The sequence below is a fragment of the Rattus norvegicus genome, chromosome 1 (genome assembly GCF_036323735.1).
Source record: "Rattus norvegicus strain BN/NHsdMcwi chromosome 1, GRCr8, whole genome shotgun sequence".
Lineage (NCBI taxonomy): Eukaryota > Metazoa > Chordata > Mammalia > Rodentia > Muridae > Rattus > Rattus norvegicus.
The window spans coordinates 101019199-101091287 of record NC_086019.1 but is presented as its reverse complement, the minus strand read 5'-3'; positions in this window follow the sequence as shown (position 1 = coordinate 101091287).

The window sequence follows — 72089 nt, the reverse complement described above, 5'->3', positions numbered from 1 at the left end:
AGCCATGTCATAGCAATGTACAGAAGATTCTGACTCTATCTTCCAACACTCATGGACACAGGCAGAAAAGACATAAGCTGGTAGGATGGAAGTGTGCTTACCAGTAAGTCTCACTCAGTAGATCTATTCTTCCTTGTCTTCACATCTAGGATGACCTTGACATAAGAATAAAGCAGGAGGATCCTGGCTGGGCCTTGCTAACTTGATCTCTTTCTCCAGCATTGTTCTTTCTCCTCAAAGAGACTGCAGCTTTCCTCACATAGTGGTGATACATACCCATCACCTGGGCAATGTTGCTGTCTGAGGACTGCACTGGATTAATCTAACCGATCATTCAAAAGATGATAAATGTGAGGAGCAAATCTCAGCTCCCACTGCCTTGACTGAGGTATTCTGTACTGCAGTCACAGGGGACAATGGAGAGTTGAGAGCATAGCATCACCTGAGATTAGAAGATAGATTTTGTCAAGAGAAAGGCTGGGAGAAGCACCTTTCCTGACCTATTTACTTGTCCATTCTTGATTTAAAGTTACTGAGTCTAGTCTAACTCTGAAGGGTGTGGAATAGTCAAAGATATCTGATTGAGAGCTGGGGTACTCTTTTTGCTTAATACGTGCAAAGTTCTAGGTTCAAATCCCATCACCGAAGCTTAAAACAAACTCATCTTGGTGATAGTGCCCACTGTTTGTTCCAGTTCTAGCATCTCAACTAGTTGGACCACTTTAAACACACCCCACCACAGTTGAACGGAGCCACACTCCTAAGTGCTTGCAGCAAAGCCCAGAGAACTCAGTGTTCGGAAAATGATCGCATCCCGCTTAAGGAAAAAAGAAGGGGTGATTGGCATGTGCGTATGTGTTTGACTGAACCTTCAGTGTATCCTGTGCTGGGAATGCGGGGGGAAATGCTAGAATCAAGCCTCCCAAAGACCTGGAGGAAACTAGATTTTCTCACAGTACTACGCCAGCATCTCTTGGAAATCGATAAGAATATACCCTAAATAGCCACCAGGCGGCAGAAGAGGATAACTCACTGCTCAGAACAAGTAAGGCTCTAAGCAGGGTGAGTCAGGTGATCCAGAACAGTCAAATGCTAATCCAGAATCCTCCTCATTAATGACCGGGAATTGGTTTCAGGGCACCCCTTCATGTCCTGACACATGTGGAAAAAACACTTCCGTAGTCTCAACTTCCTCCTTCTACATAAAGGAAGAGCATTTCCATTTACACTACTCCACCCTCTCAGTTTGGGGCTAATTTTGTTTCAGTTTTATTGTTTTCATGGCTAGCGTTAGAAGCCAGGGACTTCTGTATTATAGACAAGTGCTCTATTACTGAGCCCCACTTCTGTCCCCACTGCCTTGTTTGTAAGTTATCTTGGCTTATTTAGAATCCTGTCATGGTGCAAACATTGTGTGAGTAGAGGTTACACTATATTGCTCAGAGGACAATACAATGACGGGATCCGTGCAGATGTGATTTTTATTTGGGTTATATTAAACTGCATTTGATCAAATGTGCTGAAAGCAGCATCTTCCCAATAAGAGAGAGCTGGTTCTGTACTCTCTCCAAACCTCTGGTGTGCAATCCCACTTACTGCGATGGTGCGCATAGTTCTAGAGAAATAGAGAGGAGAGGGACTCCTGCTGTGGGTCTGAAGAGTCTGCCTGCTCTAGTTGGCCTGAGAATAGGCCGAAGAAGAGCTGTTGGCATGGGAGGGTAGCTACTTTAGAACATATCTGAGCACTATGGAGGTTCAGTATTCTCTATTCTTACCCTGACTGTAGCCTCCTGCTGATTCTGCCATCATTTCTGTCATCTTCAAATGGCAATGTATGACCCAGGGGCTCAGATCCTGGAATTCAGAGTCAGGTCTTGCCAGGACTTCATACGGGGTGTGTTCAGCCAGTGACCCTCTTCAAAGGCTTCTAAGTTTCCTATAAAAGCAGAAGTGGAAAAAAGTCCACCATCCAATTTGTGGGTAACAGCTTCTCTCTGGCAGATAAGACTCACTCATGGTCTCTGACTCCCAGAGGAGTCGCTTGATGTCTTGTTGTTCAAGTACCCACCCCAGAGCAATGCCATCCTAACCCTACCTGGAAGCTACAGCCAGCTTGTTCTAGGTACATAGAAACCATAATCTGAAGAAAGTAGATGTTGAGGAGCGGCTGGAGGATCCCATCACACAGAATGTCATCCTGTAATTTGGCCACCAGTGAATTGGTCATTAGAAGGACATATGACAATTGACTATCAGGAGGTACTTTATGTTGGGGTAAAATGATCAAGCTTCAGAGGCATACTCTCCTACTCTTCCTCCCCAATTGAAAGTATGGCCAGTAGACAACTATTCTGTCCCCCTTCACCACCACATACACCTGTACACAAATACACATACCACGTGCACATATACACAATACACGTGCAACAAGCACACAACATATATACACACAAATAGCACATACCATACATGCACACCACACACATACACACATACACTCATATTCCACATACACACACATCATCTCACACATAGGCACACACATCACATACACATACAAACACACATATTCACCACACAATACACACACAGCACATACTCACACATATGCCTACATGTACACCGTGCACATATATGCACACACATTTACATACACAAACATGCAATACTTTTGCTTATAACACACACATATACACAACACAACACATACATACATACACACACATCTGTACACTTGTAAGCAAAAGGGAGTTGGGGTGAAGATACATCATTTAAAGTGTATGTTTTCTATTCATCCTCTGAAGAAATTTCCTAGCTATTGAGAGAGCTAGGGCAGTAAGGGAGCAAAGTGCCCAGCAAGGCAAACAGCACAGAGGATGGGCACTTGCCATACAGATGTACTCAGTGAACACAGAAGTGAGCAGAAGAAAAGGGAAGGAAGCCTTGGCACTGAGGAAGTAAGTATGAAGCTGCCTGTCTTTGTAGCCTCCATCCTCACTCACATCTTGGGTACCTACCATGGATCAAGGTCATTAGTTGAGCACTCCTACTGCAAGTGACAGAGCCTAAATTCATACCAGTGGACAAATACAGTAGTGCCATACCCAGAAAACAAGGTCTTAATTAGTGATACAGACTCAAACTCATAGGACCGATTACATGGATGCTAACAGATCATAGATGGTCCTGGAACCCATTTTATCTCTCTTTCTCCTTCCCTTGAAACTTGTTGTGTGGGTGCACACTTTCTTATGACTCATCTGAACAGCTATATTTGAGCCAATATTTCAAGCAAAAGTCTGTAACCTACCCTATTGGGTTTCTGTATCACCGATCCCCACAGCCGTGAAATAGAGTCTGACCAGTTCTGGTGACTTATGGCACTGGCAACAGTGCAGGATCAATTCCACCCAAGCTACATGAGCTGAGATAGGGTGAGGAAAGATGTCCCAAAGCAGAGTGTTATGAATAGGAGAGGGCCGAGTGGATTAAAATTGACTGCCTGCAGACGAGCCATCACCAGTGTTGAGGTATCATCCATTCGTGGAGCTATGAACACTCACTAGAGAAAAGAGCTTGTTCTAAGAGAGATGACAAGAAGAGAGTTTGAGGACAAAGGATGCTTGAGCTCAAATCTATAGAGATGAGAATGACTCTGTCCATTACATAGGAGGAGAAGAGCCATTGCCTTATCTGGCATCAATGGGAGGAGAGGTTCTTGGTCCTGTGAATTCTTGATGCCCCAAAGTAGGAGAATGCTAGTTCGGTGAGGCAAGAGTGGGTGGGTGAGTGGAGGAGCTCCCTCATAGAAGTAGGGGGAGGGAGGACGGGATGAGGGGTTGTGGAGGGGAAACTGGGAAAGGGGATAACATTTGAAATGTAAATAAATGAAATAGCCAATAAAAAATCATTTAAAAATGGGTACTGAGGTGTTGCCACCTAATATGGTCCCGGGCTCACGTGTCCAGATCCTTGGCCCACGGCTGTTGGTGCTATTTATGGAGGTTCTAGAAACTTGAGGGGGGTGAGGCAAAGCTGAAGGGAATGGGTTTCTGGTAGACTTTGGATTTCATTTCTCTGCTTCTACCACGGTGCTCCTCCACCTCACTAAAGGCCCAGAATCAGCAGAGCGAAGTAGGCGATGAACTTTGTAAAATCATGCCTTTTGTCCCTTGCGTTTGTTGGATATTTTATTATAGCAGCAAGTAAAGTAACTAATAACCCTGAGGTGCAATTCAAACATACAATAGCAAAACCAAAGGTCTGAGCTCACCGAAAAGCTGTCTCTGAGAGCAGGACTGTCTCTATACACACCCACACATCAGATCTAACCATGCTTGTCTCAAAGCGCCTTCCAGGGCCTTTTGTCTGGGGTTGACCGTTGCCCCACACCTTTGGGACATGGGGATGAGAAGAACAAAACAGCCCAAGAGTAAAAATGTTTTCCCTCTTTCTTCTAGGCATGGAAACTAATACCCATAAGCAAGCCTCTTATTTCTCCAGCGTATTTCTACCTGGTCTCCAGCCCTCACTTCTCTAGACTCTATTGCATCTGTTTGGCTTGCTTGAATTTTAATTACACCTCCCAGGGCAGCATCTGCAGAAGGTCTCATCAGCAAGTGGATTAAGATCGATAAACAAGTTAAATGGTGACACAGATGACTGACCTCACCAGAGTTCCAGGACATACCATCTCACTCCCCAAAGGAAAACAACAAGAGTTCCATTTTCAACTATTTATTTCTGAGGCACATTATCATAGACACTGTTAATGAATTGCTTACAGTTTGCCAAGTCATGAGATGAATGCTTTATATACATAATCTGGTATTCTTAGAGCATGCTTAAAGGCTGTACATATATTATCATTTCTATTTAAGGAGGTGAGACTCAGATACATATTACTGAGTACTGAAAACCCACCATGTGCCTTTCACTGCTAGATTCTAGGTGCGTGTGCAAAAAAGAAACTCATTTCCCACTTCCCCAGCAAACAATGTGCAAGGGCAGCAACCTCCTGACATGGCATATACAAAGCCCCTGATTGTGGTGCCCTTAACTGATGCAGGGAGCACTCAGAGGATGCTTTAAGAAGAGCTTTGAATGTGAGCCTAGGTGCCCTTCTTTACCAGTCAGCATCACAGAGTTCAGACAGGTCATGAACAATGTCCATTCTTTTTCTGGCAGATGCTTGTATCAGGAAGAAAGCAGAGTTGAGGCTTTAAGCCTGTCCAGAAACCCCATGCTGGAGGGCTCCCTTTCTTCAACCTCAGATGGCCATCTAGCCTCTTCTTTAAAAGACCCTGCATAATTTGTTCCTGTTGCAGAGCTCTGGGTCAGCAGCTTTTTTTTCACATTATATTTAGAAAAAGTAATAAAAGAGTTCTCCCTGTAGGCTTCACCAACTGGGTGGTGTTATTTCAAATTAAAAAAAAAAAAAAAGCAAACCTGAATTGTGAAAGGAGACCAAATTACCCACTTGTGAGCAAGAAAGACACAAAAATCACTTGTAGGGTGTCTTCTGGGGCGCTTACAGAAGCTCTCAAACTGCCAACTGAGGCAGGGGCTGGGACTTCAACTCTTGGCAGCTCCCTGAGGCATGAAGCAGCCTTGGCTGTGCTCCTGTCAGCTTGTACAGGTCTCCAGACTTGCAAGCACCTGCTTTCCAGGCTTGATTTAATACTTAGCAGTCCCGGGTCGACCTCTCTACCTCATCTGTAAAGAAAGAACAATAATCAACCTTGTTGAGGGCTGTGAAAATGAAGTGGAATGAAGCACACACGGGATGGGCCTGCTCTGTAGCATGTAGCAATCCGGCCTAATGCTGCTGCTGCTCACTCTGCCTGCTAATTGGTTTTATATCACTGCTTAATAAAACACAAACTCTCTGTCTCTATCTATTATGAAAAGCAATGTCCCAATAAGGGCAGTACTTAGCATGAAGGGCCCTCTCCTCAGAGGCAAACATGACTGGATTCCTTTCTTGATGGAAAGAGATTCCTAAGGAAGTACCTTCGGGGCATGAGCAGACTTACCTCTCACCTGTCACCCCACTGCCTGGCCAACAAAGACTTGATTCTGGACTGACAGAAGGGAAAAACACTGAAACATTTTCAGTTGGGAACTGTGAATGAAGTAACTAAAATTTCTCTGGCAATAGGGACAGGAAGAAGACAGAGAGGTGCAAGAAAAGCCATTCCAGGTAGCCATATCATGGAGCATGAGGGAAAAGGTATCTGCAGTGTCTTGTGCAAGGTAGCTCCATGGTGTTTTCTTATCCTGGGCTGGGTGACTTCATAATGCCTACATTTTTCTATTCTTCATGGCTCTACTCACTGCACTATTCCGACCTATGGAATGGTAGTAGCTTCTGGTTTTGAGCTGTGGATGGCTATGCCACAGGCACAGTTTGGGCTGTCAAGGTCTATAGTTTCTGCCATGCCTTAACTTTGAGAGAATACTCTAACACACGTTAACATTTTGGGACACTGTTTAGATAGTGTGTGTCTGTGTGTGTGTGTGTGTGTGTGTGTGTGTGTGTGTGTGTGTGTGTGTGTATGAGTGTGTAAGTGTGGGTATTATGTGCCCTCAAAATGTGTGGACCTCAGTTGTCATTCTAGGTCTGACCCCCACTTTTCCGTCTTCTTTGAGACAGGGTCTTTTCAGTTGGTATAAGCCAAGCTTATTGGCCTACGAACTTCAAGGAATTCTCTTCTCTCAGCTTCCTGTTTCCTTTAGGTATACTGGGATTGCAAACGCATTCTGGCATCTGGCATTTGAATGAGTTTGGGGACTCTCAACATAGGTTTTCATATTTATGTTTTTACCCACTGAGGTTGTCACTATTTACTGATATTTGTGGAGACGCTATACTGGAAATGATATGGGGACTCTAGTTTCTACAGCGCTCTCTCTCTCTCTCTCTCTCTCTCTCTCTCTCTCCTTCCCTCCCTCCCTCCCTCCCTCTGTTCCTCCCTGCCTCCTTTCCTCTCTGCCTTCTTTCCTTCATCCCTCCTTCTGTCTCCCCCTCCCTCCCTCCAAGTTACCAAGTTATATAGCCTAGGTTGGCCTTGAACACTATTTAATCCTCTAGTTTCAACCCTGGAAGCGTCCTGTTCCCAGGGAGCTTTAAAGATTTAAATGCCTTGTGTTTACACTGATGAAGCTCTCTCCATTCGTCATATCTTGATCTGTAGCATGCTCTATGCAAAGACCCCAAAGCGCAGAGGTAATGCAGATGGGCAGAAGCAGCAGAAAGAGAGTCTGAGAAAGTCTTAGCAGTCACAGGTGAGTGGCTTCACCCTCCTAAGTGCTGACTCCGTCCCTGCAAGGTGATTTGCTTCCCAGTTTTCTAAGCAGAAAGTCAAAACAAAGGCAGATTTGGATTTCCTTCCCATCTCCCCCTTTCCAGGTGTTGAGAACCCAATAGGTAGGATTTCCTACCCAGGCCAGATGGGCGATACCCATATTCTGGTGATGTCAGCCACTGAGGAGGGAGAAACTTAGAAAACAACAACAAAAAGAGGAAAGAATCACATGGAGGGGAAAGCCAACAGGAAAAGGAATATGTGAGCAGCAGGCAAATCCACACAGGCAGAGTGTGGCTGTAAAATTAAAATAGACTTCTTTTATCCCACACTAGATCCAGCACCGTAGTGCCACATGACATCTGTTAGATATTTTCACCTCAGTCGGCAAAGTGTCTCACCCGCTCTGTTCCATCCCCTATCACACTGCCGATGGCTACTCTCTGAGCCGGGCAACAATCTCTCTACCCATCTAATTCCCAAGGCAGGTTGCCAGCATGCGAGACATAAGCATCCAAATTCTGTGGCGGCCCAGAGTGTCCAGCCACCACACACTCTCTTGAACTCAATTAAATTGTGACACGAAAGAACACACAACACAATAACCTCTGATCCAATGGATAAGATATAATTGCCCACCTAGATAAACAAAGCCCTGTATGCACCCATCCCTTAAGAATATTCATAACAACCTGTAAATGTGCCTCCATGTTCTCTCGGCTGCTCTCCTTCTCCTCTAGTCTCCTCCTCTAAAACTTTTCTCCCGCCCATCCTTCCTTCTCATCCAATGACAGGCCTCATTCTATCCTGTACCTGCCTTCACTTGCATAATGGCATCATCCTACAGCAGTGTCAAGTGAAGTTGCTAGTTTATAGGACTTCAGGGGAGACATCAGAGGAGAGCAGTTATAGGCAGGATAATCACAGGACAGACCAGCCACTGTAGAAGACCAACCATAGCATAGAGCCTTGTATAGAAAGGGTTGAGCACAGTCACAGCTAAGGATCATTTGAAGGGGTAAAGAGGAGAGCCAGGGGTAAGAAAAGTCAACTCTGATCCTTTATGTGTGCTTTAGTCTGTTCGTTTGTTACAGGGTTGGGGAAAATGTGATTTACGGAAGAAGATGTTTACTCTGGATCACACTATCTTGCATCCTGGGAAGGCATTGAAGCTGAACAGGTCTATTCACAGCAATGTGAGTGTGAAGGGGCAGCTATTCTCACCAGGTAGGCCAGGAATCAGCAACTCGATCAGAATTAGAGGCAAGTATAATTTTCAAGACCAGCCCCTACTAACCCTTACCAAATAGGCCCCATGTCCCAAAGGTCCTGTCAAAGACATTTAACAACAGCACCAGGAATACCAAGTCTTCAAACACGAAGGGTTTCAAACACAAACATTCTAAATAAGTACACTAATTGAGGAGAAAAAAACAACCCCTTTGCCAGTCAAGTAAGACCATATGAAATAGATAATAATTGGGGCAAAGACCCCAAAAATGCTACTGTAAGGTAAAAGAAAAGAACTTGGAGTTAGGTGGAAAGGGGAAGGGATGCCAATTGGAAAGGGATGCTGATGAGGACCATAAAAGAGGTCCCAGACTTTGAGAGAAGGGTCACCGGACTGGGGAACATTACCAATTTGGTTTTTCTGATATCTTTTGAAATGCAGAAAATCCAGGACTCCTCATATATCACTGGGGGCCATTTTAGAGACAAAAATCTTGGTGAAGATGACAGGATGAGAAGGTAAATGCAGTTGTGAGATTATTCCTATCATGGAACAACTGTAAACAAGCTTGTCTCCTTTCTAGAGACTTCTCCAATACAGTATATCGGGGCCTCCAGACAGACTGTGAATAGAAAGGATAGTAACGGTTACAGGGAACTATTCATGTTAAAGGCAACGAAATAGGGTGCAAATCCAGGAACGAGCCTTCTGTGCTGGGAATCAGACTGAGTCCTTTCATTACCATAAGTACTGACATCTCTCACCTGCCTCCCACCCAACCCTATCAGAGGCTCACGACCTCTCTGCTCTCACTATAAGCTTTCCCCCAAATAGCATCATAGTGATAATTTGGTAAAATAGAGACTACATTAGCTCACTCTTCTCCCCTTATTTAAAAATCTTCAAATGTATCATCTTTCATTTAGAATATGCCAGTCCATGCCTACCTAGGATCTGAGTGTCTCTCCTTCTGCCTTTGGCTTGTCCCATCTCTTCCTGGATGCTGCTCACTGTGTCCTTGCCATGACGACCTTCTGACTGTCAGTTAAGTCCCCACTCCCTTGCTCTGGTTGGATCTCTATGCCAGCTTCCCTGTCACAAGAGTTGATTTTTTTTTCCACATCAAGGTTAGCAAACTATGTCTGTGGACCAAGAGAAGGTCAAGCATACTTTTACATGTTTGAAGATTTCACTTTTATTTTTAGTTATGTTTTTATGTGTATACGTGTGTGTGCATGAGTTCAGGTACCCTGAGAGGCCAGAAGAGAGTATCAGATCCCCTGGAGCTTTAGTTACAGGAGGTCGTGAGTCACCCAGCATGGGGGCTGGGAACTTAACTCAGATTCTGTACAAGAACAGGAAGCACTCTTAATCACTCCAACTCCAATCTTATAGTTTTTCAAGAGATATTTTTTCTCTGTTGTTTTATAAAAGAAGGTATGGCAGAGATCATATGTCCCAGAAAAGGCTGGAATATATACTGTTTTGTACTTTACTGAAAGAACTTAGCACACCTTGACCTGGACTTTTGAGTGATTCCTACTTGCCAGTCAGGCTATGTTTATATGTTCCTGTCCTATAGAAACCATTCGTAACTTCTTCAGCCTGCAGTTGGGTCCTTTACCTGGCTTGAGGTAAAGGACCCAACTCTCCAGCAACAAATAAGAAAACTTACATATGTTTGTGGTATATCAGAGAATGTTCTGGATACCATTGACTGTAATCATGGCATGCTTGAAGCTTGCTGGTGGATGAAGTGGCTGGGCAAACAAACAGAGACCCTAAGGGGCAACGAGGCGGGCAGGCAACAGAGTGCATGCTGTGTACACTTGTGCTAGGATCAATCTCTCTGACAAGCTGACATTTGAGCTAAGACCTAACCTAACATAGTTGGACAAGTGTTTTAGGAAAAAGATCAGTTAATAGCTGTGGAAAACAAGGCAGCTAAGAGCTTGATGCTGATGATGGAGGCCAGAGAAGCCCTCACCTATGTCTGCTGTGTTAATCTGGATGGTCTCCAGCCTTGTCTTGCTCAATATCCTTGAAGTGTGTTGTAAAAATATATGAAATAGAAAAGAGTATAGTTGTCTTTTACCCCGCTAGGTCCTGCACCGTGGTGCCCCAAGATGTCTGCTAGATATCTTGGCAGAAACACATCCCCACTCCTCGGCGGCCCAGTGTCTCTTGCCGCCGCACACTTTCCTATACTCAAACCCTCACATAAAAGAACACACAACACATTAATCTTAGACCCAATTGATAAGATATAATTGCTCACTTAATACAAAGCCCACTTAATACAAAGCCCGGTACCATCCATCCCTTAGGAACATTGATAACAACCTGTAAATACACAGAGCAGAATCTTAACATCACCGGCCATGGCTTCTCCCCTCTCTCTCTCTCCTGTCTCCTCCTTTCTCTCTCTGTCCTAGTCTCCTCCTCTTCCTTCAAACTTCTCTCCTGCCCATTCTTCCTTCTCCTCCAATGACAGGCCTCCTTCTATCCTGTACCTGCCCCTCACCTGTACTTTACAAATTCAATGAGGAAAAGATTCTGATGAAGTCACCTGATTCCTGAGTACGAGACTAGGCAGCTATCCTTGGGGCAGTGGAATTATCATCAAAATACAGATAACTTCAGGGCAAACCACAACAGAAGTGGGCTTATTCTAGTGGTCAGCAGTGGTAGATGTCACAGACCTTTGTTTGCAAGGATGTTTGAGTAAGTAGCTAATGAACATTTTTAAAAGGTCCCCCAAAGTCACAAAAAAGACATTGAATGCCAAAGGCTACTTAAATTCTGCGTGAACATTCTCTCACTTCCCCAAAACACACACACACACACACACACACACACACACACACACACAGAGTCTAGTAAAGTCTACACAACAAAACCTTCATGACAGTTTTCTCTGGAAGATATGGATATTCTCATATCTGTATTTGTCTAATGGTGCTCTGCTAGTCACTGAAGAAAATACTTCTGTTGATGAGAGAACATGTGCTCCTTCACAGCAGGGAAGAGGGGTCCTTACACTCTGGGCATCCAGCCTTGGTAGAGGATCATTAGGAATGAATAACAGCTCCCCTCAGCGGCTAGGCAGAGGCAAAGATCAGATGCAACCAAATTTACCAGCTGGGTTCTACCTTCTTCCCTAGGAGTCTCAACATCTTCACTGTTGGGAAGCCCCTGGGTCTGAATCATGAGACCGAGGCAAATCCCGATGATGCTGGTGCAAAGGTGTAATGCAGGACTCACAGACAAGGTTTCAGCTCAGTATGTTATTTGGTTCTTCTGAGCAGGGGTTGTGGGTACTGCCTGTACCCACCCATACTTCCCTAGATTTATTTCTGGTCTGATTCTAATGCCACGTCCTGTGTTCTTCCACCTGCCAATCTCTCTACCTGCTGGAATCACGGAAGTGTGAAGTCACCAGGGAGTTGAAATCCTTGAAAACAGTCTGAAAATGACTTGCAGGGGGTTGCAGAAAGGAGCGGGAAAGCAGTGAGAATGTGCCCCTTTGATTCCAGAGTTTGATTCCAAAGGACTCTGATTTGGCCATCCTGGAAGAAGCTGGCATGATAATTGTAGCTGCTTGTATTATAAATGGTAATTATGTTCCCTAAAAAACTGTTTGTACCAGAGTGTCTGCGAGTAGCTTCCTGGAACCTGCCCCCAATTGGTTCTGATTAGTAAACAAAGATGCCAACAGCCAATAGCTGGGCAGACCAGAGAGGGGCAGGTTTTTAGGATTCTTGGGCTTGGGACTGGGAGGAGAAGGAAGGCGGGGAGAGTGGAAGGGAGGAGAGATGCCATTCCTGGGAATAGTGCCGGAAGTAATAACTTGAGAATAGCCACGTGGAGATTAGGCAGTGGCTCAGCGATCGAGCTGTTTAAGGCATATTAAAGTGTAAAGGCTGGTGTTTTTCATTGGGGAACATAAAGCATTGAGGTGGGTGGTGAACCCACCGCTGGGATGTCATAATATTTATTTCAACAAATAACATTGCCAGCCAGCTGCCTCCCATTACTTAGCCTATCCAAATACCCATTTTCAATCAAACTTTTGCCCAAAAAGCTGCATAATGTGTGTTAGAAATGCCCTCTTCCCAACAGGATGTGTAGCCAAAGCCATATGCTCTCAAGTGTAATTATTGAAGATAGGAGATTTCATGAAGATGGACATCTGCTGAGCGCCTGGCATCTGCCAGTCACTTTATCAACACTAGAAAGGGGCAAGATTTTAAAAGGATGCAGAATTACTGTTCTTAGGAGTACATATTCTACAGACATATGTCGTAGAGACATTAGCAGACTTTAAAAATGTTCAACTTTTTTCTATTATCACATCATGCACAGTTAACTTCTACAGACAGTGACTCATTCTGTCTTAGTTACCATTCTATTGCTGGGAGGAGACACTATGATAAAGGCTACTCATAAAACAATGAATTTTCCTGGGGGTTTGCTTACAGTTTCAGAGGGTTACTCTGTGATCATCATGGCAGACAGCACAAAGGCATGATGCTGGAGTATTAGCTGAGAGCTGTACATTTACATCTATAGGCAACAGCCAGAGAGAGACAGAGACAGAGACAGACACAGACACAGACACAGAGGCAGACAGACACACAAACACAGAGACAGACAGACACAGAGGCAGACAGACACACAAAGAGACAGAGACACAGAGAATGTGATTGAGCCTGGCATGGGTGTTTGAAACCCCAAAGGCCATCCCCAGTTATGCACCTTCACCTCCTAACCCTTCCCAGTTTCACTAAATGGGGACCAAGCATTCAAAAATATGAGCTTTGGGAGTCTATTCTCATCCAAACTACCATATACTTCCTATCAAATCATTCTCCAGCAGAAGCCACTGGGTTGTCCCGTAATTCATTTCAGTTCTGACACCACATGCTTAGACTCAGAATCTGATCCCACAGGTAAAATGTTCATTCACACACACTGTCGCTCACTTGAGATAATGGTCACAACTACTAGGTTTTCGCTTCTAGTCCTAAGCCATTGACTTATGGGGTACTTATTCCTCCTTAGATTCTGTTAATTTGTTAGAAGGATACACAGAACTAGAAAACACATATATCTGCCAAATATGGATGGTTGACCCTGAGCTCCAGTTTGATTGGGTTGAGAAGTGAATAGACAGGTGAGTCTGTGAGGATATTTCCAGAAACTGTTAACTAAGGGTTAACCTGTAGGCGGCAGCATCCCATATGATTGGGGCAGAAGTCCAGATGAAACCAAAAGGGGAAGGAGGAGGAGACCCCTCCCCCCCAGTGCAGGTTCCTGTATCCATGGGATGAAAGGCTTTCCTCTGCTACTCTCATCACAACACAAATAGGCAAGGAAGAAGCAGATCACGGACTGGAACACCTCTATGTCAAAGGTAAGCAGCAGCTTTCTTAAAGGAATTGAGACCTTCTCCACAGGAGGGAATTCTTGTCTGGTACTACAAAATCTGGTCAAAACACTACAACTAGGGAGGATCTAAGTCCTAGTGGGGAACGTATTGCTGTTATTTTGCTAAGTAGATATGATATACTCATCAAACTGCCTTCTAAATAATTGTCTCTGTAGGTTAGTGCTGCTCTCAGCTTTGGTCGGAGAAGCTTCTTTTTGTAAGGAACCACAGTAACTGCAGAGGCCCCTAACTTGGTCAAACACTAAGAATGAATGACTACTAGAAAGCTCAGCCCTAACCGGAACATCTGTGTGATGTCCTCTGAAGCCCAGAGAACACTGCAGAAGAGATGAGAAGAGATGTAAGAGCTGGAGGAAGGGGTGACATGTTGGGTAACAGTGTCTTCCAGGCATAGTGCATCTGAGACACAATTAAATGCACAACTACGTGACTACCAGCACACTGCTTATACAAAGTGAGGCCATTGGCACAGTGTGCATCCTTCTAGAAGTACGAATCAAATTTGTTGGGTCACAAAATTTCAACGTAGACATGAGTGTCGAAGGGTGCTTGTGGGTTGATGTCTACAAACAGGTGAGGTCAGGCACAAGATAAGGCAAGGCCTGTGATTGGGCAGTGAAAAAGAAAGGGGGACTGAGAATTTTAGAGACTGGACAGAGGAAGAAGGAAGATGGAGGAAGAGAAGGATGACCCAGATCCATGTGGCTTTAAATAGCCACAGGTAGCTATGAATATGTTATAAGGGTTGGATAATTACAAGACAATTTGTCTTATCTAGGTGGGCAGTTTATATCAATATCAACTGGCCCTGAGTTCATTGTGTGGACATTTTGTGGGGTGAGAATTTACTGATATAAGTCTGATTGATAAATTACAAGCCTCTATAGTTTTGATTTTACTGGATTACAGGGGTTTGTAACAGTTTACCACCAGATGTTCTATAGTCTCATGGGGCTGGCATAGCTGCAACCTGACAAAGGAACTTAGAGAGACGGGTGGAGACTTTTCAGGAGCTCTGGGCCAGAGAGTTTGCCGAGTTGGCTGACAGAGATGGGAAGACCCCGCTGGTACCCTGTGGCCCGCTGGTGATGGTGTGTTCCTTATTTAATATTTCCTGCTACAGATGCTAGGTTGGCAAGAGAAAGGGGATCAGCAGGACTGGGAAAAATACACAATGGTAATGGAGTGAATATGAATAAATTACACACACACACACACATACTTGTTCACTTATTTGTGTGTGTGTGTGTGTGTGTGTGTGTGTGTGTGTGTGTGAGAGAGAGAGAGAGAGAGAGAGAAGGGAGAGAATGAGTGAAATGCCATAATAAAACTCATTATTGTGAATAATTAATATAAAGAATTAATTAATTAATAATTAATAAAGAACACAAAAAAGGAAAGGAAAAGAAAAATTTTGAGGACAAACTGGATTACATAATGAGACCTAGGCCTGCCTGGGTTACAGAGCAAGACATAAAAACAATCCCTAAATATCCCGAGTAAACAAACAAACAAGCAAACAAACTTAAATCCTGTCTTTGGGAACACAAATTTGAGGTTTTATCTGTCATCTTAATGTAACCAATATTGCCAATTCTTTGTCTCTTGAAAAAGAAGTTCTGTGATTAAAAAAAATAAAAATATCGGATATATTTATTATGTGCAATGCTATGTTTGTGTTTGCTAATTCTTCTTTTGAGCTAGGTACCAGAGGATCAAAAATGGGTGTCCAGGACTAGAATCTGCCTTGAAGAAGTCTGTGGGATGTGAGTCCCACTCCAAACACCACAGCTGGAGAGGTGGGAAGGACGGAAACAAGCGAAACCTGCCAGCAGCGTTTAAGAGTAGAGTCACTCCTGATGTTGAGTGGGTAGAATGGGTGAAGAGGGTTAATATTTTTTTTCTCTGTGCTATTTTTTGGCTTGATGGATTGGATAAATCTTTATAATGCTTCTGCAAAGGCCTCAGTGGGTTTGTGGAAATTGCCCAGAGTGGTTATGAAGCCTCAATGAAAACTTACATGCACAGAAACTCAATTTTAAATTATTAAACAATGAGAATTAACGAGGTAATATGTATGAAATGCAAAGTTATGTAAGTTTTATAAATTCAAGGAATAATTATTACAGTCATTGCAAATGCGTCCATTCATGTGCTCCTAATTGCTCAATTCTTCACCATCCTTTGGGGCCTGCCACCGGCTTTTCGTTTTAATTGTGCGCTCTCCCTTCCTATCCTAGTATGAAGCCAGCAGGCTTGATTTACAACCTTGTCTTGATAGACGATGCCCATGAACCTGGCCTCCATCCCAACCTCCAAAGTAGGCTGTGGTTTTGGAAACTCGCCCAAAGTTCTGATACAGGTGACCTATGGAAAGTTCTGGGAACTGAATACCTTGGCCCTTGCCCAGCCAGAAGGTCATTGCTGACCTGCTGGTGTCCCTGCTGTGTTGCTGTTCAGCCACAGCTGCCTGCAAGATGACTTGGCCATTACCACTTTACAAACCCTTGAACAAGCCCCAGGGGAGGCACAGCTTCCTCAGCAAGAGAATTTGTACAAATGTTTAATAAATCCCTCCATGGTTTTGAATTCCCTGTTTGGAAGGCCAATTCTGTTTGCCAGTGGTTATGTTCCAGAAGGTCATTATCACCTCCACTGCCTTTTTCATTGGCCTACAATCATTATACATAGTAATGGTTTTGTAAGGGCAACTCCATACAGGTACACAGTGTACTTGGACCATGCCCCTTCCCCTCCCCCTTTCTTAGTTAGGGTTTCTACTGCTGTGATTAAGCATCATAATCACATGCAATTTGAGGAAGAAAGCATTTCTTTTACCTGATAGCTTATAAGTTCATCACTGAGGGACATCAGGGCAGAAACTCAAATAAGACAGGAGCTGATGCAACAATCATGGAGCAATGCTGCTTGCTTCCTGGTGTGCTTCTTACTCAGCCTGCTTTCTTATAGCTCCCAAGACCAACTTTCCAGGGGTGGCTTGCCTAGAGTTATGTGCATTCACCCACGTTAATCACTGATCTAGAAAATTCATCACAGGCTGGCCTACCAGCAAATCTGATGGGGCATTTTCTTAATTGAGGTTCCCTCTTCCAAAATGGCTCAAATCTATGTCAAACCGACATAGCACACTCCTCCTCCCTTCCCCTTTCTCTTCTTCTTCTCCCATTAGTTCTCTTCCTTTCTTTATATAACTAATTTTATTTTATGCACATATGTTTTGTTGTGTTATATTTGGCTTAATTTATTATATGAAATCTAAGATCCACAAGTGAATCTAAGATTCACAAATGCCAATTTCCTGAAAATGACAGTTCAGTGTTCTTTTTGGCTGAAGAAAATATCATCATGTGTACACATAAATGCTCACAGATAAATACACATACACACATGCATACACATGTGGACACACATACACATGTACACACATATGCACATATATACACGCATAAAGATACACATAAGCATGCATACATGCATACATACATATATACATATAAAGACATACAACACACACACACACACACACACACACACACACACACACACCTCACATTTTCATTATTCCCACCGTTCTTGCTGGATAGCTAAGCTGACTCTCTAGCCTAAAGGAGAGGCAGTGATTTTCCCAGATCCTGTAGCAAATCTTCTGGGAAAGGCCAGCTTCTTTTAATAAGGTGTCCTTCATCTGGTCTTCATGATTTCTAGACCTGGGATTGCTTCCACTGTGGGGTGCTTGAAATTTTAATCAGCAGGTTTTCATTGCATAGCCATCATGTCATCCTTCCTCTGTGCTCATGCCAAGATCTATAAAGTTGGGGGTGGCTAAATTCACTCGCTGCTCTTCTAGTGATCAAATTTGCTTCCCTAGCACCCATGCTAGGTAGTTCATAAATGTCTGGAACTCCAGCTCCAGGGCATCTGATGCCTTCATCTGGCTTTTGTGGCACCTTCACGTACATGCATGCGTGTGTGCGTGCAGACACTCTCTCTCTCTCTCTCTCTCTCTCTCTCTCTCTCTCTCTCTCTCTCTCTCTCTCTCTCTCTCTCTCTCTTAAAGATGTATAAAGTGAATGCCTGCTTCAAGAAATTTAACCAGGCAGGAAAGCCACGCACATGTGCACCTACTTCTCTGCCTCATTCAACAGTGAATATTGGACTACCCTGCATTTCCTTCTTTAGTGGCTTCCTCCATATTGTAGCTGTGCCATTTTCTTCCTTACGGAGCCTTGTTTCTAACGGGGCCAGTATTCAGAAGATACTGGCTGATCGTATGGTAAAAGATGGCTATTAGGGTTTTAATGCTTGTTTGTTTGAACACGTGCTTGTCATACGATGGCACTGATTTCGGGTGTAGGGGAACCTTTTAGGTAGCTGGTGAACTGTGGGTTACCTGAAATTGACCCACTTCTCAGCACATTTTGAAATTTTAATCAACAGGTTTTTACTGCACATCTACTATGCCATCCTGCTACTTTGCTCATACCAAGATCTATAAAGTTGGGGATGGAGAGATGTCTCAGGGCTAATTCACTTGCTGCTCTTCTAGAGGATCAAGTTCAGTTCCTAGCACCCATGGTAGGTGGTTACAACCCTAGCTAACTTCAGCTTCCCATAGTACGGGATTCATAACTTCCTATAACCATCTGCATCCAGGTCCACAAAAATGTGAGGATGCTGTAGTGTCAAGCCCCTGTTCACATAGACTGACAAACTCTGACAGCCATCCTGCTATTATGGTTTTCCCTACAATGATGGTTAGCATCCTCAGAGATCCTTCCTTCTTGAAAATTGCTTCTCCTAGGGCTGGGAGATGCACTGCACCTGCTGTGCAAGCATGAAAACTAGAGTTCAAATCTCCAGAACCTGTTTTAAAAAGCCAGACATAGTGACATATACCTGTAACCTCAGTATAGGACAGGGGCAGAGACAGATGGATTCAAAAGCTCATTGTCCAGTCTAGACATACTGACAAGCTTCGTGTCCACTGAGAAAACCTGTCTTAAAACCTAAAAGGAGAAGGCTAGAGAGAGGACTCAACAGTTAAGACTATTTACTACTCAGTTCCAGAAGACCTGTGTTTAGTTTCTAGCACCTTACAACCATTTGTAATTCCAGGGTATCTTACAACTTCCACAGGTACCAGGCACACACGTGGTACCCATACATGCTGGCAAAACACTCATAATATAAAGTAAATGAATCTAAAATTTTGAAAAGGTAAATAGTAGTTGAGTAAAGACATCTGATACCAATCTCTGGCCTCCACATGAACACACAGTCACCTGTACGAATTCACCTGCGAGCACATGTGCACACAATCCACACAATTAAATTTGTGCAATACACACAAGACACACACACACACACACACACACACACACACACACAACACACATCCCTATACCACACAAACTTTTTCAAAAAGTTGCATCTGGAAGGTATTTGGCTACAAGAAGAAAGCAAATGATCAACATGGACTTGCTTTTCAATGGCTGTGCCAAGCACTGTGAACTGGGCATGTGGGTGTAGGCAGGGTGTGGCCTAGCAATGGAGAATTGGCAGAAATGACCATAGATATTATGCTCCTGTGCCCACCACCTGGATTCCATGCAGCACCAACATGTTAGTTAAGCAACAGGGTCTTGGCTCCCTCTAGAATTTTCTAAGGGAGGAAAAACATCCTTGTATAATCCTTTCCTTTCAAAATTAGCTGTATTCAAGTCAGCATTGTATGTCAACTGCAAGAAATTGGGCAGGGATGCTTATCACTCAGAGCTGTTTTTCAGGCTCAAGACCACATCCCAGTAGCATTGTCAGAGCTGGCAGGGCTCCACTAAAGGAACCATCCCTGGCAGGCACTTCCAACTATTCACAATGCTTGGCCAAGGTCAGTGCTTGACAGAGGCAGGAGGCGTATGGCTGCTCAAAGTGTTGGAAATGGCCTTTGTGTGTTCCTACTATGGGTCAGTCATTATACCAAGTAGCCTTATCTCAACTCTTCCATGCAGCCATCCAGACTCATGCAGGAGAGCAAAATGTCCATCCCAAATACATTTCATTGGTGTGTTTTGAATTGGCTATTGAGAGAAAGTGCAGATACCTGCAAACAACAGAAATAGGTCAGAAATCTCTTTAATAAGAGATCTATGTTTAACACTGGGGGGGGGCGGGGATGGCTTGGAGGGCAAGAGCAATTGCTGTACAAGCATGAGGTCCTGAGTCCAAATACCCCTGCACCCATGTAAGAAGCCAGGCAAAGCAGTGAGTGATCCTAGCATTAGTGGGCAGAGACCCTGAGAATCTGCTGATTGGCCAGCCTGGCTGAAATGGTGGGATTCTGGTTCGGTGAGAGCCTCTGTCTTGAGAAAATAAGGTGGGAAGCCACAGAGAAAGACATCATGGGCATGAACCTGCATGCTCACACACATGTGCCATGCTCATATGCCAGACACACAAGCACTACACACAATTTTCATTTTAGAAATTTGATTTGAAAAAAAACAAAATGATATCTACTATATATGACATTAAAGCAACCACCAAACTCAGACAGAGGCTTTTCTGACACCCTCTCCTCAGTCTGCTTACGAAGGATCTTTCCAGAGAAAGAAGAGATAGGTTCTGAAGCCTTTCAAAGCTGGAGGTGAACACAGGTGGCTGTTACATGTGACTATCTGCTTACAAGACAGCCCTTGCTCAGTATATGTACTTGCTTCCCAAGCCTCTGCTAACTCTCTTCTGCCCACAGCCCCAAGACACCAACCCTCTAACCTCTGTATAGAAATCTGCTAGTCCATCCTTCTTTGGATCTAACAGTCCTGTTCTTCCTGTTTCTTAGGCACACAATGAAACTTATATGTTCCTTTTCTTATATGTCCATTGTTTACTTCACAGATTAAAATAATAAAAAATAAGCAGAGAGAGAGAGAGAGAGAGAGAGAGAGGAGGGAGGAGGGGGAGAGAGGAGGGAGGAGGGAGAGAGAGGAGGGAGAAGAGAGAGAGGAGAGAGGAGAGAGGAAAGAGGAGAGGAGAGAGAGGAGAGGAGAGCAGAGGAGAGGAGAGGGGAGAGAGGGAGAGGGAGAGAGAGAGAGAGAGAGAGAGAGAGAGAGAGAGAGAGAGATTGATTATGGGTCATGAAAGTGTACCCTCCTGGGTTACCAGCATTTTTAGAGGAGTTTGGATAGGTTGGTTATCTCCCAGGGTAATACAGACATTGTTAGAGGGTTCTGGATAAGTTATTACAATCATTTATGAGTCAAGAAAGGTGAAAGTGAAGAACCTCACCAGTAGGATGTACTTTCCTGTGCTCTTTTGTTTTTGTCTTTAATTGTCTTTTTTTACTTATTCACTTTACATTCCATTCACTGTCCCCCTCTCTGTTACCCCCTACCATAATCCTTCTCTTATTCCATTCTCTCCTTCCCCTCTGAGCAAGTGCCCTCACCCACAACCATTGCCCTCCAGCCATATCCTTCACCCTGGCACATCAAGTTTCTGTAAGGCTAGGCACTTCCTCTCCCATTAAGGACAGACAAGGTAGCTCAGCTAGGAGAACATATCCCATATGCAGCCAAAAGCTTCTGGGACAGCCCCTGCTCCAGTTGTTTAGGACTCACATGAAGACCAAGCTGCACATCTGCTACATATGTGCAGGGAGACCTAGGTCCAGCCTGAGTATGTTCTTCTGTTGGTGGTTCAGATTCTGACAGCCTCAAGGGACTAGGTTAGTTGACTCTATTGGTCTTTCTGGTGGAGTTTCTATCCCGTTGTGGCCTACAATCCTTCCTTCTATTCTCCCATTAAGTTCCCAAGCTCCATCCACTGTTTGGCTGTGGGTATCTGTATCTGAGTCAGCTGCTGGGTGGATCCTTTCAGAGGATAACTTGTTTCTGTCTGCAAGTATAAGAGTAACATTAATAGTGTTAGGGATTGGTGCTTGCCCATGGGATGGGTTTCAACTTGGGTTGCCTATTGGTTGGCCAGTCTTTCAGTCTCTGCTTCATCCCCATCCCTGCATGTCTGGTAGATAGGATAAATTTTGGTTTGAAAGTTTAGTGGATGTGTTGGTGTCTTTATTGTTCCACTGGGCTTCCCGCCTGGCTACAGGAGGTGGCCTCTTCAGGTTCCAGATTCCCAATGTAGTGAGTCACAGCTAAGGTCACCCCCATGGGTTCCTGAGTGCCTCCCTTATCCCAGGTCTCTGTCTTGTCTTAGAGATGTCCCCCACCTCCTCACCCCAGTCAATTGCAGATTTTCATTCATGTCCATGGGCATCTAGCCATCTCTCCTGCTCCTCCCCACACCTGATCCTGAACCCCTCTCCCATTCTCCTCCCCATCACCCTCCCCCCTAGTTCTTTCCTTCCATCTGCCAATTGTGACTATTTTATTCCTCCTTCCAAGTGGGATTCAAGCTTCCTCATTTGGACACTTCCCTCATGCTAAGTTTCTTTGCATCTGTGGAGCATAGCATGGTATCTGTATTTCGTGGCTAATATCTACTTACAAGTGAGTACATATCATGCATGTGCTTTGGGGACTGAGTTACCTCACTCAAGAATATATTCTCATTTGCCTGAAAAATTCATGATGTCTTGGTTTTTAATAGCTGAAAAGTAGTCCATTGTGTAGATGTACCACATTTTCTTTACCCTTTCTTCATTTGAGGGACATCTAGGTTTTCCAGTTTCTTGCTATTATGAATAAAGCTGCTATGAACATAGTTTAGCAAGTGTCTTTGTGGAGTATTGGGTCATCTTTTGGGTATATTCCCAGGGGTGGTATAGCTGGTTCTTGAGGTAGAACTATTCCCTGTTTTCTGAGAAACCTCAATACTGACTTACAAAGTGGTTGTCCAAGTTTAGATTCCCACTAACAAAGAAGAAGTGTTCCACATCCTTGCCAGCATATCCAATCTCTTAAGTATTTTTATCTTAGCCATTCTGATGGGTGTGACACAGAACCTCAGAGATGCTTTGATTTGTTGTTCCCTGATGACTCAGGACTTCGAACACGTCTTTCTCGTGTTTCTCGGCCATTCAAGATCCCTTTGTTGAGAATTCTCTGTTTAGTTCTAGACACCATTTTTCAGTTGGGTCATTAGGGTGGTTGGTGTCTAACTTCTTGGATTCTTTATACATTTTGGATATTAACTATCTGTCAGATGTAGAATTGGTGAAAATCCCTTCCCAATCTGAAGGCTGCTGTTTTACCCTAATGACAGTGTCCTTTGCTTTACAGATGCTTTGTAGTTTCATGTGGTCCCGTTTATCAATTCATGGTCTTAGAGCCTAAGCCACTGGTGTTCGGTTCAGGAAACTGCCTCCTTTACAAATGCATTCAGTGGTATTTCCCACTTCTCTACTATGAGAGTCAGTGTATCTAGTTATATGTTGAGGTCTTTGATCTACTTGGACTTGAATTTCACTCAGGGTGATAAGTATGGATCTATTTTCATTCTTCTACATGTAGACATCCAGTTAGTTCGGCACCATTTATTGAAGAAGCTTCCATTTTTCCATTGTATGGTTTTGATTTCTTTATCAAAATCAAGTGTCCATAGGTGTTTGGGTTTATTTTTGGTTCTTCAATTCAATTCCATTAATTGACATGTCTGACTCTATACTAATACCATGCAGTTTTTACCACTATTGCTCTGTAATAACAGCTTAAGGCCAGAAATGATGATTCATCCCGAAGTTCTTTTATTGTTCAGGATTGTTCTCTCCTGCGCCCTTTATGTAGGGTTTCACAAGTGTCATGGTGTCAGATGCATGATGGGAACAGTTGATTCGGTAAGGCTGATAAGATAGAGATAACATTGTACTAACGCAGAGGACAGTGAGCAGGCGTCTACAGCAGCTTCTGGGGATTCATCCCACAACGTCTGTACAGTTGCTTTTCTTCCTCTGCTCTCCAGCCTGCTGAACTTACTCTTCTCATTTTAAAGCCCAAATAACAGACTCCTAAAGACCATTTATGAGACCCATAACACTGATAATAATAAAGTCTTCCCCATGAGCCTAGTTAAGGGCTAAGTCTCATCTTTGCTCTCCTGCTTTGCTTGGGACCAAAGCATGAGCTAGCACTGCTATTGGGGTGAAAATGGAAGGGGACACTTTTTTCTTACAATTGTCGTTCTTCATGTTTTGTGCCCCAACCATCTGCCTTGCTTTAACTGTGCCCTGACCACCTATCTTGCTTTACGTAGTATTTCCTTTCCATGTAACATAACCCTGCAACAGAGAAACTTTTTCACCCATCTATGGAATTGTGTTCAAACACAAGGGTAATAGAGCCTGAGTTTGGGCTCTGTTGTGTTTAGTTATAAAACGACCCTGGGGGCGGGTGGGGTTGGGGATTTAGCTCAGTGGTAGAGCGCTTGCCTAGCAAGTGCAAGGCCCTGGGTTCGGTCCCCAGCTCCGGAAAAAAAAAAAAGAAAAAGAAAGAAAGAAATGACCCTAGGGTATCATGTATTGAAGCCTTGGCTTCCATTTGGTAGTTTTGTTAATAGGACTATATGGTGAAGATGCTAATTGTTTCCACAAATGTAATTTATGGCTGAGTCCCTAGGTGAACAGGCTTATGGTTATTTCCTCCGAATTGATATGTTTCCTGTTGGCAGCAAACTTACTAGGCTCAGAGATGATGCTCAAAGTCTCAGGAAGTTCTTGAGATGTTAGATTCACAAGGTTCCTCTTTAAGGTTCCATAAGTGGTGCCAATTGCTGGGGAAAACAGCCTCTCTGATTGTCTGTAAGCCATGCTGGCAGCTACAAGAATGTGGGTTCTGTGAGTGGGTATCCATTGTGGGGAGACTTGTCTATGATGCAATCGTTTTTGAGTCACCTTTGCTTCTGTGGGCAACCTGTCTCCCATACTCTTATAAGAATCCCTAGTAACCCTATTGGTTCACTAAGCTTCATCTATGCCTATTGATGCCATATCTGGGGTAAGTACACATTTGTTCATGGCTCCGTAGAAGAAGTCACACAACAGAGCTCATCACAGTAATTAGAAGAGATGTGGCACGTCTTTGAGCAGCAGATTTGTTCCCAGGCCCTTTTTGTCTCTATTTCATGGCTACAATGACATTGACAGTATTGATTTTCCACATCCTTGCACAGTGATGCCCTGGGACCCCATCGCTGGCCAGTCCAATGGAGCCAGCCATTCTTGGATTATATTCTCTGAAACTATAAGATGAAATATATCTTTCTTTCCTTAAGCCATTTGTCTCAGAAATTTTGGCATAACAATGAAAAAGCTAGTTTAATCTGGCACACAACCCTGAGTTCCCTTCGAGACTGTACAAACTGAAGCAAACATCCAGAGTATGATGACCACCTCATGCCACCATGCAGAAGCAGCTCAGATAGCATGCAAACAAAGCAGTGCCCCAACCTGGGCCATGAGGAGACCCATATGTCCCAAGTAGCTGGTCTCTCAATCATGAGTTGTGCCTAGCCCAGTCTCAGCCTGCCATGCAGCTCTGGTCTTCAGGCTGATTTATGCACATGTGTGTATGCCTGCATGTATGCATACATGCATGTGTGTGTGTGCATGTGTGCATGTATATGTGTGCATGACAGAGAGTGAGAGTGAGAGGAAGAACAAAGGAACAACTAAGCAAGAGAAAAAGTGAATGAGAGAGAGAGAGACAGAGACAGAGAGAGACAGAGAAAGACAGAGAGAGAGACAGAGAACTGCTTTGTAGGTGACAAATGCTGCAGAGCCCCAAGAAGCATGACTTCCTAGCCACTTAGCTTACTTGATCAATGACTTTGAACAAGTCAATCTCAGTATCTCAGTTTCCTCTCATAGAAAATGGGGATAAAATTGGTATTCAGATAGAGCCCTGTATTGTTACTATGGTTACTTGGGAACTCCAATGTTCATATTATTATTGTGCCACTAGACATATTATCCTTATGCCATGTCAACATGTTAGTTCAATGTCAATATTTACACCTCGACACTGTTGTAATATAGATGTCTTGCTTTTTACACAGAGTCAGATCTTGGTAGTTCTAGGTTGAGGTCTGTGAATGGTCAGCAGCTGGTTCAAACTGCCAAATCTCCCTTTCTGGGCTACATTGGTCCTGTTGGGGTTCCTTTACCTACCTATGCTCCTCTAATAGTACTACACAGGCATCTGAGTTTGTACCTTCTGATGAAGTGTTTGTCTGATCTGTATCTGGTGTCAGAGTTCAGGTAACATGAAAAGAGACAACAGGAGAAAAGTCAGGTTATGCTGTGAGTATAGGGACCTGGCATGAAGGGCTATGTGGGGAGAATGAACTAGCCAGGCAGAGGTAGGGGCCAGAGCCTTCTGAGAAGTAGGTCTTCTAATGGTAGAAGTCATGTCCTAACCCAAACTTTAGCCAGAAGACTACTGATTTTAGCTCAAAGGCTGAAGCATAATCAAGCTTTGGCCAAGAGACTAAAGTTGGCCTGGATTTAGTTGCCTTTTTTCTGACAGGTCCTTGCCTGCTGGCCTATACTACTTAAAATCCTCAAGTAGGTGCATGCACATTCTTGAATATTCAGGACAGGCCTGATTTATCAATTAATTTGGATGGAGCACAGAGCCTTGCATAGTCCAGTCAAGTTCTCTACCATAGAGTGACATTCCCACACCTTACACAAAGCACAAATAGATTGCTGTAGAATGACTGCCTGGCATAGGAAGTCTAAATCTGATTACTGCCCACAAGGCCCTGCAGTAGGTCCTTTTCCACCATCCTAAGTGTACTGGGTAGTTTATGTCAACATGACACAAGCTAGAATCATCAGAGAGGAGGGAGCTTCAAATGAGAAAATGCCTCCATAAGATCAAGATGTAGGCAAGCCTGCAGGGTATTTTCCTAATTAAGTGTGGCTGGTGCTATCCCTGGGATGGCGTTCTTGGGTTCTGTAAGAAAGCAGGCAGAGCAAGCCGTGGGGAAAAAGGCAATAGACCTGCACATCAGTTCTTGCCTCTAAGATCCTGCCCTGTTTGCATTCCTGCCCCGACTTCCTTTAGTGATGGACTCTGATGTGGAAGTGTAATCCAAATAAACTCTTTCTTTCCCAACTTGTTTTCAGTCGTGCCGTTTTATCACAGTAACGTGATTAATACAGTGACCTTTTTTGCTATTAATGTTCACCTTGTTCACTGGACCACTGTCTTCCCTGTTTGAGGATATTTCTCAGGCCCTGTCTCCACCTCTCCCTGGTTTGTTCTTCTGCTCATATCAATGGCCATCCCTTCTCCTCCTAAACCATTTCTTAACCTCAGGTTACAGCATTTTCAATATTTCTTGTTTGAGAACTGTCATTTCCATTAAGCTTCTGTCACTGTCAAGGACACTTTCCCCCACTTAAGAGACTGCCAGTTACACTGTACTCAAAGGAACACAGGCACATAGCAGGATCTTAATAAACCTAGTAAGGCTATGAGGTGGATATGTTGCACAGTGACCATATGATGTACTCTGTAATTAGTAAATGAATGGATGGTGCCCTAGTTTGCATATTCCATCTAGGGGGAAGGGTTGCTATGGGTTACATAAGGAAGCAGGCTGAGAAAGTCATGCAGAGCAAACCAGTAAGAAGCCCTCCTTCATGCCTCATGCTTCTGCTCCTGCTTAAGATTATGCTTTGACTTTCCTCAATGATTAACTGTGACAAAGATGTGTAAGCCACATAAACACTTTCCTCACCAGGAATAGGGCCTCTCACACTAATCATTAATCAAGAAAACATCTACAGACTTACCTACAGGGCAATCTGTTGGAGACAATTGCTTAACTGAGGATCCCTATTCTCAGGTGACAACTAAGCAGGACAGATGAATTAATAAGTTTTAGTCAAGACATACATGCATGTATTGTGTTAAATGAGAGTAGGTGGGACATCTCGCAGGAGAGGTGAAAGTAAGGTTAGAAAGGAGGATAAGAGAAAATGACTCCAGTGTATGAGTTCAGAGTCTTACCAGATATGGTGGCCAGATCAAGGAAGATCAATAGTTGCAAAGTAGCATCATGAGCCCCTAGAGTTTGCTGCCTCTCAGGCAAGCCTTAGATCCACTCAGAAATGACTGCTGAAAATCTCTCGAAGGAAGATGCTTCAGAATCTGAGTCAGAGCAGTGTGTTCCCAGTGCCTACTGGACATGAAAAGTAGAGATTCAGACAGTGAGCAACAACTGTTCACATTCCTCTGCCATTTTGAAAGGCCAGATGCATTGATGCGGTTGGTTACTCCATCTCTATTCCTCTTCAAGAAGTTATGCATCCTGATTGCTATTCATGTGACCCCTTTCTGTTTGATTAATGGTTGATGACATGTGGCATTTGTGACTAGCTCTGGAAATTCGGGTAAGGAGTTCTGCCACAGGAATACAGATTCTCACGGACAACACCATTTTCAGTAATCAATCAGGCAATTTCTCCATGCTGTTTCTTCACACTTGGTTCTGTATCCAGTGGCTCTAAGGCATGATGCATTGGAGGAACAGTCCTTAGCATTTTACCTGAATGCGTGCACATGGGTGAGCATGTGCGCGCACGCGCGCGCGCGCGCGCACACACACACACACACACACACACACACACACACACACACACACACGAAGACTTGGTATAAAAAAAAAACCTCTACCCTTCTACCTGTGGTCAGATAAGGATTTCTCTCAATTCATAGCAGGATCTGTCTCCTAGCTCATTTTCTCTGTCTTGTTTTTTAACTCATGTATTCCAAGTCAAGGTCTATGCAAGAGGTTTATTAGAAAAACACACCCAGCAGAACCTCAAAAGAAACAGGGGAAGCTGGAACATGAAGAGAAAAACACATAAGGTCAGTTTTCAATAGCCATTGCTTCAGCCTGATAGTGGTCATGGGAATTTTCTTGGGTTCGACAAACATCTCTAGATTCTGTAGATGAAGGTAAGGTGGGCCTATCATGAAAGCTGCCAATAAGCAAATCAAATGGAGGCTCAGGGAAGTTGTGAGAGCTGAAAGCAAGGCACCACCAACTAACACACACTCTCTCTCTTTCCCATTCTGGGTAGTAGGAGGTTAGTGGAACAATCACAGCCTAGTTTGAATTGCTCTTTTACATTTCTTTAAAAAGTAGACAAAACTACAATCTTCATTTTTAAAACCAATGCACAATCTGAGATGCTGAGAGTGAAAAACTACTTAACTGAGGTAATCAAGATATTTGTAAATGATCTTGGTTCCAGACTCACAGTGTGCAAACCACCCTTCATGTGGTCTCATAGCTGCTCTAAGAAGCAGTGCTGGTGACACAGATGCTGTCAGTGAGGAGGTTTTTCCAGCAACTTGGGCACAGATGCAACTTACAAACACAGCATGTACATCGCACATCAGGATGCTCATCTTTCCTGAGCATCCTCAAGACATCACATGCCACACACGGCTCTGGCAGATGCTCCCTATCCCAGACCCGGACAATAGATTCTCTGATCTGACAGCTTTACTTTAATATATCCGATAAAATTAAATGATATCATATAAAATTAAAGCCATAATTAAAGATTGATTAGCGTGTAGTGTCTGCTGGCCTCAGTATCCACTGCAGTATCTTAAGCACCAGTAATACAGCTTTATTGATTGGGGAAAAGATAAAGTACAAAATAAAACCAGGGAGCTAGCTGTTCACAGACAAAAGTAGCAAGTATGTCAAATCACAAACACTGTCCAATGTCAGATGTCACACTCTCCTGGCATGTTTTAGTGAGGGAAAGTTGGGGTGGGAGACATTGACCTCAGCCATAAACACACTCGTGGGAGTACTTTGTAGAAGAATACACGTTGAGTTCAAATGCAAGGCATTACTGAGATTTGAAGCCCCTCAGGGAAGCTTTGACTGTATTAAAAGTTCAAATGTAAGCATCAAACAAACAAAAAAGTGGCTTTTTTTCCTTCTAGTAGAATGGGGAGAAACCCATAGTCAGGATTGACCTGGTCACCTCTTTTCCACTTGACAAGGAAAGTCTGGGTACCTAGCTTCTCTTTCAGACAAGTGAAGAGAGATGAAGAGCAGACATTACCCCTGTACTGCCACCCTATGCTTCCAAATAACTCTTCTTTTGCTATATAAACTGTCATTTGGGTTGGTTTGAACCAGTTTAATTTATTATAGATCAGCAAATAGTTTCTTTTTGTTGTTGTTGTTATTGTTGGCTCTACAAAGATAGAAATATAAAAAGGCTATGAATCCCCCCCCACACACACACATACACACTTAATTCTAAAGTTAGGTTTATGCAAATAAGAAACTAAGGAATTCTAGAGGACTCTGGATCCTGGGTTTTCTTAGGACAGTAGATAAGACAGAGAAACAAAACAACAGAAATAGAGATTGAAGGCAGGCTTAGTCCTGGAGTCCGTCCGAGACTATCATTTTTCAACTGCTTCTTGCTTCAGCTCTGGTGTTGAGTTCTGTGCTGTCTGGTGAGAGAAAAACGGAGTTCTTCCACAGGATACATTTGTTCCTGGGCTCAAAGAATCAGCTATTTTTTCCACAGTCATATGGTAAAGCCAGAAGAATGCAGAGCCAGAAGGCTTCGATTCTGCCTCCCCAGTGCTGCATTTAACTTCTACAGCTTTGTCATTTCAGGACTTTGGGACACCGACATTCTTTGTAGCTTTGAAGCTCTGGTCAGAGATGGTACTGTTTAAGAAAGGATCAGACACTATCTCCCGGCTTATCTAGCTGCAATCATCCTTGTACAAATGGAGCCAGACTTCAAATCCACATTTTAAGATTTTTGCCAGGAATGTTGATACATCCATAATCCCAGCACTTGGAAAGTACAGCAGGAGGATCACCCCCAAGTTTCAGGCCATAGAGAGATCTTTCTCATATGGATGATGATGATGGTGGTGATGGTGATGATGATGATGATGACAGTGGTGGTGCTGATGATGGTGATGATGATGATTTCATTTGATGCTGTAGTACTACAGATAAAACCCAAAAGGGAGCTTTGAACAGGACTTCTCTGTGACTTTAACTTCCCCCATTGTTTTCATATCATTCAAATATTTTTCTCTTTCACATTAGACAGTCAACAAACTGAAGCTCAGAAGACCAAGACTCTATTGCCAAGGCTACCCCGTCAAGGAAGTGGTAGAGTAAACGCTTGAATGTGGCTTCTGCTATGAAATGTACATGCTCACAACTCAGTGTTTACCAAAGAAGATACCATGAAATGGAAAACACCGTCTAATAGTTCAAACACAAATAACAGCTTGTATTTGAATGTGCATATGGAAAGCCCAGGGAGATGAACTTTTGGTTCAGCTGTGGGGACCACTATAGTGAGTGACTGTTTGCTAGATATACGGCTGAGTTCCCCAGATGGCATAGAAAAATTCTGATGGTACAGCTCAGTGGTAATGTTTATCTAGCATGCGTTCAATCTCTAGCACTTTTGCCCAACACAATTGTATTATGTTACAATTATGAGGCCAAAAGTTCAAGATCAGTCCACTGGTCTATCAATATGCTTAGACAGATAAAGGGACTCAGCCTTACCCAGTCCCTTCTACAGAGTCTGGCAGCCACCCATGGCTCTTTATAGTAGGAAATAGTGCTAATGTCTCAGGACTGTGGAGTGGAGTCCCTAAGACTAAACCCGTGCATACTCTTAGAAGAAATCTGCAGATATTTTTCTTGCTACTCTGACAAAGTACCTGAGGGAAGCAACTTAAGGGAAGGAAGGTTTATTTTGACTCAAAGCCCATCGTGGTTGGGAAGGCATGGTGGTTGGTATGGCTCTGTCAGGTAGGGGCATAAAGTGCTAACAACATACAGCGAGCTGGATTAGGAAGCAGAAAGCCGTAGACTGGAATCAAAGTTGGAGATAACCATCAAGACATAGGTCCCATTTCCCAAAAATTCCACCACTGCCCAATCTCTGCCATCTGCAGGAGGCCTGTGAACATTTCAAGTTCAAACCAGAGCAACCTGTTGGTCTAATTTATGTGTAAACAAAATGGAGCAAACAGCACAACGATGAGCAAAGGTGAGTTTATGCAAGCCAGCTGTTCTATCACCAGCAACACTGACTTATATTCTATATGATCAGGAAGGCAGTTTCCAAAATCAGTTAATGCAGGCAAGGGTAGTGACCAGAGTCCAGAGCATGTGCTATCTCTTACAGTCTTGTTAAATTTGGCCCTGTTTCAATGAGATTTACAGGTAGGCTCACACAGTCTGAGCTGCTAGCATTCCTCTTAGAAACAGTGGCTCTCTGTTCCTTTGTTTGTGGCAGCCTATGCAAGCCAAGTCCCCCACCTGGACACTTCATCTAGCCAACTGATAACCTTTGCAACTTGTCATTTCCAAGCAAGTCCTACCTTTGGGTCTCCCCTGGGCAAAGGCATTCTGCAGAGCTGTGTTGGAGAGCACAGAATGGAGAGGCAGAGAGCAGTGATCTGCAGCCTAATTTTGTGGCTGGTCTGCTGCCCCATCAGGCAATATTCAAAGAAAGTGACAAGTGGAAATTAGCCCCCATTGATTTTATTTCCATGACATCTGCAAGACAATCCTCACCAAAGATGTCTTTCAAATATCTCTCTGGCAGAAAATATAGGGTTCTGTCACAGAGAAAATCTGTTTCTGAATACATATCCCAAACAATTTCAAAGGAACACAGCATCAAAATCAATATTTCCACAGTTTATGCCATCCCTGAAGATATGCAACTTAATTTGCAAGCATTTTGCCTTACAAGGGAAATTGCCTGTGATGCTGACTGGATCAGAACCACTCATTTCAGCCTCATTATACATTACACAATATCCCAAATGTCAACTCCCACCCACCAATCCAGCCTGGCAGCGGGGCTCTCAATAATAAATCACTTCTATTTACTTCAATACAGTGGAAAAGGAATTCGAAGCATTAAGAATTCTTGTGCACCTGAAGGTAATTACAGGCAACTATACGGAGCCGAGGACACCGCTATCTTCCCTCAGCTAGACTGAGAACTTTTAAAGGGATTTCAGAGGAGTTGGGGGTGGGAGAGATAAGGTTCTTGCTACAGCTTAAACACACGCACACACACACACACACACACACACACACACACACACACACACACAGGCGTATACGTATTTACAGGATTTAAACATTTTCACCGTGTAGAAAACCAGTGGCCTTTTATATTAGGATAATTAAAAATGCTTAACAAAGGGTGTTTGAAGTCAAATAAAGGAAGAAAAAAAGAAAGCGCCTTTATAGCTGAAAGCCAGTCACCAGTTAGAGAAAGTAGAGCTCTCTTACACAAAGGGGCTTTTCAATTTGATGAACTTAATTGGAAAATATACAACGGAAAAAGCTTGATGTGAAACTATGAAGTGGAAACGGTCTAGGAAAAAATGTCTCTCTCCTGTCCCAGAGGAATCAGAGTTGTCACAGTTGTGTAGGTTCAAAACACCAGGAAGACGTTTGGCTGAACCTAAGTCAGGCTGAAGGTCAGAGCTGAAGACTTTTTCTTTGGAATCATCCACAGACAAAAATAAATGGATTAGTAAGAATATGTGCTCCAGAGGGAGACCTGCACTTCGTACCTGCAGTCTGAATAAACAGGGTGTGTTAGTTAGGACTAGCATAAGAGGGGTTTTGTTTGTTTGTTTGTTTGTTTTTGTCTTTGCAATTGCTTTTGCTTTCGTTTATTCTGACATAGCGATACCCTAAGTAGTCCATGTTGACCCTGACTTGCTCTTTAGCTGACACTTGCCTCTAACTCTTGTTTTTCCTGCCTCATTTCCAAGTGTTAGGAATACAGAAGTGCACACTGTGCCTGGGTCTAGATAGTCTCTTGCTCATTCTCTCTGCTCAAGCACAAGCTGGCAAGGGACAGTGTTATGTGGGGACAAAGGCAGCCAGGCCCTGATTCATCCCCGGCCTCTGTGCCGAGCAATGTCTTGGAAGAGGGCATGGCATGTGGGCAGGGACCTCATCTCAGCTATGTCACGTGACTCATATATCATGGACCAAAAACATAGCAGGGCACACCAAAGAGGAATGGGGAATGCAGCCGTGCTTCCAAGGAGAAGGAAACCGGAATGAATTCCATCATCTTGTGACTACCAGTCATTCAAGGAATCTCCTAGCCAACCATGCATCAACCTCCAAGCATGGCCAGACACTGTACCTCTTGGTACAGAAACGATACAACATGTAAAATAATAGAAATGACAGTGTTCTTCTTAACCTCTACTTGGTCAAGGTCTGCTCTAATCCAAAAGATCTTACATTCTAACTGGTTAAATTCACATGAACTAAATTAAGAAAGAGCCTAAAGAACATAAAAACGGAGCTTAATGGGACCAGACATGACTTTCAACCAAATTATATTGAATCACTAGAAACAAGTACTCAGAGCAAATTCAAGAGTGATTCAGAAGACAAGAGCACACCCTGAAGAGAAACTAGCAGCCACCCTTGATGAGGAACCCCAGTCAAGTCAAAGAGACAGAAAAGGACAGTCTGGTGTTATGTGGTGCCACAGAAATGTAAGAATTGCAAACATCTACACTGTAGAACCAGCTATCGACACCATTGCTCCATGACGAGAGTGGATTGCTGGGCAACAGATAACTCTCAGTTCACATAGCAGGCTTGATATTGATGTTGTAGAAAAATCAAATGTGGTGACATGGGAAGTAAAGGGAAGAGTGAAAACAAGACCACAGATGGGGAAATATGTAGAACAATCACAATGAAATTCAAACCACAGAAGTCTGTTCCCATAGTGAGGGAGTAAGTTGCCTTGACTGCATTTTGACCAGTTGTGAGTCTGTGTAGTGATCATCATCTGTTGCAAAAAGATGCTTCCTTGATGAGAGGTAAGAGCTACATCTGGAAAGGGACAGGTGTTTAGAGTACAGTTAGATGTTATACTGATTTCACAGGATGGCAATAACAGTTTCTTCTCTAGATGTATAGTCTTGCTAGCCATGAAGAGCCGGCCATGGAGTGCCCTGGACAAAGCAGTAAATATACAACATAACCTCTGTACATATGGCTCAGGAACCATCTCAGAAAAAGAGTCAGAGCGACCACAATCCCTACTTCAAGATAGTGTTTTGTAGATATGAGAGGGATACTACATCCATAAAATTTTAACGATGTTTGCCTAAATATAATGTTTACCTATATAATGGTATGCAAATGGGGTGTGGGAAATTTCTCAGGGACCCATCCTGAGATGAAGAGTGACAGTCAAATGGCTGCTGAGAGTGGAAGAATCAGTTTTCTCCAGAGGCGAGCCCCTTGTAGATTATCCAACCTAAAGTGGTCATCGCTAAACCCTAAACACATGGACATACAAGCAACACAGACTGGATTCAGTGGTGTGTGTGTGTGTGTGTGTGTGTGTGTGTGTGTGTGTGTGTGTGTAAAATAATATTAAAGAAGAGGACATGAATCTAGGATGTAATGAGGAGGGGAGGAAGAGTCAAAAGGAAGAGATAAGAGTGAGGATGATGTAAATACAGTGCAAATCGGTTATAAATATCTCAAAATATAAAAATTCATTTAAACATTGTGTGTTATACCGGACTACCATGTATCAGGCATGAGAGCAAAGGCAAGTACTGAAAACCCCTCCAAACATGCTTGGCCAGGCTCCCTGTGTAAAACAGTATTGAGGACCACGAGAAATTTCCAGTGAAAATAAATAATGTATTTTAGGTAATTTTTTCTTGGTGACATTCCTTACAATTAACCCCAGCAAACATGATTAAGTTGCAATAGCTCACATTTTCAGTTTTTAAAGATACAAATTCTTACAAGTGGGTAAAATCTGGCTATTCAGAATGACCCACTCCAGGTTCTAGAGATTGCACAGGATCACCCCAGAGCTAGTGGGCATCCTTGGGCAAATCTCGGATTGTCATTTGTGTCTCATGTCTCATTGTGTTCCCTCCTGAGATGATAAGCACATGGGAGATAGCTCCCTCGTAGCTTCTTCTATTAGCTATCTTCTTTGAAGTTGACATAGAGATACAGCCTGGTAGGAAGGTTCTGATCACTCCACTACTGCCAGGCATGTGCAGATTAGGCTTCAAACAAGCATGCACATGCATGCACATGCGCACGTGCACGCACACACACACACACACACACACACACAACCATTCCACTCTACAACTAACAGTCTTCTTCACTTGCATATTTTTAGGTTTGATCCTGACAGCATCTCACTATTGTGCTCCTACCTGACTCTGAACTCATTCCTCCTGCTGCAGCTTTTCATGTGCTCACAAAGCAGTGATTCATTATGTTTACTGACTTTGAAAATTATTATTATTGTTATTATTATTATTATTTCCTGTGTGGCTTGTATATATTTTTTCTTTCCACCCTCCCCTTCCTTCTTTCCTTTTGTCTTTCTGGGAATTGGACCCAGAGCCTTACATATACTCAGCAAATGTTATACCACTAGATTATATCCTAAGTCTTTCAGAATGATCAACCTTCTTATATTTTTTCATTATTAGTCCATTTCTGAATTAGGTAAAATGAGAAGAAGAAAATATGAGTTTCATTCTTGGATGACCCTTAGGACCTTATCTGCATTGCTATATCCTCCCTGGTTCTTGGTTTACCCATTTTTAAAATTAAGCAAGAAAAGCCTAAAGCCCATTTCTTAAGGGATGTCCTGGGAGGCCCAGTTTGAAAACTTATATGAGTTCTAGCCTTGTATTCAAATAAGATTAGAAGCCTCTGGGTTTCTTGTTACAATTTAGGGGGCTGTAATATCCTGATATATGTGACAATTTCCCAAGAAGTGGAATGTTAAACACACTTTCCTTAGTGCTTTGACCATGTAGTCCTTTCATCATGTGGTAATTGAAGGATACACTCTTGGAACACTGAGATTCTATAAAGGTACAATGATGGACCCTCAATGAGCTGGTTGATAAAGTTCTGTATTTTAGCTCCATGGTTTCTAGGTGAAGGAAATTTCTAAGTAATGAGAATATTGACCAAATGATACATGAGGGGAAGACTGAAGAGATGTGTACAGCATTTATTGTGTGATGCTCTTCTAGGGGAGACATGACATAATGTCTGTTCATACCAGAGAGTGAAGAGACCAAAGGAATGGTAATGCTGAGGTTTACCTTCATGAACCAGTAAGTTTACTGGTGTTGCTTATAAGAGTATGGGTAAGTGGTTACTTACAGGCCATGGATGACTCAAAGGCAACTGCATCATTGAAAATTCCAGCACAAAATGATGAATCATGAAAGATGGTACCGTGGTGATCATTGCAAGGCTTGAAAATAGCTCATCAAGACAGGGAGGTTTCAAAGGCAGCTCAGCTATTCTCAGTCTCCTCAGTAGTCTTTACTACTTATGTAACTTTGGGGAGAGAGGGTCCTTGCATATATAGTATGTTTCATAAATTGCCAAAGACACGTGAATTATTCATTTTCTGAGTCTTAACAAACCTTTCTTCAGGATGTCCTGAGTCTTCAGAACTTTCCGGGGCTTCCCTAGCTTCCCCTCCATGTGGCACCTTCAGTTGGTAGAAATTTGCTATATAGCACTCTACCCTTTCCTCCAACTCTTACATTCTTGGGTGGCTGATAAATTTCAGGGACTTCCTGAGACTTCTGATGTTTAATTCCTAAGTCTTAAATAAGCCTCCCTTTAAAATGTCCTGAGTCATTCCTAGCTTCTCTCTGGGATTAACTGTTTTAACTTAGAGGAAATTGCTGAATAACATGTTAGGGCTGGGTCTTTGAGAAGCTGAATCCAAAGGACTCACACTTGGCACTTTCCTCGGAAGATGATACCAGTGTAGGCTCATATCTCAAAATCAAACACAAGATCTCATCCATGCTGTGAACCAAGCACACATACTTTCCAGATATCAAGCTCTTCACAGACATAATTACAATGGTCCTGGACCTGTTTCTTGGGCAATGTCTTCATTTACAGAAGTGATGATTTCTATTTATGGTTGAAATTCAAAAGTAATCAAATAATACTTGATTCTTTGTGCTCATGGACAGAGGGCAGGAGTGGGCAGCCCGTAGAAGCTGACAGGTCTATCTGCATTATTTGCAGGTCATTTTAACTTTGTTCTGTTAAAAATAAGTTTGGTGTTTCCAAGAAAGAAATCATCACTTCAAGTAAAATGTCTTGACAAGGCAAAACTCTATTTTTTTTTATATATTTTTAATTTACATTTCAAATGTTATTCCCTTTCCCAGTTTCTCAGCCATAAGCCCCTTATCCCAAACCCCTCCCCTTCTTCTATAAGGGCATTCCCCCCTCTCCAACCAGTCCTGCTTTCCCCCCACCATTCCCCTGCACTGGACGGGCGGTCCAGCCTTGACAGGACCAAGGGCTTCTCCTCCATTGGTGCCCAACAAGGTCATCCTCTGCTACATATGCAGCTGGAGTGATAGGTCTGTCCATGTATAGTCCTTGGATAGTGGTTTAGTCCCTGGGAGCTCTGGTTGTGGTATTGTTGTTCTTATGGGGTTACAAGTCCCTTCAGCTCCTTCGATCCTTTCTCTAATTCCTCTAATGGGGACCTGTTCTCAGTTCAATGGTTTGCTAATAGCATTTACCTCTGTATTTGTCATACTCTGCTTGAGCCTCTCAGGAGACAGCTTTATCAGGCTCCTGTCAGCATGCACTTTTTGGCATCAGCAATATTGCCTGGTTTGGTGGCTGTACGTATATATGGGCTGCATACCCAGGTGGGGCAGGTTCTCAATGGCCATTCCTTCAGTCTCTGCACCAAACTTTGTCTTCGTATCCCTTCCTATGAATTTTTTGTTACCCCTTTTAAGAAGGACTGAAGCATCCACACTTTGGTCATCCTTCTTCTTTAACTTCATGTGGTCTGTAGATTGTATCTTGGGTAATATGAGCTTCTGGGCTAATATCCACTTATCAGTGAGTGCATACCATATGTGTTTTTCTGTGATTGGGTTACCTCACTTAGGATGATATTTTCTAGCTCCATCCATTTGTCTATGAATTTCATGAAGTCATTGTTTTTGATAGCTGAGTAGTGTGTACTCCATTGTGTAGATGTACCACATTTTCTGTATCCATTCCTCTGTTGAAGGGCTTTTGGGTTCTTTCCAGCTTCTGGCTATTATAAATAAGGCCACTATGAACATAGTGGAACATGTGTCCTTGTTGTATGTTAGAGCATCATTTGAGTATATTCCTAGGAGAGGTATAGCTGGATCTTTAGATAATGAATGTCCAATTTTCTGAGGAACCTCCAGACTGATTTGCAGAGTGGTTGTAAAACTCTACTCTTGATCAAGAGAGTGCACTGCTCAGAAAAGCATTAGAGTAAACCTAGTACAGTAGGAAGTGCACTTGACTTCTGTACTAAGATAGGTGGTGGTCATGTTTCTTTTCTTCACTGGCTGGGATCTGACCTCACAGTCTCTTGTGGTTAACTAATTTTTAAAAGAACCAGAACAAAGGAAACGAAAGAAAGCAGGAAAGAGTGGGTTACTTAATTCATTTAAGAAATTTACTAGGTGGAGGAGGTAAAAAGAATTTAATTCCTTGTTAAACACAATTTTTATAGTGTTTGGCATAAAAGACAAATATTTAATGTTCTTCCAGGTCCAAAAGCAGAAAAACAGATACTAAATGTTAAGATAAGCTATATTTTTACGATAACAAGAAAAAAAGGTGCATTCAGAGACATTAAAATGTAAAGGACATTTAAAAATAATATTATGCATAAAACATAATGAGATAATAATAATATCAATCAATCCATTTTGAAACTAAGTGTGTATTTAGATTATGGTTTAATATTAAAAAATAAGTGTAATAATTAATAAATGTTAAATCTTGATTGTTACTATATTTTTGCTGGCTCATTTTTCTACAAATTGATGTATTTGGTGATCATACACTTTATTTTTAATACTTTCTGTTTCACTAGGCTTAATTGAAAGCGATGTCTGTCTTGTGACAAGTGAGAGGGAATAAGTTTTTGAAAGGTTTAGTTTTTTTGCTAGTTAAGACTTACTGCAGCTGAAAAGAATATCTAATAGGCTGAGAGAATATTGAAATATATCTGGAAAAATATAACAGATCTGAAGTGGTCATTCACTTTTTGCTTCTAGTTTAGGTTTTGATCTGAGGTTGGGAAAAGCTGGTTTAGAGAAAGCCCAGTGAGACAACTCCCTTTGGGAGAATATTTCTGCTCCTTTCTGGAAGTGAAATGCTCTACCCCTTCATACTGAGTTGTTTGGAGGAGAGAGACGGTGGTTTAAACAAGAATGGCCCCATAAGTTTATATGTTTGCATATTTGGGCCCCAGTTAATGGAAGGATTCCAAGTTTGGGAAGGATTGGGAATTGTGGAGGAGCTGTGGCACTGGGTGTGGCCTTTGAGATTTCAGAAGCCCATAACATCCAGAGTAACCTCTCTGCCTACAACAAGTGAATAATGAGGTAAGCTCTCGGTTACTGCCCTAGCGCCATGCCAGCCTGTCTATTTCTATGCTGCCCACAATGATTGTTATGGACTCTCACCTTCTGAAACCATGGGTTCCAATAAAACATTGTCTTTTAAAAGTTGCCTTGGTCATAGTGTTTTGCTACAGAGATAGGAAAGTCACTAAGACAACGGTTCTCAGCTTTCCTAATGATGTTACCTTTTAATACAGTTTTCTGTGATATTGTGATCAATACCATAAACTTATTTTGTTGCTACTTTTGGTAGTTTGGATGAAAATGGCCCCATAAGCCCACAGAGAGTGGCATTATTATGAGGTGTGGCCTTATTGTAGTAGTTGTGGCTTTGTTGGGGAAGTGTGTCAGTTCTCTTCCCGCTGTCTACGGATTCAGATGTAGAACTCTCAACTCCTTTTCCTGTGTGCTTTCATGACAATAATGGACTAAACCTCTGAACTGTAGTTCAGCCTCAATGAAATGTTTTCTTTTTTAAGAGTTGCTGTGGTCATGGTGTCTTCACAGCCATAAAACCCTAGCTAAGACACTATTTTAGCACTGAAATATTGATACTCTTGTGTTAATGTAAATATCTGATATGTAGGATATCTGATATATATATATGTATATGTATATATATATGTATATGTATATATATATACACATCCCACAAAGAAGTTGTGACTCACAGATTGAGAAATACTGCATTAAGACACTAGAGGAACAGCAAAAACCAGTATTTGGCTCAACGAGTGTATGTCTGTCCTAGAACTGATCTGTGGGGTGAAAATCTATATGTGTCTGGGTTTTTCTGTGTGTATTGGAGACAGGGTATAGATATTTTTAAGATTATGTGACTTTCCCCAATATATAATATATACTCCCTCATATATGTAATATATTACATAATATAGATATAGGTAGATTAGATATAGATATATAAAGAGAGAGATAGACCACCCAAAGTTATATAATAAATCAAATATTAGTCTGGAGAAAGATCCACCCTCATTCTCAACCCATTCCTCAATCCTTCATCTCCCTCAGTTAAAATAATGAGAGACTTAAGAGCATCTTGCCTAAGCCCATGGCTCTTCTGTGGCACATTCACTTTTTCTGATTTTTTCCTCTGACCCTGTTTACTTTTTAATTATTCCATAAAGTTCTCAAAACCTGAGGTCTAAGCAGACCACACAGTAACAGTAACAAGTAGTCCATGTAGTCCAGGCTGGCCTCAAATTTGAGAGGTTCCTGTTTTCAGCCTCTCTGCTGCTAGAATGATGTGCCGGCATATGCCATTATGCCTGGCTTCAAAAAAAAATAATTTTAGTGACACAGCTTTCTAGAAATATTTAACTCTTCATACAAATCTGTTTTATGTCAACATTCATTTGTAAGTATCAACACACATGGTGCCATTTCAGCATTTATTCTGAAACTGTAGAGATTATGCAAGATGCCGAATGTGACTTCTCATCTGTGTAACTCCAAATGTCTGCCTATGGACGCTGACATCTACCTTGAGTCACCAGGATGAACAGTGTTACATTTCTCCCCCAAACTAGATGATGGTCTAAGAAGATGGCACATGAAAACAGTATTCTTCCTTGTTAAATGTTACTTTCAAATTTAGGTTCTAGGGTTTGGAGAGATGGCTCACCAGTTAAGAACACTAGCTGTTCTTGCCTAGAACTGGGTTTGGTCCTCAGTATCCACACGGCAGCTCACAACCATCTGCCACTCCAGTCCTAGGAGATCCAATGCCTCTTCTGGGCTCCACAGGTACCAGCCATCAATGTGGTACATAGACATGCGTGTAGGCAAATACTCATACTGCCAAATAAAATAAATAAAAAACTTCACAAAATCAAACTTAAATTTTACTTCTGTGTCTGTGCATATCTTCTTTGATATCTTTTACTTAATTTTTTAAACTTAAAAACCTTTAGTATTTTACCTAGAGTTACTTGAAAATTTTCATTGAACCCCAAAAATTGTTCATTACAGAACTCCTACCCACAGTTTTATTTTGTAATAACTTACTTATGACATTTTTCTACCAAGTGTTGGAAGCTCTCTTTTTAGCACTCAGAACAAATAGAAGAGTTTTCATGTTTCCCATGCACAGGATGCACAGGAATACAGGTCTATATTTTTGTCCCTGTGCACAGTTTGCCTCCCACTGGGGTGCCAGCTGCTGCAACCACCCTGGTAAGACTTAGTTTGGACCCGTGTCCTGGACATGAGCTAGCTTCCGCAAGGTACCTTATCACAAGCCCCAGGAAGCAGTCATTGTCCCAGGAAGCAAGCATGCTGCCTATAAGGGATGCATCCCTGCTCGTATTAATACTTGGCTGTCCCTAGGATTTCACATACAGGATACAAGCTCATAGTGTAACAATAACTTAAAGTTATAAACCATTTCCACATGATGATGTCACTGGGCAGAGTCCCCTTTGGATACCCTTGTTCCTATTTACAAAAGAACTTTAAAACAGACACAGAAAAGGTCTGGAAGACAATTAATTTGGGTTACAGAAAGAAAGGGTGTCCTGATTATCACTTGTCACAGGTAGGAGGTGGAAGGACTGGAGAATGTTACATTAGTTATAGAGACCAAGTAAAGGGCTTGAAGGACCAAGTGGGCACATAGGCTATAGCAAAAGAACAAAGAGCCCATGGCCTTTCTTAATATAGATTTTATGGGAGGGGTGCAAAATCCTAAAAGGATGTGGCTTCCTAGGATGATTATAGATCAGAGCAATACTCTTCCCTTTTGAGTCAACCAAGAAGAATATTAACGTTCGTGTTATGTGGCTCAGGCCAGTAGTGATCTGATAGTTGTTTTGTGTAGCCTAGAACTCAGGCTGTGTATAAGAGAAGAAACGATACCCAGTATCTTTGAGTGCCTCGGTTTCTCTTTGATACTTGCTTTCTTGGGCTGTATGGGGAAAATCTCCTTGAATACACTGTTATTCGTCCATCTTTTGAGCTTTGGGATTAATTCAAACTTCTTCTGCCAGGTCATTTCTAACCTTGATATTAGTCACAGGTTATAGAAAGGCTTGAAGACAGGTCAGTGTAAGTTTATTTTTGATTTGACCCTGGAAACCCAGCTCTTAAATATAAACTGAAAGCATGTGGTGGACTGTTACTCTAGCACACTCAGAACTTTGTCCCTCTGTTCCCAGCACAACCCTGCCTCAATCCTCTTTTTTCCAGGATTTGCCAAGCCTGGAACACATTAAGATTAGTAAATTAGACGAGTGGATGAGAAGAAGGGGAATTCTCTATGTTGCTTCAGATGTAACAGTAAAAAAAGAACACTAAAATCCAGAAAGTTACCACCGCACAGTGAGGTATCATGACCTCCTCTCTGCTACACTCTGACATTTTATGGCTCTACCCAACCCATCAGGTTCTGAACATACCTATCCTTTTCTAATCTTGGGTCTGTAAACTGAAGTTTCCTGAAAAGGCCACATTAAAATTCAAGTCTCTTCAGACTGATCAAGGATTAGAACTTTCTGAGAGCGGAGAGTGGAAATGTTGCAAATTGAGTGTCAAAGTGATCTTAAGCTAACTTAAGTCCATCTAAGAGCCACTTACCACCTATTTCTGTATCCGGCCTAACATCCTTTGGATTGCCAGGTAAACCTTTGAAAATATTAACAGAACAAACACACCTGCCCCAAAGTTCAAAATGCCAATAAATAGAAAGACTTCTCTGCCTTACTGTAACTGGCCTACCTGCAGTCTACACCCATACAGGAGGGAGAGACTCTGTGTTAGATTGTGGGACCATGAAAGGCAGCTTGGTCCCCGGTTGAGCTAAGGCTTGAGGCCCTGGAAACCCTGAAGGAATCCCGGGCACCAGGCCCAGTCACTAGCTGCAGTCCCCATAGATCTGTGACTATCATTCATGTAGGGCAACGCCCCAAGCCTCTCCACTTGTAGAAGATGTGTGTAGGCTGAAGACAGATCTCCATTTTAATGAGGTACTTAAAGCCATTAAACTTTCCTTCCCAGACACTCCTCCCTGCAAAAGGTATTTAACCTCAGGCTCACCCTGAAAAGTGCTGTATGGTTTTACTCCTCTACTTTCCACCATGACAACAAGTGCCTTAAAACCATGAACTGCCTTTTTAAATTGGGATCTGCCAAGGGGAGCCATGGAGAAAGTCTTTACCTATAGAGCCACTATCTAATTTCTCTACGACCCCAGCCGCAGCTGTCACCACCAAGCCCAGGCCCAAGTCAACAACCACTGGCAATAAGCCAAGAACTCTCCCCATGGGACCAGCCAGAGCTCCTCTCTTCTCCCCCTTGGCCCTGGGCTAGGGCTAGTCCAGCCTGTGGGCTCCCACTCTGTTCTCAGCTCTTCCTCGGCTCCCAGCAGTGCCTGGGTGTCCAAGAGACTGAGAACCAGACAGCCCCTGCCTAGTCGAAGACCCTGGGACCCCACAGCCAGCCAGCTCCAGATATTCCCTGTCTCAAACTGCATCTCCCCAAATCCAGAGCAGTGTCCCGAGGCTTTCCTAAGGCCTGACACCCTCCTGTAACTGCTTGGGGTAAGCTCGGTCAACTTCCCCTGTCCTGCCTCCCCAAGCAGCTGAGCCCTGTGGCAGAGCTCTCTCTGGACCCCATCACCATACATTAGACAATAGCAAACGGCTTATCTGTGAAATCCAGACCCATGTAAGGAAAGCCCTTACATGAACTTGGGCGGAAGGAATACACTGAAAGATAAAATTCTAGAACAATCTGGAGGTTAAAGATAAAGGAGAAAGCTTTGATTTGAATACACGGTGCACATGACGTGAGGGCTTAAGAAGTTGTCTGGACCTTCCTTGGATTCCTGCTGGCTACGGAGAGTCTCACATTTCCTCACCGACCTAAGACCAAGTCAGAAAACCCAGGTCCTGTCAACACTCTGGGAGAACGCTTGCTGAGTATTGATGCCATGCAGATGTATCAAGTACCTCTGCCTTTGTGGATTTGGGCCCCAGCATGATGCAAGGGGGATTTATCAAAACATAATTTCCTGAGTATAGCTGTGTGAATGAGACATGGCGGTCATAAGCCTGGGTATTCGAACACTTGATGGCGATGTTTGGGGAGACGATGCAACTTCTGGGAGGTGGAATCTTGCTAGAGGAAGTGCATCACTGGGAGTGGACAAATAGGGGATCTCTCAGCTTCCTGTTCTGGACATCTGCCTCCTCTGCCATGACTCCCCTGGTATTATGGACTCGACCTCTGCAACGGGAACTCTCTCTTCCACAAGTCACTTTTAATGGTGCTTTATTATATACAATAACAAAAAGTAACCGGAATACTGAGTCCCATCCACTACTCTCTGGTCAGATTTTTAGTGTATGGTGTTTATGGATCTATACTTTAAATTAGTCTCTTAATTAGTGTTTACAGCATGATAGCATTATATAGAAGGATCCACTTCTATTTGGAAAGTTTGCGGTTTTGGGAATCTTGAGGTTCTTTACAGTTGAGGAGACCCTTCAAGTAGATGTTTTTTTGTGTTTCTGACACATTCCTTAGAGAAAGGGAAGGAAGGAAGGAAGGAAGGAAGGAAGGAAGGAAGGAAGGAAGGAAGAAAAAGTAAGAAAGAGAGAAAAAGAGAAAGAAAAACAGTGCTGATCTGTTTCCAAAGCTGGATTAGAAACTGCCTCACATTCTTTTGCACAAGGTATGTCCATGGTATTGATGCTGAAATTCATTCTTCAGCCAGCTTTGTAGCTCGAGCCAGAAAGCTGGAGAGTAGCACCACACTGCAATCCCCTCCAGGAAACCCAATGCCTATGTGAGCCTTTCCCCACACATTTAGTGCAGATACCCCTGATAGTCTCCTCCCCCTTGCCAACCTTGTTACTGCCCTGTGTTGGGTCAGAACTCTGAAGCTCTCCCCATGCAAGTTTTCACAGGTTCCAATGTTCCAGTGACAGCAACTTCTTGGCTTTGAGGAAGAAACAGAACAACAAGCTGGGATTGTACTGCCAAGCCTGAATACCTGTGAGGGGACTGAGGGGTTACAGACCATGAAACCAGAAGCATCCAATAGACACCCAAAAGGGGAAGGAAAACTCCTGGCCAGGGCTCAGGGGGCAGCCAATAAAAGGGCTATCAGTGAAGGCCGTGATGGTCTACACAATAGCTTTAGCAACTCAAAAATGAATCTGAATCAGGTCTACAGTTTGTCAGAGCTCCAGGCAACCTCCCATGAAAACTGAGGTTGCATGTGTATGGCCTAAGAAGAGAGTGTGGAATTGCTTATTCATGAAGAATCCTTTGTAGCAAGAGTCTGCCTCTTTTTATTATGTAGTGGCTCATGGAAGGTCGAGGAATAAAGAATACTTTACAAATTATTCTCCCTTTCCCCTTCCTTTTGAAAAATCTTCGCGAACATGAAGAAGCATCACCATCTTCTTCCCTTGCCCACATATTTTGACGAGTCTTTTCCGTGACATGTCGTCTATGTCCAAATGAATTTGAATAGTTGACTCATACAGCACATATGTGAGTTAGACCTGAATTGACATTTAGAAGCCATTAAAACAACCCTCTCTACTTCCAAAAACTAGCATTACTTCTGTGATAGCTTGTGATACACAATTCGTTCTACCCTCATAAGGAAGACGGGGGAGGAACATCATTATTTTTGATGGCTGCGTGCTATTCCATTTCAGGACACCGTGGAAACATTTTGTTGTTTATATTTTGGTGGCACTTTTCTTTTATGCATAGTTTCTTTTTTGGCTCTTAAAAACAATACTAATGCTAATACAGTATTGCATTTGGTATCCATATGACCTATGTTACACATAGTGTAGAGTACATTTGCCTGTAGTGGGTCTATTTCGATCTGGATCTGGATCATTTCTCATCATTTCAAGTATTGTCATCCTTTCCACAAATGTGGAAACAGTCTCCTGAAGACACTTCTGTGGCTTAAGATCCATAGCTGGTGGGAAGTCCCACACCCGCGGATCCCGGCCCGCAGCAGCTCTCTGCTCCCAGACCCGGGGAGAGAGAGACCCAACCGCCTGGTCAGGTGGGCACTCCTGAGGCTGCAGAGCGGAAGAGACCACCAACACTGCTCACCCCTGCCCACATCCCTGGCCCAAGAGGAAACTGTATAAGGCCTCTGGGCTCCCGTGGGGGAGGGCCCAGGAGCGGCAGGACCCCTGCCTGAGACACCGCAGGAACCTGATAGAAACAGACTGGATAAACAGTTCTCTGCACCCAAATCCCGTGGGAGGGAGAGCTAAACCTTCAGAGAGGCAGACAAGCCTGGGAAACCAGAAGAGACTGCTCCCTGCACACACATCTCGGACGCCAGAGGAAAAAGCCAAAGACCATCTGGAACCCTGGTGCACTGAAGCTCCCGGAAGGGGCGGCACAGGTCTTCCTGGTTGCTGCCGCTGCAGAGAGCCCCTGGGCAGCACCCCACCAGCGAACCTGAGCCTCGGGACCACAGGTAAGACCAAATTTTCTGCTGCAAGAAAGCTGCCTGGTGAACTCAAGACACAGGCCCACAGGAACAGCTGAAGACCTGTAGAGAGGAAAAACTACACGCCCGAAAGCAGAACACTCTGTCCCCATAACTGACTGAAAGAGAGGAAAACAGGTCTACAGCACTCCTGACACACAGGCTTATAGGACAGTCTAGCCACTGTCAGAAATAGCAGAACAAAGTAACACTAAAGATAATCTGATGGCGAGAGGCAAGCACAGGAACCCAAGCAACAGAAACCAAGACTACATGGCACCATCGGAGCCCAATTCTCCCATCAAAACAAACATGGAATATCCAAACACACCAGAAAAGCAAGATCTAGTTCCAAAATCATTTTTGATCATGATGCTGGAGGACTTCAAGAAAGACATGAAGAACTCCCTTAGAGAACAAGTAGAAGCCTACAGAGAGGAATCGCAAAAATGCCTGAAAGAATCGCAAAAATCCCTGAAAGAATTCCAGGAAAACATAAATAAACAAGTAGAAGCCCATAGAGAGGAGACACAAAAATCCCTGAAAGAATTCCAGGAAAACACAAACAGTTGAAGGAATTAAAAATGGAAATAGAAGCAATCAAGAAAGAACACATGGAAACAACCCTGGATATAGAAAACCAAAAGAAGAGACAAGGAGCTGTAGATACAAGCTTCACCAACAGAATACAAGAGATGGAAGAGAGAATCTCAGGAGCAGAAGATTCCATAGAAATCATTGACTCAACTGTCAAAGATAATGTAAAGCGGAAAAAGCTACTGGTCCAAAACATACAGGAAATGCAGGACTCAATGAGAAGATCAAACCTAAGGATAATAGGCATGGCAGAGAGTGAAGACTCCCAGCTCAAAGGACCAGTAAATATCTTCAACAAAATCATAGAAGAAAACTTCCCTAACCTAAAAAAAGAGATACCCATAGGCATACAAGAAGCCTACAGAACTCCAAATAGATTGGACCAGAAAAGAAACACCTTCCGTCACATAATTGTCAAAACACCAAACGCACAAAATAAAGAAAGAATATTAAAAGCAGTAAGGGAAAAAGGTCAAGTAACATATAAAGGGAGACCTATCAGAATCACACCAGACTTCTCGCCAGAAACTATGAAGGCCAGAAGATCCTGGACTGATGTCATACAGACCCTAAGAGAACACAAATGCCAGCCCAGGTTACTGTATCCAGCAAAACTCTCAATTAACATTGATGGAGAAACCAAGATATTCCATGACAAAACCAAATTTACACAATATCTTTCTACAAATCCAGCACTACAAAGGATAATAAATGGTAAAGCCCAACATAAGGAGGCAAGCTATACCCTAGAAGAAGCAAGAAACTAATCGTCTTGGCAACAAAAAAAGAGAATGAAAGCACACAAACATAACCTCACATCCAAATATGAATATAAAGGGAAACAATAATCACTATTCCTTAATATCTCTCAATATCAATGGCCTCAACTCCCCAATAAAAAGACATAGATTAACAAACTGGATACGCAACGAGGACCCTGCATTCTGCTGCCTACAGGAAACACACCTCAGAGACAAAGACAGACACTACCTCAGAGTGAAAGGCTGGAAAACAACTTTCCAAGCAAATGGTCAGAAGAAGCAAGCTGGAGTAGCCATTCTAATATCAAATAAAATCAATTTCCAACTAAAAGTCATCAAAAAAGATAAGGAAGGACACTTCATATTCATCAAAGGAAAAATCCACCAAGATGAACTCTCAATCCTAAATATCTATGCCCCAAATACAAGGGCACCTACATACGTAAAAGAAACCTTACTAAAGCTCAAAACACATATTGCACCTCACACAATAATAGTGGGAGATTTCAACACCCCACTCTCATCAATGGACAGATCATGGAAACAGAAATTAAACAGTGATGTCGACAGACTAAGAGAAGTCATGAGCCAAATGGACTTAACGGATATTTATAGAACATTCTATCCTAAAGAAAAAGGATATACCTTCTTCTCAGCTCTTCATGGTACTTTCTCCAAAATTGACCATATAATTGGTCAAAAAACGGGCCTCAACAGGTACAGAAAGATAGAAATAATCCCATGCGTGCTATCGGACCACCACGGCCTAAAACTGGTCTTCAATAACAATAAGGGAAGAATGCCCACATATACGTGGAAATTGAACAATGCTCTACTCAATGATAACCTGGTCAAGGAAGAAATAAAGAAAGAAATTAAAAACTTTTTAGAATTTAATGAAAATGAAGATACAACATACTCAAACTTATGGGACACAATGAAAGCTGTGCTAAGAGGAAAACTCATAGCGCTGAGTGCCTGCAGAAAGAAACAGGAAAGAGCATATGTCAGCAGCTTGACAGCACACCTAAAAGCTCTAGAACAAAAAGAAGCAAATACACCCAGGAGGAGTAGAAGGCAGGAAATAATCAAACTCAGAGCTGAAATCAACCAAGTAGAAACAAAAAGGACCATAGAAAGAATCAACAGAACCAAAAGTTGGTTCTTTGAGAAAATCAACAAGATAGATAAACCCTTAGCCAGACTAACGAGAGGACACAGAGAGTGCGTCCAAATTAACAAAATCAGAAACGAAAAGGGAGACATAACTACAGATTCAGAGGAAATTCAAAAAATCATCAGATCTTACTATAAAAACCTATATTCAACAAAATTTGAAAATCTTCAGGAAATGGAAAATTTCCTAGACAGATACCAGGTATCGAAGTTAAATCAGGAACAGATAAACCAGTTAAACAACCCCATAACTCCTAAGGAAATAGAAGCAGTCATTAAAGGTCTCCCAACCAAAAAGAGCCCAGGTCCAGACGGGTTTAGTGCAGAATTCTATCAAACCTTCATAGAAGACCTCATACCAATATTATCCAAACTATTCCACAAAATTGAAACAGATGGAGCCCTACCGAATTCCTTCTACGAAGCCACAATTACCCTTATACCTAAACCACACAAAGACACAACAAAGAAAGAGAACTTCAGACCAATTTCCCTTATGAATATCGACGCAAAAATACTCAATAAAATTCTGGCAAACCGAATTCAAGAGCACATCAAAACAATCATCCACCATGATCAAGTAGGCTTCATCCCAGGCATGCAGGGATGGTTTAATATACGGAAAACCATCAACGTGATCCATTATATAAACAAACTGAAAGAACAGAACCACATGATCATTTCATTAGATGCTGAGAAAGCATTTGACAAAATTCAACACCCTTTCATGATAAAAGTCCTGGAAAGAATAGGAATTCAAGGCCCATACCTAAACATAGTAAAAGCCATATACAGCAAACCAGTTGCTAACATTAAACTAAATGGAGAGAAACTTGAAGCAATCCCACTAAAATCAGGGACTAGACAAGGCTGCCCACTCTCTCCCTACTTATTCAATATAGTTCTTGAAGTTCTAGCCAGAGCAATCAGACAACAAAAGGAGATCAAGGGGATACAGAGCGGAAAAGAAGAGGTCAAAATATCACTATTTGCAGATGACATGATAGTATATTTAAGTGATCCCAAAAGTTCCACCAGAGAACTACTAAAGCTGATAAACAACTTCAGCAAAGTGGCTGGGTATAAAATTAACTCAAATAAATCAGTTGCCTTCCTCTATACAAAAGAGAAACAAGCCGAGAAAGAAATTAGGGAAACGACACCCTTCATAATAGACCCAAATAATATAAAGTACCTCGGTGTGACTTTAACCAAGCAAGTAAAAGATCTGTACAATAAGAACTTCAAGACACCGAGGAAAGAAATTGAAGAAGACCTCAGAAGATGGAAAGAGCTCCCATGCTCATGGATTGGCAGGATTAATATAGTAAAAATGGCCATTTTACCAAAAGCAATCTACAGATTCAATGCAATCCCCATCAAAATACCAATCCAATTCTTCAGAGTTAGACAGAACAATTTGCAAATTCATCTGGAATAACAAAAAACCCAGGATAGCTAAAGCTATCCTCAACAATAAAAGGACTTCAGGGGGAATCACTATCCCTGAACTCAAGCAGTATTACAGAGCAATAGTGATAAAAACTGCATGGTATTGGTACAGAGACAGACAGATAGACCAATGGAATAGAATTGAAGACCCAGAAATGAACCCACACACCTATGGTCACTTTTTTTTTGACAAAGGAGCCAAAACCATCAAATGGAAAAAAGATAGCATTTTCAGCAAATGGTGCTGGTTCAACTGGAGGTCAACATGTAGAAGAATGCAGATAGATCCATGCTTATCACCCTGTACAAAGCTTAAGTCCAAGTGGATCAAGGACCTCCACATCAAACCAGACACACTCAAACTAATAGAAGAAAAACTAGGGAAGCATCTGGAACACATAGGCACTGGAAAAAATTTCCTGAACAAAACACCAATGGCTTATGCTCTAAGATCAAGAATCGACAAATGGGATCTCATAAAACTGCAAAGCTTCTGTAAGGCAAAGGACACTGTGGTTAGGACAAAACGGCAACCAACAGATTGGGAAAAGATCTTTACCAATCCTACAACAGATTGAGGCCTTATATCCAAAATATACAAAGAACTCAAGAAGTTAGACCGCAGGGAAACAAATAACCCTATTAAAATGGGGTTCAGAGCTAAACAAAGAATTCACAGCTGAGGAATGCCGAATGGCTGAGAAACACCTAAAGAAATGTTCAACATCTTTAGTCATAAGAGAAATGCAAATCAAAACAACCCTGAGATTTCACCTCACACCAGTGAGAATGGCTAAGATCAAAAACTCAGGTGAGAGCAGATGCTGGCGAGGATGTGGAGAAAGAGGAACACTCCTCCATTGTTGGTGGGATTGCAGACTGGTAAAACCATTCTGGAAATCAGTCTGGAGGTTCCTCAGAAAATTGGACATTGAACTGCCTGAGGACCCAGCTATACCTCTCTTGGGCATATACCCAAAAGATGCCTCAACATATAAAAGAGACACGTGCTCCACTATGTTCATCGCAGCCTTATTTATAATAGCCAGAAAATGGAAAGAACCCAGATGCCTTTCAACAGAGGAGTGGATACAGAAAATGTGGTACATCTACACAATGGAATATTACTCAGCTATCAAAAACAACGAGTTTATGAAATTCGTAGGCAAATGGTTGGAACTGGAAAATATCATCCTGAGTGAGCTAACCCAATCACAGAAAGACATACATGGTATGCACTCATTGATAAGTGGCTATTAGCCCAAATGCTTGAATTACCCTAGATCCCTAGAACAAACGAAACTCAAGACGGATGATCAAAATGTGAATGCTTCACTCCTTCTTTAAATGAGGAAAAAGAATACCCTTGGCAGGGAAGGGAGAGGCAAAGATTAAAACAGAGACTGAAGGAACACCCATTCAGAGCCTGCCCCACATGTGGCCCATACATATACAGCCACCCAATTAGACAAGATGGATGAAGCAAAGAAGTGCAGACCGACAGGAGCCGGATGTAGATCGCTCCTGAGAGACACAGCCAGAATACAGCAAATACAGAGGCGAATGCCAGCAGCAAACCACTGAACTGAGAATAGGTCCCCTGTTGAAGGAATCAGAGAAAGAACTGGAAGAGCTTGAAGGGGCTCAAGACCCCAAAAGTACAACAATGCCAAGCAACCAGAGCTTCCAGGGACTAAGCCACTACCTAAAGACTATACATGGACTGACCCTGGACTCTGACCCCATAGGTAGCAATGAATATCCTAGTAAGAGCACCAGTGCAAGGGGAAGCCCTGGGTCCTGCTAAGACTGAACCCCCAGTGAACTAGTCTATGGGGGGAGGGCGGCAATGGGGGGAGGGTTGGGAGGGGAACACCCATAAGGAAGGGGAGGGGAGAGGGGGATGTTTGCCCGGAAACCGGGAAAGGGAATAACAGTCGAAATGTATATAAGAAATACTCAAGTTAATAAAAAAAATACTCAAGTTAATAAAAAAAATAAAAGGAATAATAATAATTAAAAAAGAAAAAAAATAAGGCTACAATACCTGTACTCTTACAAGTATTTGTGTAAAAATATTTGTAAACTATCTAAGCATGTAGTTACATATATACTTAACACTTAATGCACACACACACACACACACACACACACACACACACACACATGGATGAGTGCTGCTGGACCTAGCAGGAGATATCCAAACCCACTCGTGAAATTAAAACAGCAATACCAATCATTAATAATACAACGAACTTGTATTGTTTTGTGAGACAGGATTTTGGAATACAGCCCAGGCTGCCCTTGAACTCATGAACCTCCTGGCTCAGTTTCCCTGGGCTAGAATTAAAGGTGTGTGCTGCCATAACTGATTGAATGATTTTTAGTTAATGTACAAACATGCTGTATGAATTCCCCAAGTCAGGCTCATTCAAAGCATAATAACTCATTAGTCTATTTGCTGATTGTACTTGTGGCCTGAGAAGACCTTGCTGAATTCCATGTAGGACACATGGAAGCTTCTCATTGGCTGGTTAATTTTGCATGCTAATGCAGCCACAATTCCTTCTGTAACAGAAGCAGCTCTCTGGGTGGTTTACAGTCTCTTCACATTGATATCGTTCCACAGTCTTATTCCTTTTCTGAATAGCCACGGTTACATACAAGTCCTGGTATGTGCTTATACCCTTAGCCTTTCTCCAGACTCTGACAATACAATATAACACAAAGCAGGAAGGATTCATTTGGGTTCAGAGTCTGAGGGCTCAGTTCATGGTCACTGACCCCATGTGCTTGGGTAGAGCATCTGGGTGGAAGAGACATATTTACCTCATGACTGACTGGAAGGAGAGAGAGAGACAGAGACACACAGAAAGACAGAAACACACACACACACACACAGAGAGAGAGAGACAAATACACAGAGAGAGAGAGAGACAAATAAAGAGAGAGGCAGGAGGAGGGAGGGAGGGAGGGAGGGAGGGAGGGAGGGAGGGAGGGAGGGAGGGAGAGGGACAGGAACAGGGAGAGGGAGAGAGGAACCAACTGGAGCCTGATTACAACCTTCTAACATTTGGACCTAGTGACTTTTTTCCTTCGTCTAAGCCCAGATTGCCAAAGTGTCAACCACTGCCCAACACAGCAGCACCAGATGGGAGTCAAGTGTTCAACACGCAAGCTTGTGGAGGGTGTCTCATACCTCAGGTATGAACCTTTCTCCAGTTCACGAGACAGCAGCAGCTTCCTGCAGGAGAGGGCTCCTACTGTGTTCACAGCTGCCCTGAATCAAATTTAAGAATATTTGGGTAAATGTATTCAGTCCTAGGCACACTGGCTTGTTCCCTTGGGCCCCAGCTAACACGGAAGAACCTGTCTACAACTATGACTAAAGCACGAGGGAGCAGCAGGGCAGTGGAGGGCTTTCCCTGTGCTGCAGTAGTCACCAGTACTTGAAAGTCCTCAGGCCTGAGTGCTTGTGGAGGGCACAGTCATGAAGGCTTGTCCATGAAGGCACACGAGTATATAAACAATTACACACATGGGCACACATATTCCCACATACACATATACATATGTAGGCACACACATGTACAAGCACAGGCAAGGATACATACAAATGCACATGCATGGATATGTGCACGCATAAACATGTATGTATGCACAGATACACACAACAAAGCAATTCATGCATACACATGCACATATGCACATTCATAATATATGTAAACACACATATAAGCATGGGCACAGATACATAGCCAGAACACCTGGTTGTACACAAACACATAAAACGTGCACACATACACATGTACACCAATATTCACATGGATGCACATACATTTGCCCCTGCACACACACTCACACCCTTATAAAAATGCACAATGCATGTACATATTTATGGAAAAATGGATGCACACGTATGTGTATATTGTGTGTGCCTGTGCATGGACATATACATATACCCTGCTACCCTGAAAACAAGGTGTTGAATTAAGAGCAAATGAAGCCTGGTGTGGCAGTGCAAAACTATATCTAGCAGCCTGAGAAATGAGAATCATGGCTACTAAGGCTACAGAAAGAAACCCCACTGTCACAAAAAAAAAAAAAGGAGAGAAGAGAAAAATAGCCTAAGCAACATTATTTACTCATATCTAGATTAAAATTAATTACTGTTTCATCAAACTCATCAGCAATTTTTTTCTTCATTAAGTTCAAATGTATGACCCATACCTAAATTTCACAACATGACACTTTCATTATATTAATGCAAATCACTCTTGGTTACCGATTTGAGTGAAGGAGCAATGTGTTACCTTTGAGGCTTGGAGGCTGTATGTTGGCTGCTGGCTAGCAGTCTCCCTCTCTGGAACTCCTCTGTCAAGCTGAGTCAGTGATGACTGGGGCCAAAAGGAGTCTGGTGGTAAATTCCCTGACCTCCAGCTGGAATAATGAAACGCTGTTTTTAACCTATTTAATTAGCAGAATTTCGCTTCTTGAAAGATTAAAATCCAAGTGTCCGTCAGGATTCAAAGAAATAAATATGTGCAAACCATACAGATGGTGATACAGACCACTGAACTCTTCTGAAGGGCAATTTGGAGCATGTGAAAACCCTGGATCCGATCAGCTTAGTGATTGCTCTTCTGGGACCTGACCAGGAATTGCTCATGAAAGATGTAACAAAGTTTGATGAGCAGCACTGTTTGTAGAGCACTGCTTATAATTACACAAAATCGAAATAACTCCAGGTCTGGCCACACAGTGGGGAGGTGCTCATGTCAACCAAGGTGCATTCAATGATAAAATGACATGCAATTCTTCAATGTAGTTAAAATATACTTAGGTGAATACATTTATCTTTTGACGTGAGGGTCTTGTTACATAGTTCAGACTGGCCTCAAACTCACTTTGTAGCCTAGGCTGACCTCACATAACCCTGTCAGCACCTCCCAAATACTAGATAATAAGCTTGCATGCCTAACTTTGTTCAAGTAAAATGTTATTAGTAAAGTTTTATATATGTGTGTGTTAACTATGTATGTAACTATATGCATAATTGCTTAGATAGTTTACAAATATGTTTACACAAATACTTGTAAGAGTACAAGTATTGTAGCCTTATAATTATACAATTAAGGTATTTTAAATCATGTCCATGTGCATGTATGTAAGGTGAGTGGCAGCAGACCTTGGAGCTGCAGTTACAGGAGACTGGGACTGTCTGATGTAGGTTCTGGGAACTGAACTTTGATTCTCTGAAAACACAGTATATGCTCTTAACCACTGACACACATTTCCAACCACAAAGACAGAGACCTGAGGGAGAGGAACAGCGTTTTATGTATGGATATGCACGTATTTACATATGTAAGAAAAAAACCTAAAGTAACAGAGTATTACTTTCATAGTGGCTGTCTTGGTGGAAATGAAATCATAGTATACAGATTGTTTTCCTTGAGATTTCTTTATTTCTATCAGTTTTAAAAGCCAGTATATTTTTGCTTTATGTACTTACTTATTTTATGTACGTGCATATTCTTGGAAACCTTAAAACACTGAAATACTATCATAAATTTTTTAAGGCAGAGTTTTTCTCTGTGGCCTGAGATGGTCTTGAGCTCAAAACTCTCCCACCTCAGCCTCCTAATAGGGAAGGGGTTAAAAGGTCCATAACACCACACCTGCTTCTTACTATATAGTCGATTCCCTTTCCTGACTCCCATCACTTTCTAAGGAAGAGAAGAGTCCATATACGTACTTTCAACAGCACAAAAGCCTTTATTCACAGACTGGAGCCCAACTTTTATTCCAGCTTAGACCATCTTCTCCTGAATGACACCCCCAGAGTCTCAACTCAAGGCTTAAAGCAACCAACCTAGCACGACAGAAAAGGCAAGTGACATATTGACCCCTTTAGCGCTCAGTGTGCATTTAAATAATAGATCACAGTCTGCTGCTTTGTGGAGAGGAGAGCAGGCCCACACTCCATCATCACTCCAGGTATGGATTTTGTCATTACTATGTTTGCCTCATGTTGCAGTACACAAAGATCGTATTTATGATTGATGGCAGCAGATGGGCAATTTATTCTGCTGTTTACTTTTTATGGGGATGAAGTGGGAGTAAGTGCAGCCAGAGCACTCAGCTAAGCATTTGCTAATGTCCTCTATTGACCAAGACATTCAGGGAGATTATCTGTAGCCCACAGGCATAGCCCAGGCTTCTTCGGATCTTCGCCCAGTAACCAAGGGAAGGGGTGACAGACACAGACATTTCAGAGAGTTATATGGCCACCTGTTAAGCTGGTGTCATTTTCTCCACTCATTAGATGTGCGGAGCAGGGAAACTATCTCCAAGGTTACAGAGGTTACAGGTATTAGGACTAAGGATTCACATTTGAGCACAGGATCCTGAAGCCTATTGCAACACTGCCTCAGAGTCTTCAATTTTGTTCTTTCCAGAGGTCATCTCTAAATGAGGGATGCGCACACATTTCCCCCTGCCCCCACCCCCTCCCTCAGCATGGAACAGTTAGAAGTAAGCTTGAGTGACGTCACGGAAGGCTCTGGGGCACAATTTACCATGCAGGGATCATCCTGCCTGAAGTAAAGGCATTGAGTTGGAAAGTCTCGTGCTTGCCCATCTACAGCTGGAAACCATCGCCTGTATCCCCTGGGCAGAGCAGTTCAAAACCCAAGGGCAGTAAAAGTCGAGAGTAGGAGCCAGGAACCAGCATCTAAGGTAACCCAGGCAGGATACCATGATGCAAAGGGAAAGGTGGGGCAGCAGCCGCTGAAAGCCAAGTCCACGTCAACAGGCAGAAGGATCAGCAGTGTGAGGAGAACAGTGTCAGCACCAAGGAGGGGCTGAGTGAGCATTCTCTTCTGAGTGTTTTGTTGAAGAGATGATGTAATCATTCCCAGGGTTCCTTGTGGCCCACCCACCGCTGATCCCATCCCTTCATTTACAAAAATACCTTTAAACACGAGACTTCCATCAATACAATGATGCGACGCGGATAACGTCCTACTGCCTATCACAATGAATGTGACTGCTTTAATCAGATTGACACAGCCTCTGGTACACACCGGAGTGGGGGGTTGGGGCTGAGAGACAAATTTGACTTTGAAAAAGAAATGTTTCATCTTAAGGCAGGCATAGCAGTACATCTTTGTAACTCCAGAACTTTGGAAGTTGGTGCAGAGGATCATTCATTCGGGTCTAACCTGGGCTTGAACTGAGACCATGTCTCCAAAAAAACCAAGTTCTATTCCATAAAATAATTTGATTTTGTAATAGATCCCTCCTTCTCTCAGCTTTCTGTCACACAGTCAGCTTATGTCACGGGGCTTATCTCTTAAAACCGAGGGCTTAACATAGACAGCCTCTCCTTTTGTGGTTTCAAGGTCTAATCAAGAGCTCAACAGAGCCTGCTGACCCCACCCATCTTAAAGGTAAGGTTTTTCTTATTGCTTGTTTTTCTTCTTTTTCACAAATTGTAGCCATTAATTCAGATTCGTTCTTTCTAATAGGCATTCACACTTCCTTATCTGTGAAATACTAGTTGGCAGGGATCAGACTTGGTCTGAATCTACACCGAGGAGCAATTTCTAAGATGCTACAAAGCAGTGAGGGAGGCGGGCTGATGAAATGAGCCTACGCATTGTCAGAGTCCATTACAAGTTGGCATAAGCAACTTAGAAAGAATAGGCCACTGTGAACACACTGACCCGTGACTGTGTGAACCCAGGCGAGGAAGATACCAGAATGCCTGACCTGGGCAAGCAGTTACTTGTTTGCCTCCTTCTGAGCCAGGGAGAAGCAACAGGTTCATCAGCGGGGGCTCATGAATTTGATTTGAGACTCAAACAGAGGCAACAAGCAGGCAGTAAGAGATATATTCAGACCTCAGGGTGGCAGCTTGCCCTGCTTCTTCTAAATGGATGCAATTTCTTCCTTCATTCTGACTCCCGGTGACACTTTCCATATATCTATTTTATGACACTTACCTTAATCAACAATAAAAATAATTCACCTTGTTCTTGTGCTATTTTTTCTTCTCCCCCAGTCTTCTGTCAAGGCATAATGCTTCATATAGCATTCCTCATCAATTTTCTCTCTAAATCACCTATCACAATATCCTGTGGGGGAGCCGGGGGGAGTGGGGGGGGAAGAATTCACTCTCTATAGGCAGTAAGGTAAAAAAGCCCATGGTGAAACTATAAGCTGGTCACGTATACATGAGAACAAAGAGAGCAGAGTTTAATTACAGCCAGCAAGATGTCTGCCAAGGTTGGTGACTAGCAACAATGTCAGCCAAGACGCCAAGGTTAGCAGCTAGCAAACAGGTCAAAGATGGACAGGAGGCAATCTCCTGTGTCAACACATTCTCACTTGGGAGAGTAGTCCATGGCCGGGATCACTTCTCTGGTTGAGCCAAAGGGGCACAAACTGAGCATATGAGTCCCTCTAGTAGCTTGGCCCAAAACCTGCTTAGAGAATTAGCCATTCTCAGTAGATGATCTCAGTCTTTGTCCAGTTTTGCCACAGATCCCATAAATTATCCCTAGACAAGCAACTCTGTGGTTTCTCATTTAAAACCCCCTCTCAGTCCCAAGAGTTTCTCTCATTTTTTCCTTAATTTTCCTTAATAAATATGCTCCTGTCCCACTTGCCTCACCTTTGTCTGTGTCTTTTAAAGAAGTTGAGAGCCATTTTCTCAGGTTGACTTTTGTTGTCCAGTGATGGTTTCTGAGTCATGCACACATAAGCTGAGAAAGGCATTGCAGCTCTCTAAGATCTTCATGAGTACTTAGGAAGTGTTAATGGATGGGATTTGAAAGTTTGTGATGTGTGACCTCCTAGGAGTCTATGCACCTCAAACAGGGTACCTGTGATATCTTAGTTACTTTTTTATCCCTTTGAGGAGACAGTATGTCTAAGGCAACTTATAAAAGAAAGCATTTAACTTGGGGTTTGATTACAGTTTCAGAGGGTGAGTCCATCTTGATCATCATGGCAGGGAACATGTCAAGTGACAGGGATCAAGATAACTGGGACTGGTGTGGATGGGCTTTTGAAACCTTACAGTCCATCACCCAGTGACACCCCTCCTCCAACAAGGCCACATGTCCTTCAACAAGGACACGCCTCTGAATCTTTTACAAGTGGCTCACCAACTGTAGAGTAATCATTCAAATATATAACCCAGACGAGAAAGCTGGAAAAGCCAGACACTGGAAATCTGTAAGGGGTGAATTCTGGAAGAGATTGGGTCACTTACTACTAATACCGCTGATCTGAATTATGCATAAAGAGGATAGGTGCAAGAAAAGAGTACACAGCCTTGGCTACATTAGTGCCCTGCTAATAGTATTGGTTTCAAAAATGTTGTGAGAATATATGCTAAAGCTTTGCCATGAGCCCCGGATAAAATTATTGAATTGATACAAGAAGTTTAATTACATTATTGATGTTCACAACTTCTCAATGGTGGATTGTAACACAGCCTCAAACTTCCTGTCCCTGTTTATTCACTTATTGGAAATAATGATATCATCGTAATTTAAGACTCATTTGAAATGAGATATTTATATGAGTTCCCAGCATATATTAGGAAATCTTTTAGCATAATAATAACATTTACTGTGCATTTATTGTGGGATAATCATTAGATTTGAGGGATGTCAGGGAGCACTTTTGGCACATAATGGGTTTTATATGTTGGTGATTTGAATTTTTGCATCTATATTCAAGTGAATACTAAGTATTGAAAGGCCATATGCTAAGTATTCTTCCTTAAGGAAAGTCCTGGATATCAGTTGTTTTTTTAATAATACTCTGTCACATTATAAACAAACCGACATACATTGAAGTTTTTATTTTGTTTTGAATCAAGTAGTGGGGGGAGGGGGGGGAGGGAGGGAGGAAGACAGAGGGAGGAGGGCGGGAGGGAGGGAGAAAGAGAGAGTGACTCACAGAGAAAGGTATGCTTGGATGCCTAAGGCATGTGAACATGAACACTAGGAATTAATATCCAGTGTTTTCACATATTGCTCTCCACCTAATATTTGGAAATAGGCTTCTACACCAAACCGGGAGCTCATCAAATGGCTAGATTGGCTAGGGAGCTACGAGGAACTTCCTGACTCTACCTCCCAGTGCTATTATTACAGGCAAGCACTATGGATCTCAGCTTCCTATGTGGGTACTGAGGATCTAAACTCATGCCATCATGCTTATCCAGCAACCACTTTGCTCACTGAGCCATCTCGACTACTCCAAATTTAATTACTGTAAAAATATCATGACATGAATAAGTAGATTTGCATGCATTGTACCTTGCAATTTTTTCCCCTAGCAATTTTAGACTCCAGATAGGTACATGCTCCTCTGCAAGGATAGTTCACATTAATACGTATAATCTTAATTAAAAATATGCTTTTGTTACTGATAAAAGAAGAAGACACAGGCAGTGTCTGTTCAGAATACACTATTCCCACGGCTCTTCTGAGCTCGGCTCCCCCCAACATGTCACTTCACATCTATTGCTTTAAGCCTCCCAAAGCCCTGTAATCAATTCTTTCTTATTTTCTATTGTATTTCTGGAACTGGAATTTGAAATTGAAACAAAAAGTGGGAGTGATGAAATTGTGATAGCCCTAAAAGTTGGATGAGGGCCAAGGGGTGACCTTCTGTGGGCTGCAATTACTTTGTAGTATAAAAAGAGGCTGAGCAGGAACCATTAGACAAAAACCCCTCCACATCACGGCGCCAGCCTCCCACACTGGCTACCCAACGGGTTCAGTTAAGATTTCATTGGTGGAATTTGTCTTAGTTTGCCGCCTTAGTTATAAACTCGGCGTATTTATTAGCACTTCTAGTCTCAGTTCTTCGGAAACCTTTCGTCTCCCTAGCAGCATGAATATTTTAATAGAAAAGTTAAGAGGCCAGGAATCATGGGATATGTGACTTATTCTTCTTCACTGTAAGAAAAGAAAAATGGAGGGTCTTCTGTAGAGTAATTCTAAACAGATGAGTTAATGCAGATTCAAGTGGAAACGCCTGGTTCTTTGGAAAGTTAGTCATCGCAAGCGATGTTTTGCTGGGGTACACACGTCTTGCTAAAGCAAACACATGAAAGACTGTTTTCCTGAGGCAGACACAGGCGAAAGGATGTTTAAATATCACAGACATAACATCGGTGAGCTCAGCTTGTGGTAACGTTGCCATTGAGAAAAGCTCACCAAAGTGAGGTTCCTGCGGCAGCCCAGGCTTCAGCATCCTTGTCTCAGGCTGGCTGGTGACTCAGCAGTTTCTTCAGGATTGAACTACAGCTGCCTGGTGTCTACTTGCTGAAAGGACTGGACCGTAACTACTGCTTTGTGCCTGGTAACTGTCTGCCTAGAGGACTGGTCTGCAGCTGCTGAATCGTACTTAGTGTTTGCTACAGGACTGAACTGCTGCCAAAGATTATTGAGCTCACCCTCAAAGAATTATTGCTGAACTGGTCCACTTCCCCCATAGCCTAATAACTTTTCTCTTCCACTCCCTCTGCTGGGTGGTGGGCTAGAGGAGAGATTGAACCATTATGAAAGGTAGGTTGCAAAAAATGTATGCCTACGGAACACAATGTTGTTTGACATGGTTAAAGGACACACCTTTAACCCTGGCACTTGGAAGAAAAGGGCAGGTGGATCTCTGTGAGTTCTAGGCCTTCCTGGTCTACATAGAAAAGTCCAGGACAGTCAGGGCTACATAGTGAGACTCTGTTTTAATTAACAATGAAATCCTAACCAAAAAAGTTATTGGGGCAAATTTCTGACACACTTTCTTGGCACTAATAGTTCTCTTTGACCCAGCAGTGACATTATAAAAAAATAATTCTTGTATTTTATCCTCCATACACTTCCACTAGAGGATTGCCCGTGGAAGCACACTGCTGCCCTGCCATCTTCAGGAGTCTAGCTGTTTGCAAAAAATATCACACCTGAGCTGGTTGACTGTTCCTCAAAGGAGGAAATAGAGTGTCATTGGACCCTCGCCTTTTCTAACCAGCTGTACAAATTGGGGTCTTGGGAAAGGGCTGGAATATATAGGTGGGGAAGAACTAAGGGAGGGTGTCCTCTTATGTAGTGATGGGGAAGTTATCATCCATGCTGGCTATAGACCTTCCATTATGACTGCTTTAAGGTCACTCACTCTCCTGTACATCTTAGAGTGTGACTGCTTTAAGGTCCTCCATATTCCTGTTCATTCTACTCACGTATTTCTCTTAAAGTAGAGCTTAATAAATTCATTTCATTACACACACACACACACACACACACACACACACACACACACACATAGTGAATTCTGGTGGAATTACACATAGGTTTGTCGCTGGGATTGTACAAGGAGGAAATAGGTTTTGTTTATATCTCCCCCAGGGAAGGAATTTTTAACAAAACCCCCTAAATTTGTGATACTGTTAATAAATGTATCACACACCATTGACACTTTAATCCATTACTGAGATGATTTAGTTAATAACAATGTAGCACCTTATCTGAACTTGATCCATGAGCATGCAATTATTTTTGAAGGCGAATTAACACTTTCTTCTCTTTGAAACCCATTCCTCTCATAACGTCTACCATTCTAAGAACTATAGGAATATACTTCATTAATAGTTAAATTCACAGGGCAAACGCTAGCACAGTTTTTATTATTTCAGTGTTTTCCTTAAATTCTCCCCCTGTCCCTTCCCCTCCCTCCTTCTCCTGTCTCTCTCGTTGCAACACGGAGCTAAATTAAATGCCCTCTTGTGTAAGTTGCCTCAGTGAGAATGTTTTGTTATGGCAACAGAAAAACAACAAAGATGCCACAAATAAAATGCAAATTAAAATTAGTTTGAGGTTCTATTTTAGTTCAGTTTGAATTGGTCTTATCAAAATAATTGACAACAAACCTCCTCAAAATGGTGAGGAAAAAAGAACCCTTACCTCTAGCTGGTGGCAGGGTAAACTGTGCAGTGACCATGGAAATTTAATACCAGAGCTACCACATGACCTATCATACCACTCCTTGCCATATACCCAAAGGATTCTGTGTCCTCAGACAGAGAGCCCTGAGCATCCATGTTCATTGCTGCTCTATTTCTTCACAACAGGAAGCAGGTGAGGTGACATATCTATCAAGGGATGAATGAAAATGTAATATCTCACACTTTCATATACTTATATATAATGGAATTTTATTCAGCGGTAAAGAAAAATGAAAATTTCGGGAAAATGGATGGAACTGGAAAACATACTGAGTCAAGTGACCCCCAACCCAGAAGGAGAAATGTAGGGCAACATAATTAAAGCCTGAAAATAGGTCCACACATTCAAAACCATCGGGTATTTCAAGAAAAGCAAAGGACTCCTATTTGGAAGTGCAGCCTCTTCCAAAATGCTTTTGGAAACACTATCTTTTTATAGAAGAATGAAACTAGACTCCCCATACTCCCTATCACTTACAGTAATTTCAAAGTAAAATTGAAACTATCAAATATAACAAAATAAAGTCACAAGAAGATGGGGAGAAGTTAATGAAGTCTGCATAGGCAAAGGTTTGTTTTATGAAAAGAATAGCAGCAGAAAAACTGAAATTTAAAAATACGACAGATATCTTTTAAATATGTTTATGCCCGTAGATCGGTATTACTCTCATCCTTGGTCAGAAAAGCATCTTCCTGCAGTGGGCAATGGATAATGTAGATGCTCATACCCACCCAAAAAGCTGAAATAAGAGCTGGAGACAGTAACTGTGTAGTGCAGAGCACCAAATAGGATGTTTCTATCACTCCCTACACACCCACACACACACACACACACACACACACACACACACACACGTGTACACACACATATGCACAGTAAGCCTCAGAATGCTCCTCCCACATGAGTATAAGAGCAGGAAGATGAAGGAGGACTGCCACAGAATTCTATCTCAGATCTGAACATGACATGCTCAAGGTCCTCACAAAGTCATGGCAACTGTGGTTAACACTCCAGCATAGATGGGGAGAGGAACATGAGACCCTAGCCCTACAGAACTGAGAAGGTACTGTTAGTGGATGGCAGCTGGGGAGGAGGGACTCACTTCTCTTCACAATGTACCCACTGGAAAGTTATCCACAGTCTAATCAGTAACCCCACACCCATGTTCATGTAAGAAAGACTGTTTCATTCAATAGATTACCAAAAGAAAAAGGAAAAAAGACATAGAACTAAGAGAGGACTCTATTGGGGAAGGAAGGGTTCCAATGGGAGGGAGCAGGGAATGAATATGATCAAAACACATTTCATACATATATATATATATATATGAATTTTCATATATATATGAAATTGTTAGAGAATATATTGTTTTATAAAGAAAATAAGACATGAAATTAGAAAAAAATAACATCATGTATGACAAACTATTGAGTTAGTTTGAAAACATTAGAGTGTTTCCTACTATCCAGCACATAGCATATTTGGTATGCTTTCCCAAAGCCTTCAGACATGGAGATGCAATACAGAATATTCTTTTAAAATATTGTGCAAAGATTTATTAAAAGAAGGATAATGTGACACATTTATAATTATGTTAGGTGACATTGCAACTGTCACAAAATGAATTACTTTGCTACACATTGAACATATGAACTCAACATATGTGAATGACTTCTTTAGAATGCTTGATGGATTTTGTAGACACACAGAATTTTAAAGCAATCAAAAGGGGGTGCGGTTAATTTTTAAGAACTAGAAATAAGTATGTTTTAGAGGCTGGGAATGTAGCTTAGCTGACAGAATGGTTGCCCAGCATTCACAAAGGTCTGAGTTTGATTCCCAGAACAACATAAACCAGACGTGGCTGTTGTGTGCCTGTGACCCTAACATTTGAGAGGTGGTGCCAAGGGGTTCAAGGTCATCTTCAGCTACACACAGAATTTGAATTTGGCCTGGGCTAACTGAGGCCCTGGCTCTCAAAACAAATGAAAACACAAGCAGAGTTTTAGTCTTCAAACGTGTCAATAATAGGCAATCATAAATCTTTTGAATTGTGCTTTCTAACACAGAGATGTGAACCTGTTGACCTTGAGATATGAATTCATCTAGAAGCACATGGTGTCATATTCATAACTATCTTGGGACATTTGCAGTACATGAGCTGCAGCCTGGATATGTCTGTGAAAATTCAGTAGCAAACAAAAAGCCCTTATTATGTGGCCATAGATCTTGTAAATTCTTCTGAACAGGACACGGAGACTAATATGATGGCATTCAAACTCAACTATCTCCTTCTTGGTGTTTGTTGGTATATACTGTGGGTTATATGGATTTCTTAAAGCTTGTTCAGTAAAACACTGTACTTTGTCCTTCTGTCCATTGAAGTCATTGTTGGATTTAGCTTAATGGTCAGCTATTTATTTACAGAGATTTTCTTACATGTATATGCTTCCTATGTTACACATGCATACCACACACAAACAGGCCACTCGATATTTTTATGCAGTGTGCCTGCATGTTCAATATGTGTGTGTGATAAATGCCTTTACCCATCAGCCAGGAATTTGCAACTTTGTCTTTACTTAACTTTCTGCTTTTGCAGAGTTTGAGGGTCAAGCAAGGTAAGAACTGAGGGTCCTCATTTAGTTTTTTCTTGAGCATGTTCTGTGCTGGGAACATCCACATTGTCCCATAGACTACAGAATTGTTTACAAAGTCCCAGTGCCCAAGGTCTCATTACCCAGGCTTTGCTTCACAAATGATTAAGAAGGTGGTTCTTCTGCTTTGTCCACATGGAAATGCATGGCTAGACAAAGGGTGGCCTCTTCCCTGTTGTCAGTTCAGGGCTTTTGAGTCAAAGTAAATCCTGAGGACAAGAGATTCCTTAGACAAGAGATTACAAGTAAAAGCTCAGGACAAGAGATCAAGGCTCTTAAACAAGAGTTCTACAGTTTTAGCTGCTCAGCTCATGCTCTAAGTCTTGGCTGCAGCAGTCTAATATTCAGAGTTCTTAGATACCAGCAGCAGCCAACACTGGCCATATCCAGTGCTGACCAGCATTGCTACTTCTTAACTAATGATATTGAAGAGCTCAGCCCCTAACATCAGTCATCACCCATTGCAGAAGGGTGGGGCTAGCGTTAAAAGTTCTCAAACGTTGAGTATCCAGACCCTTAACTGTAGTGCTCTCAGTGCTCTGAACTTGTCTACTGACTAGGGAACTCCTGACCTTGACTCCCTATAATCTCCGCTGTCACTGAGTTCTCTGCTACTTCTCACCTCCTCTTTGCCTTGTTAGTATGTCCACTGACCCTCAGCATCTCATATAGTACAACTCTTGTCCGTGGTTTTTCTGCCATATTTCTTCAGCTGCCTCTGCCATTGCTACTGCTGTCTACACTGTTTCTGCCCCTTGCCTCTGCTGCTGCCAACTTCTCCAAGTCACCAGCTCAGACTGCCACAAAGATCGCGCATTCAACGCCAGTTGGCAGGAAGTCTTTAGAGAGGTTGAATGTTGTAACAGTAGACAGACTTTCTTGAAATAGATCTGGCAAACCCAAGAAGTATGTGAAGTGGCCTGTGAGGGGTATGGGACAGATGTCATGAGCAAATGGATGAAAACCCAGCACACACAGCTATGCATGTAAATGAGAGACTGCAATCTGCTCTAGTCACAAACTTTCTGCTCAGGATGATAAAGTTTTCCTCCAGCTTGGATGAAGACAGCTGCAGGATCATCCATTAGTCACCCAGGGCTGTCTCTGTCTTGGAGCACTGTTTTCCATTACTGGTCTGGTCCACACAGAATGGTCTGACCTGAGTGTGACTCCAACCAGGTTACAGTGGTTCTTTACAGCTGACTGGATGTTTGCAGAGTAACTACAAAGAATGTGAGTCATGAGCAGGCAAGAGAAAAACTTGCTTCCCCACAAAGGGCCTATCAAGTGGGTACTCTGGACACTTCTAACCCTTTGCCAGAGCATGAAATATATGCTTATGGGGCTGAAGGGATGGCTCAGTGGTTAAGAGCACTTCTGACTTTTGCAGAGGATATCAGTTTGATTCCCAGCACCCAGGTTAGGTGGCTCAAGATCTAAGGACCTTGGTAAGGACCTGCACAAATAAAATAAAACTAAATCTTTAAGACAAAACACACAAGTGAAAAATGTTTGCTAGTAGGGCTGAATTGCTTGTCAGCCAAGCTATAGTTCGGTGTAAAGTTTGGAAGTGTACATTATCAGATACAGAACTATGGAAATAGTGAGAGCTTTGTGAAATGTGCCATGGAGTCACTGAAGTATTTTTGCCTGCTGTATTGTAAGATGTGTATGGAACGATGGTTTAACACAAGGGAATTTTAAACTTTAGTTGAAAATTTTGGTCACTATTTTGAGTTTAATGTTTAGGGTACATGTAATCTGTCTTTATTATGAGACTCTATAATGTTCTATTTCAATGTGCAGTTTAAGAATGTTCCCACATGAGGAGAAGCCCCCAGTGTAGTGGAATGTCAGGGCAGGGAGGTGGAAAGGGGAGGTGGGAAACACCCTCCTACAAGAAAGTGAGGGGGGATGGCGTAGAGGGTCTATGGACAGGAAACTGGGAAAGGGGATAACATTTGAAATGTAAATAAAAAATATCCAATAAAAAAAAGGAAAAAGAATGTTCCCATACAGTTTTTTGTGGTGCCCTGCTCCCAATTTTCATTTTTTGAACATTCTAAACACTCCTTTTGATGGTTAGCTTTTTTGTCAGCTTGACAAAATCCAGAGCCACGTAGAATGAAGGAGCCTCAGCTGAGAAACTGCTTCCATCAGGCTGGCCTGTAGGCAGGCAAGTCCGTGCGGCATCTCCATTATTAATCATTGGTGTGGGTGGTGTCACCCTTGGGCTGTCGGTCTTGGCTTGAAGAAGAAATCCAACTGAGAAAGCCATGAAGAAAAAGCATCATCCCCCCATGGTCTCTGCTCCAGTTCCTGCCTTAAGTTCCTGCCCTAAGATCCATCAGAAATCAACTGTGACCTGGGACAAATGAGCCATATAAACCCTTCCTTTTCCAAGTTGCCATGAGTCAGGGTGTCTTATCACAGATATAGGAAGCAAACTAGAACAACCTTTCTAATTAATTTGTCAGTTGTCTTACCTCTTTTTGTACCTTCAATTAAATAATTGGTTCTGTGAATATTAAGAACATTTTAAAAGGTGTTAATAAAATATCAGCACTGACTCAACAGCTCAAACAGTGTTCAGTAGTGCTTGATCATAAATGACAGTGACGAATAGTTCTTAATCCCTGTCCTGAGAAAGCTGGGTGTATCTGATGTACCTCATCTCCTTCCGAAGGTTTTAAAGATGCCTAATCTTTTTCACGTACCAACCCATTCCCACAGTTAGTCTGAAGAGTTTGCAACCACATAAATGATTTTTAGTAAACATTACATTATTGATTTGATCTTACTGAATTTAAAGTTTTAGTCTCTGTGACTCTCTCTCTCTCTCTCTCTCTCTCTCTCTCTCTCTGTGTGTGTGTGTGTGTGTGTGTGTGTGTGTGTGTATTCACGCACCCATAAAGCCAAGATGAGGGCCTTAAAATAAACATGAACTTGTCTCCCCCCCCCCCCAGGGAACTGTATAGATGAGGATGTTTGGGTTATTTATCTATACAGCATTTTTCTTTTCTACTTTTTTTTCTGGTGTGCTTCCTGTGTTTATTCCATTTCCCTCCTTGGGATAAAGTCCATCCTTTCCTCTTCTGACTCACTCTCTCACTACGTCGCCCAGAAGCAGCCATTACTCTTCCTATTATTTAGAAGACCAAAAACAGATTTTAAATAACCTGTTAATGTAACTGGAGACCTTAGAATATAATAGCTAGGCTTGTGAAATTAGTGAGAGAAAAATGAAAAGTATCATGAGCCCTAATTTTAGGAAAAAAAAACCCAAACAAACAAAAAACAACAAAGAACAAAAAAGAATCACACTAGTGATTGAATGAACTCAACCTCAACTTGTCCTTTGGTCACTGGATGTCTACACACAGGACAGACCTCCTGAGAATACAACTTTGTGAACAAACAGTATCAGAAAACACTTTTCAGTCACACTGAAATACATGGAAACATTTCTGTGTGAAACATTGGGTTCCTGCAACAACTCAAGTCAGTGATGTCAGCTTTTCCACTCTGCCTTCAGCAGAAGGTTAGAGCAAAACATTTAATTTAGACAAGAATCTGTCAAAAGATTCTTTGAACATGGACTTTTATTTTTCAATAGCTAAATTCCGGAGCTGATAGACTAAAATCTGGGTAATTCCCCAATAAGAAGTAACAAAGTTATCATTGCAGATATATTTGACATCTCCAAATGTTTTATTACCAGATATATTGCCAAATGTTTGTTTCTTGACCATCTCTACCTCAAAATATTGGCTAAGAGTCTAGAGAGATGCTCAGTGGTTAAGAGCACTGATGACTCTTCCAGAAGACTTGGGTTCAATTCCCAGCTCCCACATGGTGGCTCAAAATCTTCTGTAACTCACACATGTGTTACACAGACATGTTTGCAGGTAATACATCCATACCCATAAAAGAAATAAATTATATCTATTGACTATACGTAGCATGTTCCTGAAGGGGCCAGTAAAAGGTACCATATCCCCTGGAGCACAGGTTATAGGTGGTAAGCTATCTGATGTGGGTGCAGGGAAACCAACCTAGGTTTTTTATAATAATAAGCAAGAGTGATAAGAACACTTAACCACTGAGCCCCTCCCCAACCCTGATCCAGACATTTTATTCTGTCGACTAAAAGGACAAGTTGCATACAACTCATGAGTCAACTTACCTGAGACCGTGGAGTCTCACAGAGCCTGGGTCGCTAACCAGGGAGCATGCAGGAGCTGGACCTGGATGCCCTACACATCTGTCATAAATGCACAGCTTGGTGTTCTTGTGGTTCTCCTAACAAGTGAAATGGAGGCAGGTGGATGCTGTCTCAGTCTCTGTTACCTGCCATTGAATCCCCCTTCCCCCTACTTGGACTGCCTGGTTGGGCCTCAGTGGGAAAGGATGTGCCTAGACCTGA